Below are 72,089 nucleotides of genomic sequence, written 5' to 3'. Positions count from 1 at the left end.
GAAATAATGACTCTGAATTACTCGTCGGCACATTCAAAATCGATAAAAAAGGTGCATCGGTGCTTTGTTTTTAGGTTCTGCGATAAAAAATTCCAGCCAACATGTTGCTAACTTCAAGCTGTTTTGCAGCCGCTAGGCCGACTGGAGGAGGGTGGTTTCCCAAATCTACTGTCGTCTCATTTTGCGAAATCCCAGTAAAGAAAATAAAGATAGGCGAGGCATTTCAACGGGAAGCAAGAGAAGAAAGGTTTGCGGTCATTTCATATATGCGCATCGGATAAAGCATAGACTAAATAAAGTTTCTAAGAAGTGCGGTATTCGCCGCGAAGTATCAATTACGCAGGATGTGTGATCTTGCCAACCGACCTAAGCCGGCATCCCGAACCACGTTTCGCATCAAGAACAAGTGGTAGTTTGTTTTCTGCTCTGCGAGTATCGTATAGGCCATACCATTATCGTGCGGGAAGCTGAACTACAATAATGTTCACTTTCGAGAGCCCCACGCTACAGTAAACAATTCGGTGTGCTCAAATCTAGCCGCGCATTGTAAACTTCCCTAATTACGATGCCCTGTTTCAGGAAACAACGCTTTTGTTTCAATGTAATAACCGATTAACGCGCGAACTAGTAGAGGCATACCAAATGCCCAAGGATTCTGCATCGTGCGTAAGCCGAACGCCTATTACCTTGGACGACAGAGAAGCGCAATTCACGAGTGGCATGATTTGCTGATGCGCCTTGTATATCGTGCATGAGCCTTTGTATACACGTGCATAATCATCCCGTCAATGTGATTAAACACCCAGTTGCGAGTGAGCGTCCGTGTTGTATCAGTCATTGCCTTTCGTCTGTTTCCCGCCCTTTGATTTTGACGACGAATCAACCAGTGTTGACGTCACATGAGAGGTACCATTGTCCAGAATTGGTAGTGCCAGTGCAATTTTCCATTTTCTCGCGCAACTCACGGGAACGTCGACTGACTGCCGTGTCGCGGAGCGCACGCAGCTGTGAAACTAGCGACGGCAAGCACATGCGCACAGAGAACACTCTTGTCCCTGCACCGTGTGTCAGGCTATTTCGGCAGGCCTCACATTGCCGCCACCGTTTATCCGCTTTCAAGGTAAACAGAAATGCGCACACGGGCTGCTGCGCGCACAGTGGTTGCAATAAGCGGTTTCAAACGATAGCCGTGCTGATAAACAGCTGTGTCGAATTCCCTGGAATAGATTGGCAGAGGATGCTGGGAAATGCGCGCATGCGAATACCCTCACTAGATACGCTGGCGCGCTTCGTGTCACGGCGCTGATCGACGTGCCGGTCGAAGTTCCCGTGAGATAGTTAATATATTTCAGGGACGTTGACATAATATTACAGTATGATAAAACAAAATACGAGCTTGAAAATTACAGCAGTTAGCCGGAACCTAAACATAACAGGATCGTGAATGGAACCCTAGCATGAACCTATTTCTGTTTGTTACATCTGGTTACTTCAGAATGGTCGCGTTGGATTTTCTGCAGGTAACTCGATAATATTGAAGACCAACACTAGAACAACGTAGGAAATCTTTCCAATTGTCAGCTCTTACCGTGGCAGCCGCAAAGGTTGGAACGTTAAGTAGAATTATGAAACGCGTGCCAGGGCTTCGTAGATGGGCATTGCTATACTATTATATGCAGTGAAACATTTGCGCGATAACTACGGAGATAAGGCAGTCTTTCGAAGCTTGCTTCAACGCAGCATTACCAGTATTGCAGAAAAGCGAAGTTAGACTTCAGAACGCTGGTATCTCGCTTGCATTTCCCGGACAAATAAAATTCAGTGCATTAAGCTGTAATGCAAATTCATCACACGTTGGTACATATGCGCAACAATGGCTTCGGGTCGTTGTAAATATAGCCACATAAAGAATTAGTTTTACAAGGCAAGTAATCACTGTCACTGCTGACGTAACCAGTGATGACAGCTGCACCTCCTTTATGTGACAGGATGCTCAAGTTTTATCCAGCGCTGAAGGCACTAAGGGGAAAGAGCGTTCTGACGCTTCATTTGAATCAGGGACAGCTGGGAAGCTCGCCAACACTTGAGCAAATTATAATTATGCATTGCTTCGCACAATTTTGAAGTAAAAATGAAGTTTCTTTAGACATACTGGTACCGAAATAAACACCGAGAGAATTATACTACGAAGGGTAGCAGTGGCAGTGGGGGCGCAGTAGGATGGAGAGGTTCCGCATAACCGTTAGTCGGGCATCCTCAACGCTCACACAAGGTTTGCATACCTGAGTGAAACGTGCTGCTTAAAATGACTGATATAGTTTACCAGTGTTCATAGCATTGTAGTACATGTTATTAAGAATATTTGTTAGTTAACGTGAAGTTAAGGGGTGCGTCTTTGCGTTTTCTTTCTTCAGGAAACGCTAGGCGCGAGTCGGCGTCTGTGTGTGTCCTCCCCCCTTTCGTCCTTGTCTCCGGCTGTGGAGCGTTAAATACAAATCACTTATGACTTCAGTCCAAATGATAAGCAAATGCATATTTCCTGCCACGCGTAAATACTTTATCCTTTTGGTGTCTGAGCACAAATTACGGGTTAACAAGTGGTTTAGCACTGGCTTTATTGTGCCGATAAAGGCCCGTTTCTGTCCTTTGGGCCTTTATATGCCGACTTCTGCATTTATCGCGCGAGAATTCTTTTTCGTGGCGATTTTTATGTTTCGAAAGCTAATTCAGTTACTTCTTTCCACAAGAGATAACAGCACCGGTCGACGCCAGTGCTAATAGCAACACACCTAGCAAAATGACCTAGCGAATGAGCGCTTGCGTCGTCAATATTAGTCAAACTTTGGAGGCTCTCTCACCATCTGTTTGACATGCTTTTTTTATTTTAGACGCAGAAATATGGGAAACACTGGTTAGCAATTCCAGAGAAAAGTTAACTGATATATCGGCCGTGGACTCGCAGCGTCACTTCAGGAGAGAAATGAGAGGGGAAGGCGCAGCACTTTGAGAAATGTGTCCTGCGGCTTGGAGAGGCTGTTGACTGCAGGTTGCGTTGCGTGTGTGTTAAGCGGAAGCGTGCGAAGGCCGCTGGAAGTACACTGTTAGCTGCAGTTAACGCGGTCCGCCTTTTTCGGCGCCTCCGCTCCTTTTGCGATTATATAGAGACAACGAGGCGATGGAAGCTCATCTGAAGCAATTCCGCCCCTCACGTCGCCGTCTGCCACTTCCTTTTTTTTTTCCTTTTTAAGTAAGTGCATGTATAGAGACACACGCTCCTGTGTACCAATGCGTCATAAGATGAGTAACCCTGTGCGAGGAATAAAGTCGTAGCAATGTACAAAAAGTGGCCAAGGAACAATATCTGGCTAACAGTACAGGATTCGTGACACAGCTACCAAAACACAAGTTTAATGAATTTCTAGTGTGTGGCGACTGCTTTAAAAAAAAAAAGATTGTGCAAACATGCAGATTGCCTTATTTAAACCAGAAAAATGCTAGTTTTTCCCCCAGTCTAAGCCATTTCGAAGGTTCTGACAGGCGAACACTCAAGAATCTCACAGCCGAGTGAAGCCGTCACACATACGGAAATCCAAAATCGCTTCATTCACCTTTGTCAATATCGAGCACTTGTTTTGAGCTTATGAGCTTATTCTGAGTGATAGGAGACAGAACCTCGAACACAAAAGCCTACAGACGATAATCATATGCCACTGTTGTAACTTTTACACAGATTTGTAGACGTATATTATTTAACGTTTCCTTTCTTACCTGAACATAGCAACTTCAATCTTTTAGGCACGGATTTTAGATTCCTTCACAAACCGTTCAGAAGCTTTCCTGGCGCATTTGTGGTTTTTCGTGCTCGGCATACAATTGATGAACCATTGTATTAAGAAAATTTTGGCTATTAAATATACACCACTTACTCATTGTGTCATATCTTGGCTCCAGTATGCGGTTTGGCAGAAAATCAGCACCTCGTGCGCTCAGCAACGCATCGTGAAGCGATGGCTTGCAAAATATGCTTTCTGCTTTTCAGACCTCGCAAGTGAACGCTACATCAGATTTTTTTTTATCATACATATACGTAACACAGTGTCAATAGATAAAACACGTCGTAGTTTCGGGAAAATTGTATAGTGCCTATTTCGGCTCTTATTGTGCCTAAAATGCGGCTTCAATTAGGTGCCTGTTTTAGACGCTAAAACTAGCATTTCCTGCGAGCAGAAATTTGGTCCCTATTCATGACTCGGCCAGCTTTATATCCTTTTGACTTGAATAATTCGGCCGTATAGAGCAGATAAGGATCCCTTAAAGGCACCATCTTCCGTTGTCATTAGGGTCACTGATATGCGAAACCGCTCTGAGCGAACGTTAACTAAGCGAACAATTCAAATAAATAAAGTTTTGTCCCATATGCACCATATAACTTGTCGAAACGCTTTTCTAATTAAACATATTAAGCAGAAAAATACAGTCAGTCCGAACATAAGTTTTTCATACGTGTCACCTGAAGTTGCTGCGCATCTCCAGTGTCATTATTGTCGTTTTCTTTATCTCGCGTTCCCGCTTGGAAATGCATCTGAGCCTCCGCCACACGTACCAGCCGCGGTATACGTATACAGTGGCGGCCACGTTGACATTGAACGGGATAGCATGCCTCAGCTTGTAGACACATCTGGAACACCCTTGCCTAGCCATTTGCATCTAGCCACGACTACGACCAGAAAGGGCCCTGCCCTTTAACCAATAAATGTTTTCAGTCGCAGCCTAACGCTCCCTTACATAATTTTTCTCACGACGGCGAGCTGCTACACGTGCGCTTCACTTTAATGAACTTTAAATCGAGCGACCTATTCTTGTGACATATTCTGAAGTTATTTCAGGTTAAGCTTTACCGTCTCTTGCACCGATGTGTCGGAGTGGGGCGCCTTCGATTTGAGCGTACGAGTCTACGCTGAGCGTCTGCGCTGCCTCGTCGGCGAGAGGCTGGGTTGCTATCTCGCGGTCGACGGCGGCAACTGTGGTCACACTCGTGTGGGCCCCGTCGGCGCCATCGCTCGCGAAGGCTATCGTGAGCAGAGAGCCCAGCGTGACCGACAGCACCAGAGCCACGATCAGGACGTACACCGTGCCGCAGGCTAGTAAATCGCCGCCGCCGCCGCTGCTCCACGACGAAGACGGCCAGCCGCCACCTCGAGGCGCCTGCAACGGCCCCGGCTGCTGCCTCAGCTGCTCCAGCGGAGCCGACTTGGCGGCGGCGAAGGGCCGACCGGGGTAGTTCTCGACGGCCTGCATACTGCGGTTCGTGTGGACGTTGAGCGCTTAAATCATGGCACGTACGCGCGAGGGGTGTTGGTGATGATAATGAGTGACACTCAGTGGTTGAGAGTCAGACTGATCTCATAATTAGAGCGGTGAATTAAAGAAAGAAACGTGATAGTAGTGATAAATAAATGAAAGGTGAAAATAGTAGAGGTAGATTTCACTTGAGCAGTCAGCCAGAATGAATGGCAGTAAGGATATGTAAAAAGAAAATAGGAGCGAGGAAACATATAACCAATAGTAGTATCACTGAAAGTGATGGGATTCACAAAGAAATTTCTTCATGGCTATGGACGCGTGCCCATCGGAGTGACGCGGCGTAGATACCCCCGTAGTTGTCGTTTGCCTTGAAACTGTTTGGATCCGACTGCTGGTACGATCTGTTGGGAACTCGGCGCTGACGCCCGTGGTTGTACCTGGGTCGCAAGCCCCAAGGGTAGCGTTGGCCTGGCGGCCTGGGGTACAACTCGAAGCATCCGAAGGTCCCGGCAAAGCATGAGTCGACTGGTAACAACGAAACAACTTGTTTATTTTAACATCGCAAAGAGTTGGCGGTCAGGTTTGACCGAAGTAGAGAGACGGGAGAGCACTTCACTCAACTGAAGAAATCGGAGCCCCCCTTTTTGGCGTCCGGGGGCAGCTGTTTTTATACTCTCGCAGTTGAGGGCAAGAAGGAACCCCTCAAAAGACGAGCACGTGAATGTACAATGGGCTAATGGTGACGCACACTGTCGTGGCGCTGCGCACGATCTCGTAGCACCCTGTCGTGGCGCTGCGCACGATCTCGTAGCACCCCGTCGTGGCGCTGCGCACGATCTCGTAGCACCCTGTCGTGGCGCTGCCGGTCGGACACAATGACTGTAACGAGAAGATGGTCCCTGCTTTGGCATCGCCTGTTTCGGGCACAATGACTGGAACGAGATCCCTGCTTTGGCATCGCCTGTTTCGGGCCCAATAACTGGAATGAGATCCCTGCTTTGGCATCGCCTGTTTCGGGCACAATGACTGGAACGAGATCCCTAGGCGGTCGCATCGCCGCAGACGCGCCTGGAAACACCTGGCGATGAGTGTTGCGGCGACGACGATCGGGCCAAAATGTCTGCCGCCCCGCCGCAGTCGCGCCGGCAAAACCACGTGTCGCAGGCGAAACGCAACAGACCGCCCCGCCGGGGGAAGGAGATCCCGATGGACAGGGGACTGCATCCGCTGTCCGGAGGGATGTCGCTCGATGATGCTCATAACCGAAGTCGGGCGTCCCTTGACGTTTCTTGAGCGCAGCGCACAGAGAAGGCCTCGTTCTCTCGTTCAGGTTCGCACGGGACACTGCAAAGTGACTTCGGGAGAGTTCACATTTTTGTTCTCGTTCCCGGCAAGCGTTAGAACTACGCTGAAAACTCAACCGCTCAGTCAGCAAGCACGGCACAACCCTCACTAAGCCCTGCCAGGCTCTTTCCCCTTTTTATACCACTGCCTAGTTCCTTACAGTAGTCTAGCATCACTCAGAACGCGTCCACAAATTGAAAAATTGCACTAGAAAGCATATCATCACTTTGAAACACTAAACAAAAGCAATATGTTAAAAAAAATCCTGCCTCAGGAAGAAAACATCAGTAACAAACAATTTTGAGGCTGATTCCTACGTTAGGGGCTTCGACTTAAGCCATCGGCGTTACCGTTGAGACTCCCCTTTTTGGTAACGCACCTCAAAGGAATATTGTTGTAAAGCGAGGCTCCAGCGCAGGAGGCGGCCATTTTTGGGAGAGATGGTCTGCAGCCATTGGAGAGGGCAGTGATCCGTCTCAATGATAAACCTCGAGCCGGCTAGATAGCATGACAATTTCTGAACGGCCCACACGAGACACGCACACTCTTTCTCGGTGGCGCTATACGCCTGCTCACGACTGGTCAGCTTACGACTAGCATACAGGACGGGGTGTTCTACTTCTCCATTTTCCCGTTGGCACAGTACAACGCCCATGCCTCGCTCACTAGCATCGCACTGAACAATGAACCCTTTTGTATAGTCTGGCGATCGTAGCACAGGCTGGCTTGTTAGGGCACTCTTTAGGGCGCTAAAAGCTCTTTCCTTTGTCTCGTCCCAGACGACTGTTTGAGGCTCTGTCTTTCTTAGAGCATCCGTCAGGGGAGCCGCGATATCAGAGTACCTAGGGATGTACCTCTGATAGTAGCCGGCGACACCTAAGAACGACCGAATATCGGTCTTTGTGCGCGGTTGCGGAAAGTCTCGCACAGCGGCCACTTTTATTTCAGAGGGGCGGCGACGACCCTGACCAATCACGTGACCGAGGTAGACAACCTCGGCCTGTGCTAACTGGCACTTAGGAGCCTTTACTGTCAAGCCCGCTTCGCGCAGGCGGGTTAGCACTGCCCGCAAGTGTGCCATATGCTCAGACCAGGATGCGGAGAATATCGCTACGTCGTCTAGATACGGTAAAGCGAATTCTTGCTGTCCCCGCAACACTTTATCCATGAGACTTGAAAAACAGTATGGCGCGTTCTTCAAACCAAAACTCAACACTTTAGGACGGAATGTTCCCATTGGTGAAATGAACGCCGCATACCTACTAGCCTCTTCTGTAAGTGGAACCTGCCAATAACCCCTGACAAGATCTAGGGTGGAAATAAACTGAGCGCTACTAACTTTCTCAAGGCGCTCCTCGATGTTAGGGATCGGATAAATTTGATCCTTAGTGATGGAATTAAGCCTGCGGTAGTCGACGCAAGGACGAGGTTCCTTGCCCGGTACCTCAACTAAAATCAAAGGGGAGGTATAATCACTCTCACCTGCCTCAATAACACCGAGCTGTAGCATTTTCTTTACCTCAGCCTCCATAATATCGCTCTGGCGGGGTGACACCCGATACGCCTTGGATCGTACTGGCTCTGTGGAGGTAAGTTCTATATCATGAGTAAGTACAGAAGTCCTACCAGGCCTCTCAGAGAACAGACCTTGAAACTCTTGTAATAGCTGGTGTAGTTCGGTTTTCTGCTCGGGCGACAGCGGTGCTTTACTGATAAGGTCACTAATGACTTGACCGGTGTCTTCCCTGTTCGTCACTGAGCCTAGTCCCGGAAGCTCGACCGGAAGCTCTTCAGGAACGTTTACCATCATGCACACCACTGCTTCCCGTTGTCTATAAGGTTTGAGCAGATTACAGTGGTAAACTTGCTGTGCTTTCCGCTTTCCTGGCAGACTTACCACGTAGTTAACGTCCGACAGTTTCTGAACAATTCGTGCTGGGCCCTCCCACTGCACGTCTAGTTTGTTGTTTAGCGATGTGCGCAATATCATGACCTCATCGCCAACCTCAAAACGACGGGCCCTGGCTGTCCGATCATAATAAACCTTGGCCCTCTGCTGGGCCTTTGTCATTGCTTCACCTGACAACTCCTGTGCCCTTCTTAAGCGTTCGAGGAGCTTAAGCACGTACTCCACCACGACTGGGTCGTCGCCCCTACCTTCCCACGATTCTCGAAGCATGCGAAGCGGAGATCGAAGCGAGCGACCGTACACCAGTTCAGCTGGCGAAAACCCCGTAGCCGCATGCGGCGCGGTCCTTAAAGCAAACATCACCCCAGGCAGACACAGCTCCCAGTCAGTTTGATGTTCAAAACACAACGCTCTCAACACGCGCTTCATGACGGAGTGGAGCTTCTCAACGGAATTCGACTGTGGGTGGTACACTGAGCTGTGTAGCAGCTTTACCCCACACCTTTCGAGAAAAGTTGTCGTCAAAGCGCTAGTAAACACTGTGCCCTGATCTGATTGAATTTCTGCAGGAAAACCAACTCGCGCAAATATGGACAGTAGTGCATTGACTATCTCAACTGAGCTGAGTTCTTTAAGCGGCACTGCTTCAGGGAACTTTGTCGCTGGGCAGATCACAGTCAAAATGTGTCTGTACCCCGTGGCTGTTACCGGCAGAGGTCCCACTGTATCAATAACGAGCCGTCTAAAAGGCTCCGTTATGATAGGTACCAATTTCAACGGCGCCCTTGATTTGTCCCCTGGTTTGCCCACCCGCTGACAAGTGTCACATGTCCTCACGAAATGGTCTGCGTCCCGAAAACACCCTGGCCAATAGTACTCTTGCAAGAGACGGTCCTTAGTTTTCTTAACTCCTAGGTGTCCGGACCACGAACCCCCGTGTGACAAGCGCAACAGATCCTGACGATAGCATTGAGGCACGACCAGCTGATCGAACTCCACTCCTCTGCGGTCTAGATACTTCCGGTACAGGACTCCCCCTCTTTCCACAAAACGCGCAGTTTTCCTGGCGATACCTTCTTTGACATTGCAGCGCACGTTTTCCAGGCTGCCATCCTTTTTTTGCTCGGCTATCAAAGCCGACCGGCTGACTTTTAGCAACCTATCAAGTCCGTCTGACGTAGGCGCGATGAGCAAATCAGTAGATAGCTCTTCTAACTTTCCCGCGTCGGGCGTTTCCTCTCCAGTATCTGGCGCCTTTAACGTTACAGACTCAAGTCTATTCAGTTCGGGCGTGCTCTGAATATCAGCTTGCTGCGCCTCTGACCCTTTTTCGTTGTTTGATAACGTCGGCCCCGCAACTACCGCCTTTGCAGCGAGCTCCCGAACCTTCGATCTGGTTAAGGCCTGAACACTAGCTTCACCAAACAAAAGCCCCTTCTCGCGCAGGAGGTGATCGGACCTGTTTGAAAATAGGTACGGGTACTGGGGTGGCAGCATAGATGACACTGCCGCCTCTGTCTCAAGCGCTCCGAAAGGTCCTTCAATAAGCACTTTTGCTACCGGCAGACACACGCTATGAGCTTCCACGGCTTGCTTGATCCATGCGCACTCGCCCGTGAACATATGGGGTTCTACGTAAGACGGGTGAACTACATCCATCGTAGCTGCGGAATCGCGAAGCACTCGGCACTCTTTCCCGTTTACGAGGAGGTCTCGCATGTAAGGCTCGAGAAGCTTCATGTTCTCGTCAGTGCTGCCTATTGAAAAAAACACAACTTTTGGTGTTGTTTCCGGACACTGCGCCGAAAAGTGACCCGGCTTCTGGCACGTATAACAAACGCCCGCTCGCCTCATCTCGAACCGCTTTCTGCGTTCGGCTTCGGCTGCCGTCTCTTTACGTTTGGTCGGATTGCTTTCACTCGCATCCTCACTACGCGTGTCCCCCTTAAATCTCATGGGCGTGAACCTTGGCCTCTCAGACTTGGAGCCAAATTCACCCTTTTGACCGTCCTTAGCTCCGCGGGCTCGACGCGTCACAAACTCCTCGGCTAGCTCAGCGGCTTTAGCCACCGTACAAACGTCTGGCCTATCCAAGACCCAGTATCGCACGTTCTCCGGTAACCGACTATAAAACTGTTCTAGCCCGAAGCACTGCAGAACTTTATCGTGGTCACCAAACGCTTTCTCTTCTTTGAGCCACTCCTGCATGTTCGACATAAGCCTATACGCAAACTCTGTCTATGACTCACTTTTGCCTTTCTCATTTTCCCGAAACTTCCGACGGAACGCCTCCGCAGACAGCCGGTACTTTTTTAGCAGACTCGATTTTACTTTGTCGAAATCCTCTGCTTCCTCTCTATCCAAGCGAGCGACTACGTCGGCCGCCTCGCCGGGTAACAAAGTGAGCAAGCGCTGTGGCCACGTTTCCCGAGAGAACCCCTGCTTCTCGCACGTTCGCTCAAAGTTAACCAGGAACAAACCAATGTCCTCTCCAAGCTTAAACGGCCGCATCAGGTCAGTCATTTTGAACAATACGCGTTCTCCTGCACCGTGTGCCTGACTTCCATTACGAGCGCGTTCCATCTCTACCTCGAGACGCTTCATTTCCAAAGCGTGTTCGCGCTCTTCTTTTTCTTTCTGCTCTTTAAGTTCGCGCTCCTGTTTCTCTTTTTGCTCTTTAAGTTCGCGCTCTTGTTTCTCTTTTTGCTCTTTAAGTTCGCGCTCCTGTCTTTTTGACCTCTCCTCAATAGTCTCAAGGCATTCCGACAGCTCGTCATCCTCAGCCTCCAACTCAAGAATAGCCTTTAGCAGTTCAGGTTTTCTTAGTTTGTCTGAGACATCCAGACCCAACTCTCTTGCAAGCTCCAACAATTTCGGTTTGCGCAACGACTTCAAATCCATGGCTGCTCTGAATGCTGCTTTCTCTACTGCTTACTATTGTCTTGCCGCAAACTAACCCGGCAGCAACGACAACCACAATTACCAGCTCTGTTTCTGACACTAACAAAAAGCCTGGCAAAGCTCAGAAGAAGAAAGTCCCGCACTCACCAAACCTCGCAGGCAGGAATTCCGCGCAGTCGTTCCGCTGCAGGCAACCAGTCGTCACACAGGGCTCGTTGCACTGCTCCCGGATCGTCGTTGAGCTGCTCAGCATACAGTCAACTGCATCTCTTTGCTGCTGGCCTCCGTTGTCGCGATCTCACCGCTGGCAGACTGTTGTTTGAAGTCGTAGGCGATCTCACCGCTGCCAACCAGATGTTTGGGATCGCGACACTGGAGCGATCGGTTGTGAACTCGGCGCTGACGCCCGTGGTTGTACCTGGGTCGCAAGCCCCAAGGGTAGCGTTGGCCTGGCGGCCTGGGGTACAACTCGAAGCATCCGAAGGTCCCGGCAAAGCATGAGTCGACTGGTAACAACGAAACAACTTGTTTATTTTAACATCGCAAAGAGTTGGCGGTCAGGTTTGACCGAAGTAGAGAGACGGGAGAGCACTTCACTCAACTGAAGAAATCGGAGCCCCCCTTTTTGGCGTCCGGGGGCAGCTGTTTTTATACTCTCGCAGTTGAGGGCAAGAAGGAACCCCTCAAAAGACGAGCACGTGAATGTACAATGGGCTAATGGTGACGCACACTGTCGTGGCGCTGCGCACGATCTCGTAGCACCCTGTCGTGGCGCTGCGCACGATCTCGTAGCACCCCGTCGTGGCGCTGCGCACGATCTCGTAGCACCCTGTCGTGGCGCTGCCGGTCGGACACAATGACTGTAACGAGAAGATGGTCCCTGCTTTGGCATCGCCTGTTTCGGGCACAATGACTGGAACGAGATCCCTGCTTTGGCATCGCCTGTTTCGGGCCCAATAACTGGAATGAGATCCCTGCTTTGGCATCGCCTGTTTCGGGCACAATGACTGGAACGAGATCCCTAGGCGGTCGCATCGCCGCAGACGCGCCTGGAAACACCTGGCGATGAGTGTTGCGGCGACGACGATCGGGCCAAAATGTCTGCCGCCCCGCCGCAGTCGCGCCGGCAAAACCACGTGTCGCAGGCGAAACGCAACAAAACCCATGACTAACACCCACTATGCGCAGTGACGAAGAGGCGAGCGGATCATCCACAATATTAACAACAATTAAAATTCCAGAATTGGCGCAATGTAAGTGCCGAGAAAAAGCCAAAGTTACATGTTAACGGATGAGAAAAGCAACCTGCACATTGCTGTTCCTTGTTACCTCAACTCATGTCAACGCCCGCTTGGGGAGACGGGGGGTAGGGGAGGGGTAGGCGTGCTAAGACGGGTTTCGCTGTGCCCAAGGTGCTAAGTACCCTTACATGGCCTTCATATCCTTGCGAAGACTGTCTAAATACCATTCGCCATGCTTAACCGACTTATCACTGTCGTATTTCGCATGGCATCGGAGAGCGTGATCGCGCGTGCTTGCGCTGAATTAAGCTTATTGTTGGCGCCTATGGCGTTGCACTGCCATGGAAGAACGAGGTCGTGGGATCAAATCCCGGCCGCGGCGGCCGCATTTCGATGGGGGCGAAAAGTAAGAGCGCGCGTGTCCCGTGCATTGGGGCCACGTTAAAGTCCAGTAGTCAAAGTTAATTAGAAAAATCGGTGGTAACAGAGAAGAAAATAATGAATTGGTTTCTGGTTCATTACAAAAGGAACAGATTTAAGTAAAAAAAAAACACCAGATCTATGAGGTAAATGTTTAGACGCGGAGCTCTATAGCATAAGCTAGCTAATGTCCCCTCGCATCGTCGTGAAAGGAATTTGCTCCAGCTTTATGGAAATTGTAAGTGTTTGAAATCGTCAGGGGATATGAGCGATGAAAGGAATTTACTGTTTCGAGTTTCATTGTTAAACATCAATTACCATGCGTTCCTTCTGCGGAGGATGGGTCAAAACTGAACGCAGAGAGAAAAACATAACACAAAGCTATGAAAAGAAAAGAGAACTGCATTTCGTGAGCGAAACGAGGAGGCGCACTCGAATAGTCGGCCGGTGCTATATAAGGTCCCGAAGACTGTCCAAAAACATGTAAACACGCTGCACTGAGCGCTGATGTGTTCATGTGAAATGCTTTTCAGTGTGCTCCATTATTCAATGCCAGCGTGCGCCGATGTTCATCCTTCTTCCTGGTTTAGAACAAATAGTGGGATGGCGTTTTCCTTATGGCGCATAAGGGCTCGCACACGAATGTATCTAACCGCTTGCTTGTGTGCGATTTGTTCGTTTCAAAATAAACAGCCAGCTTACAATAGCGCCAGAAAAAACGCGTTGCTTAAAGAAAGGTTCTGTCGCGGCAGTCTGGGCGGCTGCTCATGCAGAAACTCCGCAAATCGGACGTCGGGGAAGGGGTAGTTTATCAAAACCTTCACTTTGTATCCCGTGTCGTGGGGTGAAGCTGCTATACACGAACGACGTGCTTGTATCAGCAGCACGTGAGCGCAGACTTACACCTAATCGTTAAAAAATATAAAATTGAGGACTAATGTAAACCTTAATTACTATCTCTGAAAGTTTTCTGTATCATGGGAGAGAAAAACATCGAGTCTGTTTGACGTGCCTGAATAAAAGAAGCGTGTTCATTCACCACTGTTTGATTCTTGTAGTTTTGCTATGTGCAATAGTTCAACAGGATGATTTACATTTAAATTAAATTGTCCGGCTCAACGCTTTGAACTGCACTGTAGTTTAAGAGGGACGCCGTACTAGAGGAATCTGGACTATTTATTTATTTAATACTGTCAGCAGCCTTTCGGCAGCCAAAGCAGGAGTGGTAGAGCTTTATGAACAAGTTTGACCACCCAGGGTTCCTCAACGTACACCCATGCAGTGCACAGGCGTTTTATTGCGATAGCAATTATATGGACACTCCAAGCACATTTTTGCAGTCGTCATCGTCGTCGCCGTGAGGTTCCGTATTAAGTCCAAGGGTAATAAAATCGTCGCCACGCGCCGTATGCTGTATGTGCGAGTGAAAGCGTGCGAAGGTGATACGCGGCCATACGGGCGCAGTATCTTGAAAGCGACCTGCGACGTGGACAAACTGCGCGCCCGCGCCGCCCTCTTCGTAAAAGCGATCTTCGATGTTTGCAGAGTGGGCGTAGTGCCGGTAGCTTCGTATGCGCTGTGCTTTCGACGCTTCGTTCGCGTGGAAGCGAGATATGCACGAAGGCCAGTTTGCTCGCTGCTGCTGCCGCCATGACTCTTCACTCCAGCGTATTGACAGCGAGTTTCATAGGTCATCGAGCGAGATGTGCTCATGTTTACCTATGCGTGCGTGAAACCGTGCTTGTGAATTTAGTTAGTAATCGAATGCTTTCAAGTTTACACGGCCGATAAAACCGCTATCCTTGCTTCATATAGCTATGTATTCATTTGCTATCGCAATCGATGCTTCGCTTTTCAGGCGCAACAACGACTGTTCATTTACGTAATGAACGCTTCTTGTTTTCTTTCCGCCAGCTTCACGATGAGCTGCACTGGAACTCACAGCTCCCCCACAGATGATAAGGACGTCAATAGACCCATCACTACGCCCTTCGCCTCGCCTTTCCTGTTGGAGTGCTGTGAGTGCGTACGAATAGCAGGTCGAAAGCGAGAGGCAGCCTGTGCGCTTACTGAATGGGCGAGCACGACAGTTGTCAAAACACGCCACCTGCAGCTCCGATATCTAACGCTAATGTGGCACTGTAGCAAACGCTAAAACATACCCGGAAATTTTGGGCATTGCTCTTACGGCCACCAATTGAACTTCACCGCATTGCACCAACTTAGCTCAGTGGACAACATTAAAAAATAAAAATAAAATAAAATAAAGTTGTTTCGAAACGCCGCACGAATTTCAACAACTTTCAGTAAGCAAGGCCGAGTAGTTACGGCCTTCTAATAATGTCAGCACTTACGGCACTTATTCATAACATTGCTGCGGCTTTATATCAACGTTTTATTCCTGGCCGAAATTCTGCTATAAGGCAGCAAAGTGTCGTAAATACGCATGTTAATAGAAGGGCGTACCTTCTTGACGTTACTAACGAAAAGTTGTTAAAGTTCGGGCGGCCTTTTGAATTTTTGTTTTTGAAAATGATGCCCCCTTCCTCAGACGACGGCCAGTCCTTGCTTTCTGGTGGCGTCTTCGGCCATCCGGACGGCCCAGAGCCGCTCCTCTAGGTCCAAGCTGAGCAGCAATGTCTCCCACTGCTCGGCCGTTGTTTGGAAATATAGAGAAGCAAACCAATGAATTGGTGGAAAGATTTAACTACATACATTTGGTAACATGCAACAAATACCGCGGAGGATAAAATGAACGAAGAAGCCTTTATTGGCTGCTCCGGCTCTAAAGCGGCCGCGGTAGTTCTCGTCCTTTTATTTGTCGAAATGTTCCACCAATCATATGCTTGAGATATTACAAAGCTCCTCTAGGGTTTGTAGGTTCTTTACTGACCTTTGCGTCGACTGCAGCCTATATTCTTGGTCCGAGGGGGCATATCTTAGCGATATGTGGGCCCATTAGTAGGAAATTCTGCGATTGTCTCAGCCTTTAATATTTTTTTTTGCTCCGGGCGCGTGTTAGTTTCGTATTTTTGTGCGTAACAGAGTAAGGGTCGCAGCTTTTGTAACCTCATCCTATTTTGTACTCACCGTGCAGCAGCACATTCCTCATGGCTGCTCAAATAGACAGCACCTTTAGCTATGACGTAGGTATGTAGATAGTGTTCTACTATAAATAACATATGTTAATAATCTGCCCTGAATAGACTGGGGTATTTCACTCCAGCCGTCGTTCTTCGGACTCGAGGTTGTGGGAGTCGTGATCCGCTGATTGTCAGATGCTTCATTTTCAAGAACCTAGCAGCTGAGTGATTTACACTAAGTACTTAAATATACCCTGCATTGAGCTGAACTTTCCAATGCTGTTTTCTTTTTGACAATAATATCTTGAATACTATAATAAAAACAATGCAGTAATGAACACATCTTTACTTTTCCTTCGAGTACGACTACTATAGCAATATATTAAGTACAATATTTGTACGGTCTTGTTGAACAAGTGGCTCATTCCCGGCGCACTACAACAGTGATGTCAGAAAATTGAACAGCACGCCTTTGTGATTCCACAGGTCTAAATGAGGCGTCAGAAGCATAATCTCCAGTATAAACTTTTCATGCTGTTCATGATATCTGTTTTCACTAGGGCGGAATAGAGCTTATACCGTTCTCAAGTAGTTTATTTTTTAGTAGCCTCAGGAAACAGTACGTGCATCCTTCACAATAAACGGCCGTGAAGCATTTATGTACAGTGAGTGCCATTTTTCAAGCTAAGATGACCACTCGTCGCGCAACGTAGCGCAATCTACGCCTTATAGACTCCCCAAGTCCTTAGATTTTATCAAATACAACAGGATTAATGCAGGCTCATATGTGCATAGCCATACTGATAAATGGCACTGAGCTAACGTCGAGGTTCGTTTATGGTGGTTCTTCAACGACTTGATCCGGCGAGAAAAGAGCTACAAACTCCTCGTAGCTGACGAGTCCATCACCATCCTTGTCTGCTGCGAACATCATAGTGTCCAATTCTCTGTCCGTGATAGACTCGTTCAAGGAAGACATGACATGTCGAAGGTCTGTAGCTGTAATGTAGCCCTGGCCGTACTTGTCAAAAATCTGGCAAAAAAAAAAGAAGGAAGCGAGGATGGTTGCTGAATTGTTTCTTTGTAAAACAAACACAGAAAAAGTCATGACGGATAGGAAAGGATGCTTCATTTGTCACAAAACAAGATAAACACACAAGTAATTTCATTTTATATCATTGGCATGTGAAGAAACGAAGTTTAATATACAAATCGAATGATCTCTGCTATGAGATTCATAGTCTATGTGACAATTCATGGTAGTCTAGATAACTGCATGGAGTAACATGACAATGCACTCCATTTACAAACTTATCAATTGTCGAGACGTTTAATTGCGAATGACATTCCATAAATCCGTCAAAAGATGTGCACATGCCTCATTTTTTTAACCCGTGGGCTTCGCGAAAACTTCATCTATCACTTCGCTAAAAAATGACAAAATGTTCGCTATTCGAAGTTGTTTTCATCGAATGTTCGTACAGAACTTGATTGAAAAAATTTCACTGTTCCAACATTACGAATTATTTCTTGCTAGAACGGATCTGTTTGAGTCTATAGGCATAGACCGATGACATAATCGCAAGCAGTTAAGGCTTTGTTAAATGGTCTACTATCTGCAACTGCTGGCGCAGCTAACCCAGAACAGGTGATGGTAGTGCTGAAAGCTGATTTGACATGAAATTAACATTGTAATCCATAAAATTTTGGGCACTACATAATTCCGAACGAGCACAAAGGCTGACTATATTGATGAAAAACTTATATTTCGTAAACAAAATAAGAAACATGCGTTTGAAGCTACCAAAAATTACACTACGAGACAACAATAAGTTTACCAAAATGTCCCCAGAGGCTGCTGTAAAACGCACCTTGAAGAGCACTTCGATTTCTTCCTGAATATTTTCACTGGGAGCGTCGCGCTGTTGGGCCAGCAACGCTAGGAACTCCGGGAAGTCTACGTTGTCCTTTCCGGATGTGTTTGCCTCGGTGACCATGCGTTCGACTTCTGTATTGGACGCTTCGTAGCCGAGGGTGAGCATGACGGCGCCCAGTTCTTGGGCGGTGATGAGGCCGTCGCAGTCGTGGTCGAAGAGCTCGAACGCCTGCTGCCAACGGGCCGCCTCGTCTTCGTCTGGAAACTCGCTCGCGTCGCTGGCAGTGTGCAAAGATATGGACGAGTCGCTGCACGTCGACGAGGAGCAGTCAGAATTTGCGATGTTGCGCGCGGAGAGGCGGGACTCGTACCGAGGAAACCGCGACAGGGTCGTCGGTGATTCAGGGGAGTCGAGAGCGTAGCATCGCCGCCTATGGTGCGAAGGGAGCTTGAAAAATCGCCGACGCTTGCTGAAGTCGGGTATTATGGAACACCTTCGCGCGTGTTCATCGTCACTGTACGACAAGCTTGACCGGAACGAACCCGTCGTAGATATCTCGCTGGGAGGAGCATGATCGTTGTTCCAAAGAACAGCACGCTTTACACGCATGGTTTTCGCTTTCGTATGCGCAGCACAGCCTCTTCAGCTTGCAATATGCGAGTGCTGCTGCAGGTGCGGCGATGCAGTCTATATATGGGCACCTTCACGACTTCCGGCCGTGTTCGAACAGTTGCGCCCTCACGTCGGTAGTTCGATGAGCTCACGCTTGCTGAAGCGAGGCGGATAGCCTCTACGGAGCCCGGGTTATGGCGGTGAATTGGACCTGCAGCCGTCTGATGGTTGTCGATATTTATAGATATAGTACACTTTAACTTGACTGCAGTCGAGCGAAAAAAAGAAAAACGTGCCCATAGCTCGGCTTTTGTTCTGTTGCATTGTTCTTATTCGCGAGACTAATGAACGAAGCTTGGCGTTGAAGGGACGAATTTTCAGTGTTCTATGAAAAGTTGGCCGAGAGGCACGGAGTCGGAAAGACGCCAAGGTACGCATGGGACAGTGTACGAGATTTTCGAGTGACCCTATATTTTTAAATTCGATTATTATATTTGCACGATGTCATAAACTATGCCTCACACAAACTGCTAGAACATACTGCAATAATTAGTTTCTTTTAATAAACATAGATACATGAACAAGCACGAGCATTTTTCTTGCAGAAGTCTGTATTCTATATAAGTTAATACTTAACAGCATAAATAGGTCCGGAAGCCGAGAAAACTCATGTGACTCAACTTTCCGAACTACATTAAAATCTAGCAAGTGTTTGTCCTGACAGTGGTAGGCCTTGTCGCTACAACCGTTGTCACCACGAATATATGCACTAATATAAGCTAGATCTTTACTTCGTTTCCTTTCTATGGCCCTGCGAGTTAGAGTAAGATATTGAAGTGCTATGCCTCGGAGTTTTATGCGACAATTTCTGGTTGTTATTTCTGCCTCACTCTCTTCCTATCTCTTTAATTTTCTTTTCTCCGCCTTCCACCGGTGCAGTGTAACAACCCAGGCTGTTTTGGGATTAAACCCCACCCCATCTTTTCTATCTATCTATCTATCTATCTATCTATCTATCTATCTATCTATCTATCTATCTATCTATCTATCTATCTATCTATCTATCTATCTATCTATCTATCTATCTATCTATCTATCTATCTATCTATCTATCTATCTATCTATCTATCAGGTACGTGCTGGTGTACGTACCGAGGGGGCTACTGGGTATGTGCCCGAACAGACAAACTTACACTTAATTATACGTATGCATTGTGCGCATTATACGCCTTGTACATAAAACTCAGCAAAAAGTAGCGAGAATTCCGGACGTAGATATTCACGTCCACTCTCAAGTCTTCCTTTAATCGTGGAACACGTTGCACAATTAAAGGCTTTAAGCACTCCCCATACGTGGGCCGACCTCTACGATAGTGAAATACCGGGCCGACCCGCGGCATAGGTGCAGTTCGCCATTAAGGGGCCTACATACACAGCTTCGCTGGTCGTCCTTCTTCATAGATATAGAACGGCTTTCCCGCCTCTGATGATTGCGCAGAGCGTATGCAGTGGTCGGCTCGTGTTTAGCCGTCAATTGTCTTTTTCTTTATGGGATACGATCACCTCCACGCGCAAGGAAGTTTGGCCACGTTGGGAAGCTAATCTCCCGTTCGTACTGGAAGTGAATGCATTCTTGTCGTTCTGCGTATTTTTGTCCCCATGTGAGCGTGTATTGCGTCATGTAAAAATATTGTTAGAGCGAAAGTTGAACTGCGCCGATATCAATTTCGTTCCAAGCCATGCATACTTCTTATTCCAATTCTTTATTTTTGGCGGAAGTACGTTCACTAATAGATCCAGCTGATAACTGCGTAGCAGAAAACCATTGGGAAACAAATTCGAGCGCGAACAAAGCTATCCTGCAGAGAGTCTGTACATAGCTGCATGCTTTCCAACAGAGTCGTTACGGACCAGAGAAGGCCCCATTACGAATTTTCCACAAGGGACTGTACTTTGCCCTCGCGAGCACATTGAATTTTATTTATTCATATATCTTTTTAGCAGGCTCGCACTTTGCAGCATTTCCCGATATTTATGAGCTTGCGCAGGCGTCGGTGTTGGTGTTCCCGTGCAAAAAAGAAAAAGCTTAAGCCGCCCGAAAAACAATAACTGCTTGCCGGGCTGTGCATTCGAACCACCGGCCTACGAGACCACCACACTAACCGATTCAGCCACTGTCGTTTTTCTTTCTTCCTTTTATGGTATTTATTAGAGTAGCATTCAACACGACATTCACCAGTTCTGCATAGTCAGAGAGTGGAGGTTCATCATACGCGCCCTTTAAAGCGGGTGTTTATATGCAAGAAGGACTAGACGCAGCGCAAGGTGCGAGCCAATCACAAGCGTCCGCTCCCTCCGGAGAAGGGAAAGGGTCCGATCGCGTGTTCGCTCGCCTCGCGCCCGCCATTTCCGGCCAGTTCAGGCCCGGCAGTCAGATGGGGAGGCCGCGGTTGGTTCGTTCTGCCGAAGAGCAGGCTGCGTTGAAGGAACGGCAGTGGGAGCTGGCCGCGCCTCATACGTTCGGCCGAAGAACAGGCGGCGTTCGATGAACGTTGCCGGTAACTCGCTCGTGAAAGGGCTCGTCGTCGACTTGCCGACCTTACCGCGAGGGAGCGCGAAGCCGAGGCGTTACGACAACGAAGAGCCACGGAACTGAATGGCTCGCTTGCACCTCTCTTCATAGTAGTGGAAGGGCGGTTAATTTTTTTTTGCGTGCCTACTATGCATGTTTTTGACCAACCATAGTGGCTTACTGGCTGTGCGGACGGCCGGATTTCGGTGGGGGCAAAATGTAAAAACGCTCGTGCACCGCGCATTGGGCGCACGTTAAATAAGTCCGAGCGGGTCAGAATTAATCCGGAGTGCCCCACTACGGCGTGCCTCATAATCAGATCGTTGTTTTGACACAAAAGACAAAAAAAAAACAAAGGAAAAAAATCCAGAATTTCATTATTTCTTTGGCTACATATTGGCGGCGGCTGCTCCACTTGACCGTTTACTGGACTTGTTTCAGCTGATTCTGTTCGGTTTAGGCAGGGATGTATAGCTTTTTACCGGCGCGCGAGAGCACGTGTCCTGTACGCTTGTGCAGACGTAAACTGGCAGCAGCGGCATTGCACGAGACACATCCAAGCCTGAATCCTCTGTTTGCGCAGCTGTCCTTGTCGGCCGCTATTTACAAGGTCGGTGCAAATAGTTCGCGAAGCTTCGGGCGAAAAGCGGTCCAGGACTCATTGTCACCGACATCAGCAAGGGTGATTATGGGAGCAGCGATTGAAGCGAGACTATGTTTGGAGGGAACAAGCACTGGGAAAGAAAAAAAAAGCGTTCTTTAATTAAAGTGAGGCACAGTTAGATTCACTCAACGAAAATTAAATTCCTTACCAATTTTATATATGCGTGATGAGCAAAGAAAAGACAACTCCATTTTATTTTATAATTATTAATAAACACTTTTTTTTCACCGCCCATCGTAAGAGGGGGCGTTGTCACCGCTATCGCTTGCAAAGCAATGTAGCTCTTGAAGTGTGCAGAAAGGCGCGCTCGTAAAGTTCACCTCTTACAATACGCCCCCCTAACACGTTCTGCTCTTTTACTTCTCGACGTTTGTCTGAATTTGGTGACGCGGATAGCTTCATCGTTTCTCAACCTGTTCCGTCAAAAGTAGTAAGTTACGAGCACCAGATTATTGCTTACTTTAGTTGTTTTTGTGCGACTGCGCCGGCCAATGGGCTTGGCGTAATAGGACCAGCACTCTACACCTAAAGCTTTCGTCGGCCTCCAAAGGAGTATGTTCTGTTCAGGGGTGCGATTTCGACACCCGTATACAGTTGACCTTTTCGTGCATTGCTTTGGGCGCTGAAGGCTCGAAACGCCCTTGAAATCGAATCGCGGGGCATTTAAATATACAGCTCTAATGGCAGACCACCAAAACAAATTTCGCCCCTTTGAGAACAAAAGGTGTCACTTTTATTTTTAACGGATATGGTTTCACAGTCTTTTTCTTTCGCCGGAAGTGTTCCCTCCTCGCACAGATAGCGCTAAGCCCCATGAACCGCCGATGTACCGCTATGTTTTGAACGTACGGGTTTGTAGGGAAGCTTCTCTACCACGTATTTACCTTGCTGTTGCTTCGGTGATCGTCTTCGGGGTGCCATCTTGCCGCCTTGCTTCCCTGGACGGCGCTGAATCATCCACACGGAATGAATCTGAGACTGCGTAGCCACATCGTGTTCTGCTGCTGGTATCGGCAAGATCAGCACAGGAGATCGGTGCTATCGCGGCGCGCCCAATAAACACATCGACGCAAACTCTTCACTGGCAGCATCGGCATTGCATAACCCACATCTAAGCCTGAATCCTCTGTTTGCGCAGGTATTCCTAAGCTTTCCTTTTCTACTCCTTTTTTTTCTGCCACTGCTGCGGCTGCTGCCATCAACCGTTTTCTTGTTCCTTTTTTTTTTACCTGAGTCTCTGTTTAATACTCGCACCACGCCGACGAATGCAGAACTGCCGAAAAAAATTGAGGAGCTGGAAGAACACATTAACAACATGGCTGAAAGCACGCATGGACTCATCTTTGGTAAGATCTTGCTAAGAATGAAGGAGCCTGGGATTGATGTTGTCGAGCTAAAAAAAAAAAGTTGATTCCTTGAGTACAAGTGCTGAACACTTGAACGGAGTTGTAGAACTACGTAGCCAAAATTCTACGCTAGTTGTTGAGAAAGAACAATTGAAATTTCAGAACCAGTCATTGACTCGCAAGATGGAGGAGCCTGAACAGTAATCTCGTCTTGGAAATTTCGAGATCAAGGGCGTTCCGTGCTCCCAAGGAGAGGACTGTGTCGCAATAATGAAAACGGTAGGGGTCAGAATTGGCTGTCTCCTATCGCCTAGCAATCTGGACGTTGTTCATCGCGTACCAACCACAGCCTGACAAGAAAAATATAATTGCTCGATTCTGTTCCAGAACTAAGAAAGCTGATTTTGGGACCAAAGCGCGTAAAGCCAAACTCTGTCTTACTGACATTGGATTCTCTGGCTCATTTAATGCTCCCGTTTTTGTAAACTAGCACCTGACCCCATCTGACAAGACTCTCTTTTCTAAAGCCCGAACTTTGAAGAAAGAAAGGAACTGGATGTTCCTTTGGATGGACAACTGCCAACTCAAGGCTAGGAAGACTTCCAATAGCAAAGTTCTGCGCATTAGAGACGAATCTGACCTAATCAAAATAGACTGGAGCTCATTGTTTAGCCAGTTGACATAACAATTATGGCTTCTCTACAGAAAACTGATCAAGTGAATTCTTTTTCAAGCGGATTTTATTTCATCATTCATTTTAACGCGAGGAGTCTTCGTAAGCACTACGACGCAATCGATAATTTCCTGGCATCGCTAACTAGTTCGTTTTTCCTAATTGCCTTACTGAAACTTGGTTGTTTGACGACGACAAAAAATTGTATTGCTTTCCTAAATATAAATCGGAATACTGCAATAGATTAACGAGCGGTCACGGTGGTGCGGCAACATATGTTTCTTCTAATATATATCGAATAAGACATGACCTATCCCTAATCATTAATAATTGCGAATCTATGTGGAATGCATTCAGTAAATGCTTTCTTGCTCAGGGGAACAAGAATTTTATATTTGGCTGTATTTACCGTTCTCCTTCATCGTCAGTCAATGAATTCTGTACCAATCTTGTTCATATTTTACACAGTGTACACTAGAAAAAAAAGTTTGTTATAATGGGCGATATAAATATTAATTTACTAGATGAAACTTCACCCATTTGTATTCATTATACACTAGTTTGTCCCATAGCTACAGATATGATTGTTTAACTGACGTTACCACACGCAAAGTCTCTAATGGCACAGGCATACTTATTGATCATGCTCTTTCTAACTTGTTTCATTCACCAGAGGCAAATGTTTTGCACATCGGCATCACTGATCACTACACCCGGCTCTTACGCTTCAATTCTAACGTACGCCCTTGCCCACCTTCAGATACTAAAGTTGTTCTGGACAAAGTCGGCTTCATAACTGCGGTTGCTAGTACAAACTGGTCTGAAATTAAATCACTAAACGACCCACAGAAAGCCTTTTCCACATTTTTTTTTCACGTATTATATCATTCTTACGACAGTTCCCTTCCAAAATAGAACAAAAAAAAGTGGCATTTTCTCACAATCAATGGATCTCACAGCAGTTTTTAACAGCATTGCGCAAACGGGATAACTTATATAGGAAAACCGAAGGGCAACCGTTTAACATGAACATACGCGCCCGATATGAAAGCTTCTGTAATACTCTTAACTGTAAACTAAAATCAGCTAAACGATTGTATTTTGAGCAAAGAATTTTACAGGTGGCTAATAACATTAAGAAAAGGGAGATCTTTAACTCCTTGTTAAACGGGAACACACGACTAAACCAGGTATCCAGTATTTTAAATGATGGAGTAGAGCTGAATCTCCCTGCTGATATAGCTGAGGCTTTTATTAGTTTTTTTTTCTTTCATAACAATTTACCTTCTTTTACACAGATCATCAGTATGAACATCTACCTCATTCATTCTTTTTATTCCCTACAACGCCAGAAGAAATGACTGCTGTTATAAATTATCTAAACTTGACAAATGCTGGAAATGATGAGGTCTCCACTACTAAGATTAAATTAATTGTGCACCTAATTTCAGACGTGCGTTCATTTATTGTTAATTTATTATTCAAGGCTGCTTTACTTCCTTCTGAACTTAAGCGTGGCAAAATCATCCCAGTTCTAAAGAAAGGCGATAGCTCATTATTACATAACTACAGACCTATTTGCATTCTACCATTCTTTGGTAAAGTTATTGAGAAACTGATTGAAATACGGCTAACGAAATATCTTTCTATATTTAATATGCTCATCTTCATGACAGTTTGGTTTTCGCCATCGATATTCCACAGAGCTGGCACTTATTCATCTTACTGACCAAATAATAATAAAAAAAACTAATCGACGAAGGATTTCTCGCCGCCTCGATTTTTATCGATCTAACGCAATTGTCTTTCTTCCACAAAATGCATTCTTCACGCAGATGACATCACTATTTTCACTTTTCATAAAGATATCTCATCTCTCGTTAACAAGTTACATGCTGACTTAGAAAATATCCTAAGGTATGTAATGTTAACATGTTATTTATTAATGCAACTAAGACTAAATTTGTTGTATATTCTCTTCACATCAGCGAAACATACCATCAATTTCACCTATCACTTTTAGTCCTCACTGCATTCCTCCAACTTTATGTTCATCTTTCTTTGGTATTCTACTCGATTGTAATTTGAAATATCACATTTGTATTGCTCATATAAAAAACTAAATAGCTTACGGTATACACATCTTAATTAAAACACGCCCTTACTTACTTCACACGTACCACATTGCTCTCACTTTACCATTATTTTGTCCACTTTCACATTACTTATGGCATAATATGTTGGGTACAATACTCATATTGCGTCTCTCCAGATAGTTCAGAACCGAGCCATAAGAATAATTGCTTGCAGTCCACGCTTTTCTAATGCCAGTTTCCTACTACACGAGAATAACATCCTTACCATTGCTGAACTCACTAAATACAGCCTAAGTATATTTTTCTACAGATTTGTGAATAATGAGCTACCAGCGATCACATTTTGACCATCTAACCTGATGATTCATAGTACCGCCAGATTTGCGTTGCATAACAATTTTCTTTTACCACAAATCCGCACTATGGTAAACAGACCGTAGAATTCACTTTCATATCAATATGGAACACTCTTCCTTTTCATAATGAAAAATGCAAGACCTTTATCACAATTTAAAAAAGAACTAGAAATGCATTTATTATTCACAGATTAACGAGAAGGTTTACTGTATTCGGTTTTTGTTAACTTCTATGGATTTTTCTCTTTTTCTCTTTCTTTTTCTTTTGTTGTAACTAAACTGTTAGTATTTTCTTCCCGTACAATTTTTCCTGCTACAATGAGATATGCTAAATGTTGTCATTATTTGTAATCAATTCTGTATGTTGTTCTGTAACCGTTCTTTTCTTGTTGCTTGTGTACTACCTTATTATATGCTACTGCTGCTTTGAGGTGCTAGCTATCATAACTGTTCTTGTACAGGAGGTTCTTATACAGTTTTTGACTATGAGACCTCCTTCTGTGTACTAAATACTTGCAATGTAACCCAAATTCTAATAATAAATTTTGATTCTGATTCTGAAAGCGCATGCGCTGACGTTCTCCCTTGCGCATGAGTTGCTCATACGCCCTAAAAACAGTCCGAAGGGGATCACGAGGCCGCCCAGGCTGGCTCAGCAAGTTCTTGCTGGAAAGGCGTATGTACAGCAACGCGTACGCTGCATGGTGCAGTTTACGTTTTATACATGGAAAAGTAAACACAGTCCCAAGCTCACGTGAGACGACCGCTCAACAGGTGCTATATTGACGTCGATCCCTATAGAGCTCAGGAAGTTTTTTGCAGCCCTTCCTTCTTTTGCTGCCGCCGTTTTCATGGAACAGGCGGAAGTCCTTCTGACTACGCATATTTTGGCGAAAACAGATGTTCAACTGCTGGCTCTGGGGAAAGGTACGAGTAATGTACAGAGTTGAAGGTAATTTATCCGAGGCAAGGTCGCGACGTTGTTGGAAAGTTCGTTCATCTTTTTTGTCACTGTTTTCGGTTTCGTGAGGATTCTATCCGGTTGACAAAATACAATCGCGGCCAAACACCACCACGTGTGTGCTCCCTCGTGGGCAAGAGAACGCAACGAGGATGTGGTGTTTTCGGTTCAAAACAGAAAAGTTCCGAGAAGTTTTATTATCGAGAATTCCGTTTACCTTAAGAGATTCTGTCTGAACCGAAGGAGGTCAGCATTTGTGAATAATTTGGCCCAAGAATAAAGAATAAGTCATATAATCACGTGATTTTATGAACCTTACATATTAACACGTGTGCACTTCTGCGTCGCTTAAACGCGTGCTTAATTCGTACAGCGTATGAGGGTATTTGACTCGGATGATAGCAAGAAGGTAGCGCTGACAATGCGTATTGTAATACTTGCTAGTTTCTGTTCACACAAGCATCTCTGTCCGGGCATACATATTTTTTGCGCTCACTGATAAACGGAACGTTTTGAAGGAGCCGCATATATTATCTGCGACCGCTTTGTCAGACTGGTTGTAATCAAATGTTGCCACACAGTTCTTATGCCTTCCAGCGGGAATTTCCGCATGTGCTGTAGTCAAGGAGAGTACATTTATTTTATACGCTTTAGCTAAGCGACCAGAGACGCATAACTTCAGGTCCAAAGCGATATGTCTTAATGAATAACATTCATGACTTAATGACAACTGTAGTAGCACGTCAAAGGAGAAGCCCGCAGCTTGTAATTCATAGCACTTACTATTGCCCTGCATTTCGGCCTCACTAATGTATTCAACGCCTAGGACAAAACAACAGAATCGATATCAAATTGATCAGGGGCTCACTTACGTTTCACATGAGCTCGATGTTGTCTGGAGATTATTTTGCTATGGGAAGATAGCGCTACATGTCATGCGGCACTTTAAAGCGTCCCTGAAACGGTTTGAACAGATTTTGTAGACGCGTATAGGGTACAGCTACAGTAAAACATCAGCACCACAATTTAAATGAAGCGTCTGAATATAAGAGAACTACGGACGATTGCAGGTTACCCTCCTACCTAGCCATGCTTTTCTTCTCAACTCGTTCGCCGAGTGATCGGGGCTAAGCTCCGCCTTCACTGGCTCTGCGTCATGATGCCTTGTCGTGTCGCGTACTTCCGGTTGTCTTGGAGCCATCGCGCGAAGCCTCTCCAACCTATCCGCTAGCCGCCTGGCCACCGATCTCCAGCGAGAACTATCCAAGCAGCATGCGTTGCGACCGTTCTGTCGCAGCGCTGAGCGTGTCCGGGATTCCGATAACCGCAGGCAAACTGGGCGTTTTGACGGATGGGCGGAGGTGTAAACTAGAGTCCCTCGTACCATACTACGACCGCTGTAATGAAGGCGCTTTATCGTAAACATGAGCGGCTGGCACGGTGGCGTTAAATGGCGCCGCAGAGCTAAACCAGCCAAACACAGAGCTAAACCAAGTGTAAAACATTTTAAACATTGAAAAAAAGTACGTGTTCACGATTCTCCTGTCGGAAATGTACACCAGCCGCAAAGTCGAATAGACCTGGTTGCTGCTACTAGAGGTCCTTGTTTGTCTGGCTGAGCTCTGCGCCACCAGTTGGCTGCACGGTGCAGAAAGTTCACGTTTGCGCCTCCGCTGATCCTATAAAACGCCCAGCCCGCTTGCACTTGCGTTTACCCGAATACCGGACCCGCTAAAGCTCTCTATTGTGGTAGTAATCCTCCGGCGTGAAGTGACGGCCGCAAACGTGTAGACCCTGGCGTTGATCGGATACCGACAGCCCGATTCGCTGCAGTCACTCTGTTCGATATGTTGCCTTGCAGAGGGACCCGATGTCGCAGCTTGAGATGTCATCGATCACATAATTTGCAGCCCCCAACGTAAAATAGAGAGAAAGAGAGAGAGAGTGAGAGAGAGAGAGAGAGAGAGAGAGAGAGAGAGAGAGAGAGAGAGAGAGAGAGAGAGAGAGGTATTTATTATGAGAGGAAAGCCTAGAGGACGGCCTGAATCAATGTTATGACCTGCTACTCGGTATTGGGGGTAGAGGAACGGGTGTAGAAAGAGAATAGAGAAGACGTTCATTATGAGGACGAAGATATAGTGGCGAAAATCTTGCGCGCTCCAAGAATCTTTAAGGTCTCTTCTCCAGTCCGCTCTCACACAAAAAAATTGTTTAGAGCCTTCAGGCTATCAGGCTGATGAAAAGGATCAGGCGAAGGTGCCAATAGAACCTTTTCAGTAAGTGGTCCAACGACAAATTTTGACAAGATGTCCGTCAGCAATTTTCTCTCTACGTGAAATCGCGGGCACATGCACAAGAGGTATTCGCTCGCCTCAGGAATACCGCATTCCTCACAATTCGGACTGTCTGTCCGGCTGATGAGTAACCGTAATCCGGGCAGCAAGCTTGCCTTGCAGCTTTCATGGTCGGTGGTATCCGTATTTTCATCTCTGGGTAGAGTTCTTGAAGGCGGCGATGACGATGACCTAGCGACGCCCAATATACTGCGGAATGCCGCACAATATCGCGCAGGAGTCTGTACACTAAGGCATTAGTGCCTGGTCGTGAAAATGGCATGGACACTGCAACGTAACAAGGACGATACATGGCGCTCGCGAAGAGAAAGCCTGACACCAGCACTGACCGCGCAGCTCGTGTCAACCCGGAACCCGTTGTAACACAAGCAGACAATACTTGCTGTGGGTCGGAAGTGTTTGAGTGTAGTGATAACTTATCATTGTGTACTGTATTTAAGTCATTTCTTTAAAGAAACAAATTAACCAATATTCCAACTACTACGAAAAACCTTTTTTACCATTGCTTGAGTGTAGTGATAAATTGTCATTCTGTACTCTGTACGTCACTTTTTTATGGACAGAAATTAAGCAACATTCGTACTATTATGAAAAAAATCTTTTTTCACCATAAAGTTGGAAAAATTATCGATTACACGACCTGGGTAGCCAATCGGATAGCTGGCCCACCTGACGTCAGTTGGGCCAAACGCGTCAATTGGGATGGCACGGCCTATTACTCAGGGGAGCGGATCGGCTGCGATCGGTAGCGATGCGCATTTTGAAACTTTATAGTAAATTACACGCTTTATGCAGAGCGCTTAAATGCGTCGCTTAATGATCAGGAGGATCTACCCTAACGACTCAGCACGTTTGTGCAACATCGTCAAGATCGTTTCAGGTTCCCTTTATTGACAGAGTATACTGCTTCTTTCCCAGCGGTAATTGCATCGTTTCGTATCAAGGCTGTCATAAAACTTCGTCTGCGATGCACGCTGTCTTGCAATGAGTTTGCTTTTTCCTTGCACCAACCAAGTTAGCGATGCGTTCAACCTCTTCAATACATGAAGCGAAGCACCCATTAATGCGGATCATGCGTAAGCGTAAGTCGTCGTGTCTCAAGGATCAGCGCTGCAGGCCACTACGTAAGTTCGAGGTTCAGAAAAAAAGCAATTCAGATCAATTGCAGCGAATCTACCCGAGTAATTTCCGCAGGTAACTTAGCAATGCCTCTACGCGCCGTTCATACGATTCCCGTCAGCCAGAAGGGGCTGCAAGCAACACTCATTTTTAACCAGGTCTCCCAGGCCTTATATACCGCAACGTGCAATTTGCGTCCGGCTATTGTGCGAGAGGCGGCGACGGTTACACTGGCGACCTCCGCGGTCCGCGCCAAGAAATGGTGGTCCGACGAAGTTGCCTAAGGAGACCGACGGATGCCACACGGAGCAGTTAGAAACACAGGCTGTTATTAGTTCTTGCGTCGCGTCATTGACCTAAAGCAAGCGGAAAAGGAAGCTGGGAAGGCTGCGCTTCGGTTCCGCTTGCTCTCGCACCAGGACGCATGGACAGCGACACCAGCAATCTCACAGGTACCGTGCATTTCGATTCTTTTGTTGCTTTTGTTTTGTTATACAGCGGTAGCTGTTATGGATTCTTTCAGCTCTCGACATATCCGCACGCCTATCCGCATAGGCTGCGTCACAAAACTGGCGACATTATACGCATATTCCGTAGTTGCTTCGGAGACCTTCGTATAAGGGCTGTTTGATTGTTCTTTTTAAAGGGACACCGTAGAGAAAGAATGATTGCTTCTGCGTTGGAAAAAATCATTTCAATACCAAGTACACTACTCTTGCCGCGAGAAGACACTTGGTAAGCAAGAAAGAATTGATAGTTTTATTTCATTGTGCATTAAGCACGGTTAGACTGTTATGCTTATCTATCACATTTTATTGTTTCAGAGAACAATGACTAGAGGCTCAGAGCACGTAAAAAAGCACCGGAGAAGACAAAAAAAATTATTGTGTTCTTGTTCAGCGATCAGCTGTTATTGCCGCATTCCCTACCAAAGATCTCCAGCTGTGTCTCGTCCACAGCAAGAAGGGATCATCGTCCCATTGTCACGATAACGATAAAATGAAATAGAGCTGTTTGAGGAAAAGAAAGTGCCTAAGTGTGTATCAGACCCGGCACGTTACCGTATGAAAGCTAACGTTCCAGCCTGCGCCATGACGGCTCACAAAACGCGGCCGCTAAAGGCAGCAATGACTCATGGGGCCAATGTAGGAGCCAGTCTAACACCTTCATTCTCAGACGATACTCGACTCGTAGTTTTTCCTCCACTCCACCGGGTTGATCACAGTGCCGTCCCTCGACTGAATATCATGCTACACTTAATAAGAATAGCCGTGCAGCGTCAATGAAGTGCACTGACCACCGCTGTTGAGAAAGGGCGCTGCCATCTGCTTCCTTGAGTCGAGGTGGAGTGTTAGCGAAGGAAAGTTCTAGAATACGGGGGTAAAACCGATGTTCTAGAACGCTCCTTCACTCAACACTATATCTCGACTGAATGATGATGACTTATTGGGATTCCCCTACAAAACGGGATGGCGACAAATAGTCACCTGCTTGAGCTAATCAGTTTATAGATATTTTTTAGTTTAGCATTTTGCATGTTTCCCTAATCTTTTCTTTCGCCTTAAACGTTTCTCGCTCCCTTAAAATCGCTGTATGTACCTTGTACCGCTACCAATGCCTGTAACGAATCTGGTACAATCAGTTTCTTTTGTGCTTGTTTCCCACCAATACCCCAATATCTCGACTGCTGACCGGTTGATGCTTCCACCCGCTTTAAATCCCAGCTCGGACGTTTCCCATAGTTCTCGCTGGATGAATACCTTCACATTCTATAAGGATGTGCCGAGCTGTCTCCGAATTTTTCGCTGCAGCACACAAATGAATCATCCTGTTGCGAATACTTTCTCCTGTATGTTTTTGTTCTCAGGCAGCCAGCTCGCTCTCAAATAGCAAGACACTCCCCTTCGCTTTAACACAGAAATTCTCCCTCCCGATTTCTTTCTTGCCGCCTTTTGTAAATCTCCATGGCTTTGTTTATTTCTATAATTTGCCTCCAATTTACCGCCTCTGTTTCTCTCATTTCATTTGTACGAGTTCTGGCTGCCTATTCACACTTTGAATTACCATGTATCTGGTTGCCAACTTTCTTGACTTCTTCCTCTCCTCCGTGCCTATGCATCTGAGGTACTGATATTTGTGCACTCTATTTGTGCAGACAGCCATATCTTTTCATCCATGCTCCTTAGCCTTTCTTAAAAACTAATTTCGCTCTGCGCTTCTTTGACTTCAAAAGAGACCCAGCCCATGCCTCCCTGAAACTACCTCGTTTGTGGTTTTACCGTCTGGCCCAGGCCAACCGGCCCACCGACCTTTGATTAACTTCCAACCCCGACATGTCTGATTTTAAGCACAGAATGACATTTGCGAACGTTGCAGCTCGCACCATTACACCCTTTGCATATTCCTCGCACCACCTCATATTTATTATAGCCCCACAGAGAGTGGATGGCAACGCTGCTCCACAACAGAAGCAGTCCCTCCGCTGGCACTTCACTGCAATTCTTGAGACGCGCAGCGCCTTCTTTGGTCGATGGGTGGCGATGTGCTCAACTCGGTGGAGTAGAAGATAAGCTTCGAGTGTAGGATCGTTTGAAAATACATGGTATATGCTAACAACGAGGTGATACCAAGCAAGTGAAATGCTGACTGGCGTGTCGCCGCAGTTGCTGTGGAAGAAGTGCCCGAAGGTGTCGGCTCGAGAAGTGTCGGCCCAAGCCCGCCTGCAGCGCCCGCGATAGAAGTTGTTAGCAGTCTCGTCTTCTCAGAGCTGTTCAATGTCGATGTAGTGACCAAAGTGGCATCGACGAAGCTTGCGGTATAAAAGCTGTTCTCAGTATGGGATGTCTAGCTAGCGAGAACCGCACAGATCTCCGTATTCCGATTTCACTTTGGCTCGGTAAACCGGCTTGAAGGAATATTTCCAGGATATTATTTTCACAAAATTGCATAGTGAAAAGATTGAGTTTCGTTTCCTGCGAGTGCAACGACGCCAATGTTACAAAAGGCTTCTTGTTCATGGACACGTATGCGAAATAAAAGGCACTTGGTGCCTTGTTTTATGTCAATACTAAACATTCTAAATAACCGCTAAAAAACTTTCTCACTGTACAAACCTTCTTTGGAAAAGTCCTTGGCTGACGTGTTGACAAGAACTGTACGATTTATACGTCTAATAAAAGGCGAACGATGTGGTGCAAACTATCGTTCATTCCACATTCAGCCTATTGGCGAGGCAGTTCGTACATTTAAAACTCGCGCTATTATCACATCACAAGCCCTACCTAGAGTACGTAGCTCACGCTGACGCGGCCACCCTTACGACTCCGTCGGGCGGCGCGCGCGGCCCGCATCCCACACGCAGCAGTCGCAGCAGAACACGTAACGGAGAATGGCGTTCAATCTTCGCGCGTCAAACACACTGCACTTCCGGTCCGGGTGAAACAGCGCATCGGAAGGCGGCACGGGTGACGGCTGTTGCGCCACCACGCGGGTTTCGCCATTGCTAACACAGGTGCGAACAGTTGCAGAAGCCTTGTTCTGGAACGAAGACTTTGGGCTTCCCGTTGCGACGAAGCACGGATTGTCGTACGCGCGGCACCACACGCCGCCATTGCGGGTGTCGCGAGCATCTTTGCACAGCCTCCTCGGCAGCGTCACCTTCTCGCTTACAGACGCGCTGATTGTGGCCACGCTCACGCGCGATCCTTCGTGACTGACGGGCTGAGAGTAGGCGTGGTGTTGGTGTCCAAGAGGCAACACCTCACCGGCCCCGGTCTCTTCTTGGGCGTAAAGCACCAACCGCTTCCGGTTGAAGCACTCGTCACCGCCGCCAGAGGACCAAGAGGCTCGCTGGCCGGCGGCAGAGGAATGTGAAGGGGAGCAGGACAGCTGTTGCCGAGAGGAGAGTATCACGTCTAACGTCGAGTTGCTCTCTTGCCGAGGGAGGGCGCGGATATTGTCCTGTGCCTCCTGGAAGAGGTCCAGGAAGCGGATTTCCGAGCTCGCGCTCCGTGTGGTGCTGAGCAGGTAGTAGAGGTACGTCTTGTGTCGTTGCTCCTCGTCCTCATCGCTGATGCTCTGGCCCGAAGGGCTCGTGCCGACGTAGAAGCGCACGCCGGGATTCGGCGTGCTCAGTGTCTGGGGCGATGGGTTGACCACCTCGGGACAGCTGGCCCAGCGGTTCGGGTTCCAAGTGTCATCTGTGGGAGAAAAGTAGCAAGAGGTTTAAAGTAAGGGCCGACTTCTTAAACAGGAACTTACAGTGTGGCTTTAAACGAATGCCAGGTGCAAAGAGACATTGTCTTGGATTGCAAAGTAGGCAACCGGTGGAGAGCAGAAGACCAGAACAAAAAAGAAAAAGGTTCGGTGACTAAAAAGAGAGGAAGGAAAAGGCCGGAAGAGAAAGTGTAAAATATAGAAGAATAAAAGCTACCGAGTAAGTTGCACAGAAAGACGGAAACATCACTGGACTATTTCGTAACTTTTTATCTAAGCTAGAGAGGTGATATTAAAACGTCACTTGGTCTGTACACAATCCGCTATGTTGATGTGCACTCTCAAAAAATACCTCAAGTAAATTAGAAATCGCATGAGCCATTTACGTTGAACTTCTGCTATGCAGTGCTGCCATTGTGGAATTGAATGACTGCCGCCGTCTTTTTAGTCCTATGTCATACTAGACGCCGCATGCACCTTTTATTGTTATATTTCTTTCTTTTTGTTCGCAGCGAAATACGCAGAATTGGAGTAACAGAAGTAAACAATAGCTGAACTTCTATACACTGGAAGCAGCTGATAACATAACAAAACAACTTTTCATGTTGCCTAAGCACCCAGAATGCAACGTTGTTGCACTGTGCTATATGTACCTCAGTATCATAAAGTTGAAAAGGAAGTCTGTGGTGGTACTTGAATGACTTGGCCGTAGTGATAATAGTAATATTATTTAGCACCCATCGAAGGTATTCTGCAGTGATGTTTTTACGTAATATTATGATGGTGCGAAAATATTTAACAGCGACAAGTGTTGACAGCTCGGTGCAACTCAACTTCTCGCGTTAAAATCATCAAGTGAAACACACTTTGCATCACTTTGGTGTTTCGGTCCCAACTACATAATAGTAATGTCGTTGTAAAAAATAGTACTGCCTCTATTTCAACAGTCAATTACATGACTAATAAAAATGAAGCGACCGAAGTTCTCTGGGGCAACATCCTCTTTGGTCACATGCAGTGAATGCTCCCTCCCATTTGACCGCAAGCGTTCAGACTCACTTTAGATTACCTGTCACTCACATTCAAGTTGAGTCCGCCGAAAGCGCTTCAACCTCTTGTAGAACTCAGGTGCGTTCCTGCAAAAGTAAATACATGCATCAGAAAAAAAATTATTAGTGTTTTGCTTGCTTTAGCATTCGTTCATTTATCAGACGCCGAAATCTGGCATGCTCGCGTTTGCTATTACCGGAGTACGGTAGCAAATATTTAACAGGTTGGTATCAGGATAGAGATGCAAATATTATTACATTCGCGTACTCCTAGGGATTTGGAACAAACGGCCAACTGCTTTGGGAATACTAGTAATCCCAGATTTTCAAGAAAAACATTGTTCCTGAGTTTTTTTTATATATTGACAACTGTAGGATTTGAAATGGCGAGAAGTCGTTTAACTACGCCATCACTTTATTCGCCGTGCTTTCGACGCGGTGTTCCCCGCCCGAAAGCAAACTGACGGACTTTTATTATAAATAGTAGGCGCTGCAAACACAAGTGCAGTTGACAGAGCTCTCTCGAAGACATTGGACCCTTGGAGGGATTTCTCTTAGATCCTGCTGAAGTATAGTTGCAAGTATAAACGCTCAACAGATATATCTTAGTGCACTGTACAGGGAAGGCGAGTTCGGTGAGCCGACGATGCATCGTTCAGCTGAAGGTCCGTAAACTGCCAGCTTGTTGTTCCTTTCTGTTCCCGTCAGCATGGCGGCGTGTCTCACGATGCGTGTCGAAATCACGATGTCCTCGAAAGCGTCTCAGTGGCTATTGCTCTTACCATACTCATGTCAAAGGCGGCGCTCAAGCGGATAAATTGTCGACAAGCTCCTCAAGGCTAGGTGCGGCTGAAGGCGATACTCTTACGCACCTCCTCCTCCTAGTTTTCAGCGATAGCGTTCCGAGTCATGTGTTATTCATAAATAATGCAAAACAGCAAATCCAAGAAAATTAGCGCTATCGCGCTATCGCGCTATCGCGCTATCGCGCTATCGCGAGTGGCCTAGTTTCCAGCTTACCTGGCGCGTCTTAAGGAAATTTCGGAGAAGCAATCACAGGTCAAAACAAGGTAGGTTCAAATAATGCGGCTCGAGTTCTTACCAGCTAAGATTGATGTTCTCCGTCGGTTCATCGATGGCAGAGATGACCTCGGACGTCTGCCTTTGAAACGCGGGCCTCTCGAAGGCAGGCGAGGCCGCTCCAGCGCAGTCATCGAGATCGGCGTCTTTTGTAATACCTGCAGTCGATCAGAGCACTCTCGATTACACCCCAGCGCTTTAGAGTGGGCGCGGTCGGCCACGCGGGTCACGAGTGGAGAAACCCGAAGAACGAGTCCTGCGCTAGCAGGCAGTTCTTACAATGAGACAATGAAGCCTTTGTGGCTGAAGAGCGGCAACTTTCGTGACGCGAAGCAAGTCGATTGCATTCGTCGGGCGTTACATGAAACCGGTCGACTTCACATGTGTGGCAGTGTTTAGCCCGTTACATCATAACGAAAAAAATCGAAATAGTTAAACGGTAACACGTATTGCGAAAACGTTGTGCAATTTGTCTTGTTTTCTGCGTACCGATGCGCGAGGCGGGCAGGCCCGTCCAGGATTTTGTGTTATGGCGATTGAATGCCTACAAGACGCCGTTTATTAGTTTCTTTGCGACGTCATCAAATCATGGTCGCAAACCCTCGGACGGACTGTAGAGGGTGATGATAGGGTGGTGGGAGTGCTCTTTACTACTGATACTCCGGTTACCAAAGACGCCATCGCGGCATTCCTGGATATCCTCAGGTGTTTGTGCTGCAACGGAGCTCTACCTAAACTTGCGGTTTGCAACTTTTCGGTTAGCGGAAACGTAGCTCCATAGAGAAAGATGCGTTTAAACGCCTTGGGGAGGACAGACAGACAACGAAATTTGTTTTATCCTGAAGAGCTAAAACTTACAATTTCAATGAGGTCTACCCCATTCCGGATAACTGGGTTAGGCCGGAGGTGAAAGGGTTCGACTGTCTGTTGTTCTATAGTAGAGTGGTGTGCGTCCCCATACTCTTCTTGCTGCTTCAGTGAACAAAAATACAATACTTGGAGTAAATAGCCGCACTCAAGAAACATGCTATAACAAGTAATAGCTAACTTGGCGATACTATATTACTCTACAGAAACAGTTAAAGCGGTCACCACTGCCGGTTTCTTATGAGAGCGTCTGGTGCTAGCAACAATGCCACGACGTTTGGCGTGGCAGCTGCAATTCGGGTGGTATTTCGCCGGCTATATATGTAAGTAATGACAAAGTAGCGCCGGTAAAACAAAACTATAAATCACCACATAAGACCTGTGCCCCCCCCCCCCTTATAGTGTCGGCTGATATGTATTTATAAAGTACGCATACCTAATTATCACTACTTGCAGGACCAAATAAAGTTTTGCTTCCTTCCTTCCTTCCTAATGGAATAGCACATGCTATTCAACGGCTTCTTTGATTTCCCTATAGTATCTATATTCAGTCTCCCCATTCTTCAGCCACTGGGTATGAGCCCATTATTCGCCATCTCCCAGACGGGGCAAGTGTAACATTGACAAAGGTTTATATAATGCCTGAATGTATTTAAATGCGTGATGCACTTCTCTGTGCATACTACTGGCATAACGATTCTTTCCTAGACAAACATCATATACTTCATCCTCGTGATATCGCTCGATAGACGTGTCACACCATGCGTCCACCTGACTTGGCATTTGCATTTCGCCATAGTTTGTGAACGGTGTAGTGCATAAACCTAAATGACGCATGAGATTAAAGTTGTGTCCTGTGTGGTGCAGGACCATGAAGAGTACACGTGATTACACGTTGCGTAGGATGAACATAAACGCAATTGTACGCGTTGCATTTAGTCGTGTAGCATTTAATTACCACTTCGCCAAAGCTTCGCTTCACATGCAGATACCAACAATCGCGCTGGATGTGCAAATTTCGTCCCTTCGCTTTTTCTTTTTCTGCTTCGTGTGTTTTATAGACCTGATAATTATTTCCTGACGTAGCTTTTCTTCATTCGCGAGTACGACCGCAAGAGCGCAGCCCGCGCTTAAAGCCGCAGGTGATGCAAGAACAACCGAGCCAAAAGATTCCGTGGCGTGAGTCATAGATAAGTTCTCCTCTGCGGAAACGCCTGCTTGAATATGCCGCGATAACGGTGCACCGATATCGGGCACTTAGGGATACTGTATGTACATGTCCCACATGCTCGGAAATGTTCTGAAGCACGCAGCATCTTACACATCTCGCAGACGTCGGGGCAGCCGGTCAAATCTCCCCGAAATGCTCAGAATCTCCACATGAGTGAGAGTCAGTTGGCCGCTGAGAGCCATCGCCTTTTCTTTTTACGATGGTCCAACGTTTACTGCAAAGACACGAGGTTGTTTTCTAGTTAAGCTGAGCCATTAGTTCAAAATTCCCTTGTTACAGGATCCAAGATCCAAGTTTCTTGCTTAAAATTCGATTTGAGGTAGCTGTAAGGAAGATTGAAGAGCCGCGTATTGGATTGTTCATTCGAATAATCAATATACTGCTTAATATATCGCCTATCAAATTAGGCTACTAAATTTGATTCAAAACAGACATATGCGGGTGACAAAATAGAGAGAAAAATTGTACCATCAAGAAATAAATAAATATGTATTTACGTGACAAGTGGAAATGAGGTGGGCCTCATTACAAGGTGATGATGGCATATTGAAGGCGATCTCACTGCCAAAAACCTTAGCAAAAATTGCGTATGGGAGAGGGCAAACAAAGAGAAAAGAAAAGCTTCTCATAAACAGTGCATACAATTCAGATATATATAGAAGACGTGCAGAACTGCTGGTCACGTGCCCCACTGTATGCATTAAATCCGACTTCTACGCATAAAGTGAGCGCAGCAAAGTGTACATGAAGTTAAGCTGGATTTTGTTTTCAAAGCGCAGCCCAAACTTAAAATGTCTCGCTTGTCGGAACCTACGAGAGCTTGGCCTCGATCCTTCTGGTGCTGTTCTGAGTAATGGGGTCAACATAGGAGTGAAAGTCTTCCAAGCGATGTGTGAAGAGTTCAGCGCATCGCTGACATCGCTATCGTTTCTGGAGTGTCACTCTTAGAAAAATTTACACCATTTGGGGCTTATCTTGTCCCGCACCAATATTCGTCATCTGTTTTACCCGCATTTCCTTTCTTTAACGCTGCGAGCCCGGTACTTCCAAGTCACCAACGGCCTGCACGTTATCAGCATGACAGAGCATTCTCGACAGGAAAGTAACGAGCGCAGCGTTCTCGGGAAAGTAATGCTGGCAAGACATATGACGATTATCGTTGTGTGGCATATAGACACCCCAAGGGGTGTAAACATTTTTAGTGGATCGTTGTGGGACAGGATACGCCCCAAAGGGTGTAATTTTTTTAAGAGTGTGGTACAAAGATTATAAACACGGATAAGGTGCTTCAGGAAGGCTGGCCAATGTTTCGATAGGAGGACCTATCTTCGTCGAAAGTAGAGAGAGAGAGAGAGAGAGAGAGAGACAAAGGAAAGACAGGGAGGTTAACCAGCGATTATCTCCGGTTCGCTACCCTACTTATGGAGGGGCAAGGGGATGCGATAGGTGAGAGAGAGAAAAAATAAGAAAGACCCATACACACACACGCATACATATGATACAGAACCGTTTCTGTAAGCACCGTCACGCAGTCTGCGAAGACGTTCCTAGTGTTACGGAGTGTCAAGATCTGAAACGTTCTGGGGTCTCAGATATTACGCCTGTTGTCGCCGCTTAGCACGCATAGGTCTAAAACACTTATACCTCGGTATTTTTTTCGCTATAATGGCTCATTACATTACGTTTACTGACATAACTTGGGTTGAGACACTTAATGGGGAAGTAATAGTAAGGGTGAGTAGCTGCAGCGATAAGAACGTGTTCCTCTGCACAAAACAAATGTCGATGGAGCACAGCGCATGAGTTAGGCAACCCAATTTTACCTATTTCTTTACCGTGGTTAACGTATTTCGATGCGCACCCACAGAGCCAGCCGGGAACCTCGCCGCACTTGCTCGATGATGCGATATAAACATGATCGAATTCATTTTTTTCTTTAGGAACGGCGAACAGGCAAGAGGGACCGGAGATCTATCGGCACTCACCTTCCGAAATCCATTTTCTCTGCATTACTTCCGTCTGGACGGAGCACACACAAGCGCGGAACTACACCTCGGTATAGGGGCGCTGTAATCAATCTAGACGCGTCGACACAGCGACAGCGGTGCAGACGCAACGGCTGGCGAACATCGCACCAACACGCTCCGATATTCAAATGACCGTTGCAGCGACGCCGAGCGCGACGGCTGGCAACCATGCGAGGATGTCTCGAAGCGTGTAGTACACGCAGCCTCACGACGGGCCCACACCTTGTCTGCGCGTACTCAACGGTGCTCGCGCGCCCGACCGGCCGTATTCACGCTATCAGCGGGGACCGCCGCCACTTCAGTGCTCCCCTCATGCTTGCCTTTTCGTCCGTAATGCGAGATAATGCCGCGACTCGCTTTTGTTTTTTTTTTCTGCCTTTTTCGGTCGCGCTCCTTCGCGCCTTTTTTTTTCCCCCAGTAGACGCTGGTTCCCAGTGTAGGAGTGTACGCGCACCCGGCAATACGCAGCGCGCTTGCCTACTACACCGCTTCGCCGATGTGTATAAATCGCGCCGAGGAAGACGCCTCTGCTTTGACGCTTGCCGCCGCCGGCGCGCCGAGAGAGAGAGAGAGAGAAAGAAGGAGCGCGAGAAGTTTCCGCTGTCTTGTGCAACGCCGTTATATGCGGACTCAGGCTCACCTTTCCGCGTGCATCTTCTCCTAGGCCGTGCCTCGCTTCCACTAACGCCCCCCCCCCCCCCCCCGCCTCATTTTCCTTTTTTGGAGGAACTGACGCACCAGAGTGTTTAGTCGGCTTCGGAACGTTCCAGGTGCGGCCTGTGTACACGAGGCGAGGGGAGCTTTCTTTGCCTGCGCGCCTTCCCTGGGAGCTCGCCGCCTCGCATTGTCAGCGCGTTCCCATGGCAGTGAAGGATAAGGTTCCAGCGGCCGCGTACTGAAGTTTCGCCATTTTCCGGACGAATGCTCGCACGCCCGCCAGCCTGCCGCACTGCAGAAGAGCACGGGCTGCCGATGTGAATCGAGAACGATGGCGCGGTTTCGATTTCACAAACGGCGCAGCAGTTGTGTCAAAGCCGATTGCGTCAGCACTAAGCGCCGCCTTCCGCGTTGGAATATTGAACCAAGGGTCTACAAAGTCAGATGTCAGATTTATATACGAGCCAAGCAATTACGTGTTACACTCTTTTGTATTCTGCGTGTTCTCATCTGTTTACGTGCTCATCTCATTCTACCTCATGGCCGCTTGTGTGTGTTTGTGACATACAAATCCATTGTGGTGCGTCTTGCCTTTGCATCTTATACAGGTGGTTTCAGCGAACCTTAGCCATAGTTTCAATATGTGCCGTTGCACTCTAAGACGATGCGGCCAAATGCATGTTGCTCACTTTTGTATGTAGTGCGTCACGCAATTTTCGTATTTTGCTTAATCCGATAATTAGTCAAGATTAATTAGCCAACTTCTGAATTAACGAAGTTAGGCAAAAAGAACTCCAATTAGAAAGTTGTAGAGTGGTTTGCAAAACGTCAGATTACACAGTTTATAACTTTCTATCAAGTATGCGCGTTTTTCAGCTTACTGCGGATGCCCGCGAAAAAAAAAACACATCATAAGAAGCCAACAAACATTGACACCAAGGACAACATAGTGGAAATTACGCGTACTAAGTTAACTAAAGAAATTATAAATTAATGGAAATGAAAGTGGATGAAAACAACTTGCCGCAGGTGGGGATATGGATAGGTGTGATATGGTTAATAAAAATCGGGTCCCTCGGTTAACCCGCTTTTCTCTCGTTAAATAATACCACCTGACATACCCGCTTGTTCGCCGTGATTGCAGCGCAGCCAAACTGTCCGCGTGCGAACGAGCATAGCATCTAGCAGGGCATGCTGCCGCTTAAAAGGCGACAGGCCAGAGACGAAGGCGTTGGCTTTGCGATTTACGCCAGCAATGTGCTTCCCTCGCGGCGCTTCATGATAGCGATAAGCAGACGCAGTGTCAGCACACCCGGCTAAATGGTATGTTCGTTTGTGCGCGGAACGCTTGTGAGCAGTGCAATCACGACGCGCAAGCGGGCATATCACGTGGTGTCTTTTTTTTTATTTCGCGGGCATGCGTGATAAGCTGAAAAACACTAATACTTAATAGATAGAAAGAAACTGTTCATTCGCACGTTTTGCAAACCGTCCTGCAACCTTCTGCATGGATTTTTTTCCCTATAGCTTCGTTGCTCCAGAAGTTGGTTAATTAATCTTGCCTAATCATCTAAATAAATAAAATACAAGAAATAGCGTGACACACTACACACAAAAGTGAGCAACATGCATTTGGTCCCGTCGTATTAGAACGCATGGGCATATTCTTAAACTCTGGCTAATGTTAGCTGAAACACCCTGTATCTATGTGTTCGTAGGTGTAGAGGATTGTGTGCTGTGCATTCCTGGCTCTATGGACGTGGTTTCTTTTCATTTTCTTGCTACACATAGTTTTTATATTTTACTTTCGCTATGCGAAAAGGAGCAGCCGTCACCAGTATACAGTGACTACATCTCTTTTATTTTCATTTCAATTAAGAAAAATAAAGATGCCATATAAACTATATTTTACTTTCGCTATGCGAAAAGGAGCAGCCGTCACCAGTATACAGTGACTACATCTCTTTTATTTTCATTTCAATAAAGAAAAATAAAGATGCCATATAAACTAGAGATACTTGCTCCGCAAATGTTTGTGAAGTACACACAGAGACGGAGAAACAGAAGTACACACAAGTGCGCCAAATGTGCGCTTATTTATGGTTCATTCAAGTGAGGCTGAAATGTACGCACCACAGAAGACAGTGAAGAACCAAACAATGATGGGACGGTTAAAGTTTTTCACTGCAAGAAATTTGCGGAATTTAATGGGGCTTTCTTTTTAATGTGCTTCATCATTGCACGGCACGCACCATGACTGTGCCTCCGTGAATGAGAGAGTGGTGTCACGAGATTATCACTAAGGGTTGTGTGATGGAATCGTAGCCAAGAAATAGTTCGCATCTGATTATGGGTGCGTGGTTGAATAAGATTGTTCGCTTTAATATTGGACGTTGTTCAGCGTCGTTATTGCCTCATGTATCAACTGGTACCGCGGCCTTCCCTTGTGCGTTTGCTACATTTACGCTGTCCGAACACGTTGGCAAATATGCGCATGACCACCCGCGTACATTCAAGTCAACGCTATTAAGGCACTTTGTCCGATTTCCATCGCCTCATCTCCCCTCCCTTTCTGCCGCTCCAAAAACTGGACAATCACCCCTTTTCTCAGAGGAAAATGTTCTAGGACACTGGTTCAGACAAGTTTCAGCACTCAAGGCCTTAAGGGCTCTGCTGAAGCTCTTAAGGGCTTTTGAATTGTGCGACCGACATTGAAAGTTGTAGCGCGTAGCATCGCCTTATTATGTGAATTTTTCTCCCTTCATTTTCTTATTAGTTTCTTCGTTCACCTTCTATTCCTTTCACGCCTTTCCCCAACACTGGGTAACCAGCCGGTACTTACGCTGGCTAACCTCGCTGTCTTCCCTTCCCTTTTGTCACTCACTCTCTCTCTTGGAAACAAAACAGCTTTAGCAAAATAATAATACTCGTGTGCTCCGATCGCGTTTGAAGTTAGTTATGCTGGGGTATATATGAAAAAAGACGCTACTGAAAACAAAGCCATTAGAACTGGCAATTCCACTTCTACATGCACAGAAAGTAAAACAGGTTGCGGATCTTTCTCTGCACCTTCCTTGACACTTCTCTTAAACACCACTGTCAACGTATGCCGAAAGTTCCGCGTTTTAGTCATGCCTTTGTACCGTAGCGCGGTTATCAAGCATCATCAATTTCTACAACTGCTTTTTTCTAACCCCTATACGCGAATGTCTCATTTGATCATCACATTTACTGTTGCGAAGGGTCGGCGACATATATCGTCGACGTTTCCAAAATTCCGACTTACTAAAAGCGGCGTTTCTGTACCGCATCATTTCCTTATATTCAGAAGGAGCAATACTTCGTTGCACTGAAAGGCCAGACTTCAGGAATTCTTGTTGCTTTCCTAAGCTGATAAAACAATTTCGAAAGGTTTGAGATTGTGTGTGTGTTTCTTTTTTGCTCACGTGATATAAAGAGACGTTGGCGCACAAATACGGCGGCTACAACACCTTGGTTTTTGAACGGGTGGTCTACAAAGAACATTGAATTACGACATCGCATACAATATAACAACACAACATTACAAAGAAACTCTAGAAGCAATAATGTGAACAAAAACATCACATAAAACAATAACATTACAAATAAATACTCGAGCAACGATGCGAACTTCACTGATATCATATATACACAGCGGCCGTAAAAGTAAAGAACACTCTTATAAAAGAAACATATATGCGATGATAACGCCCAACGATACCGCTGTCTTCGATAATTTTTTAATGCTACTAAAGCGTAGTCTTGCACGGCTCTTGCTGGCCAAGATACTGCGCTTAAGGATATATCCGAATCATTGCCGCAGCCCAGACCATCAGAGCTCACCGGCATAGGAGCGCCATTGTACGGCACGCGTTTCTTAGCAACCAAGACTTCAAATGAGGCCCTCTAAAAGCACAAATTCCGCACGCACACGCTCGTCTTTTAAGGAGCTTGGAGTAGGGCACTTAAATTAATAGTAGCCAGCTAGGTCACCACAAGCGGTGCGCCGAGCGGCCTCACATACTTTTGGGGGCCGAAGCAAGCGCTATTGTTAAAGATGCTCGTCAGGTATTCCAACGACGCACCCTCATAACAGGCTTTAGTGGGGCGTCGCTGCGCATTCATTTCAGAGTCAAGGGTAAGGTAAGACGTCGCCTGGCAAGCCTGCTATGGTCGCCTGGCCGCTGCCTAATCACCGCCGGTCTCCCACACACCTTTCCGGTGGGCGTTCAGGGGCGGCTGAACCTCGGGAAACCTTGGAAGAGATTCACGAACCGGTGATACCGACGTACACGTTTCCCACGCGAGTGGCTTTGAATCCGTTGAATTCGGAGTCATTTACATGGTGGGCTGTTCTTGGAAAACCCCGAGTTCAACGCGGTGCGCGACGCCTGGGAATAGACACGAAAGCCACACATACACATTGGGCTGCCTTGCGAAACCACGTGGGTATCGTACTTGACGAATTGTAGCGGTGAGTTGCTAGCCCTTTTCTGTAGCTATAGCGTGCGACTTCTCTGCAACGCTCTACCTCCGGCGCTATAGAGGAAGGTTTGATGAGGCCGGGTGGAGAACAATGATTTGCATAGTTCACATGACAACTACTGTCCGATTTGCGCTTTTGAGAACGAGGAAAAAATGAACTCGTGAACTTCTCTTAAAAAATAGCAAAAAAAGAGAACTGCCGGAAGGAGTTCGCTTCTGCACCCTTAGAGCAAATAGACAAAACGGCTTCAAATAGCGGAACGTTAAATATATGCTCTAATCTCACTCTTGCTATGCGTGTAACCAGCCACATAAAGAATTGAATTATGTTCTTTCGTATAGAAAGAAAGATTTCCCACGTATATTAAGAAAAGGAAAACTAGGCTCTTCAGTTTAGTTTTATGATTCTTATTTAAACTTATTCAGGAATGCGCATTGACGTTTGCGACCCAGTGTGGAGATATAGAGTCCGTGGTCCCATACATGTATATTTTGTATGTGTCCATGTCCACGTTATTTTCCAGTTTTTTTTTTCACACAGGCTGCGGTGTGCTTGTGTTCTAGCTTGTGAACTTGGATTCTGAACTTGTAGCTCTTGTGTCACGACTTGGAGCTACTTGCAGAAACTCGTTCTTTAGTGCTATTGCGAGTGCTTTGTTATTTCAAGATTGTTCCTGTTTTTATTGCACGTCGAAGCAGAGCAGTGGCAGGGGTCGCTGTGAGGCGCCATATCCTCACATACATTAATTATTATAACAAAAAAATTTGGTGAGACTCGTGTGAATTACGACCTAAGTGCAAAGATGAGACACATAGGAGCTCAGGCTACCAGATATGTTGTGCTATATGGCTAAAAATAATAATAATAATATTTGGGGTTTTACGTGCCAAAACCACTTTCTGATTATGAGGCACGCCGTAGTGGAGGACTCCGGAAATTTTTGACCACCTGGGGTTCTTTAACGTGCACCTAAATCTAAGCACACGGATGTTTTCGCATTTCGCCCCCATCGAAATGCGGCCGCCGTGGCCAGGATTCGATCCCGCGACCTCGTGCTCAGCAGCCCAACACCATAGCCACTGAGCAACCACGGCGGGTATGGCTAAAAAGGATCAGTATAGAAAGTGGGTATTTTGCGCACGTGATAGTTTACCGAGAGAGCTACTGGAAGACCTCAGATCGGAAAGCTTGTAGGAACTCTTCTCCCTCCATCCGCGAGCAATGATCTTAGAAAAGTACCAGTGACATAGCAAATAAGATTAAAAGAAACATTATGGGGTTTTACGTGCCAAAACCACTTTCTGATTATGAGGCACGCCGTAGTGGAGGACTCCGGAAATTTCGACTACCTGGGGTTCTTTAACGTGCACCTAAATCTAAGTACACGGGTGTTTTCGCATTTCTCCCCAATAGAAATACGGCCGCCGTGGCCGGGATTCGATCCCGCGACCTCGTGCTCAGCAGGCCAACACCATAGCCATTGAGCAACCACGGCGGGTGCAAATAAGATTCAGGTGATCGGCGCAAACCGAAAGAGCTAGCCGGGATTCGGATCACTGACGTTTTCACAACCTCAAATTAGGCGTGAGAAAAGTGATTTTTCCATGTCGGATGTCTGTGGGCTCATGTATTACAATCGAGCTGACGATGGAACTTGCGCGAGCCAGCTCCCATTGCACATCTCATGAAATAAACCGGGTAAACATACCAAATAAATAATGGAAAGTTCCGAACAACAGTGCAAACCCGGGACTTCCTGTTTCGCTTTACCTAGCCTACTGTCCTTTCTTCCCGTGGTCACGCCTCGCGAAACATGTTTACAGTAAATTTTAAAGCTCACCTGTGTCAGATAGCCCAATTCTAGTGCTGGAGCTGGATTGTTCAAAGGGGCTGACATTATTTTCCCCAGAAATGGAAACGGGTAACTGACTAATTAAAATATTACTAATCAAGTCCTTTAACTAATTACCTTACGGCACATACTGCACTTTCCTAATTGTAGCCGGAGAGACTGTAAGTCGTATCCACTTGGAAAGAATTGCGTACATGACACTATCTTCGAGATATGCGCCATCAAACTTGCGGTAAAAAAAGTTGACAGTCTTTTAGTATCCTCACGTGATTTGAAGGCGAAAGCATGAGGACTTGTCTAAGTTATCGCCTCAAATTAAAGCTCCGCCTTAATCCACCTTGCTCTAATTTGCCCCAATCTTAATCCACTTTAATCCACCCTAATTCACTCTAATCCACATTAATCCAATTTTGGCAGTGGGCCAGGTCAGTATTTCGGGTTGGGCCACGGCGTCCGGCCGACGCCGTGACTGTTCACCGTGGGATGTCGCTGTGCAAGCCGCTGCAGGTCTAAGTCTAGTGGTGACGCCACACAGGCGACGTCACCGGTTGGTAACGTGTGTTTTCTTGCATTCCCATGTAGCGCCGGATGCCGGGTTTCTTGCTTTATGAGGCAAATAAGACTTGCGCCTTAAACTACACTTTGGTTCCACTTACTTTTATCCCCAAATGGATTGAAGCACAAAAATAACTAAACCACCAACGTATTTCTTCTGAAAGTTCGGGAGATAATATCCCTGAAGTAGTGTCGTTCTGAGAATTGGTATCAAGTGAGTCTAGCTTGCGAAATCCGCGGCTACAATTTGTAAATTGCAATAGGTGCTGTAAGCCAATTACTTAAAAACGTAATTCCGTCAGCCTCTTTCGGTAATTCAGCCAGAGTACAAGAATTGTACTATAGGCCACAGGTGATACATAACATTTTTTGGTAGTCTTCGCAGAAATACCCAGAATATGCTGGGCGCAACAAGCAATTAAGACGCCCGAACGTCGTACCAAACTTAATACACTGCAAAAGGCCACATCTGTGCAAAATTTGAGCTCGGGCAAGCCAATGGTTAAGCTGTAAGAGTCATGTCCCTGGTCCACAGCCAAAATTGGATTAAGGTGGATTAAAGTGATACCTGGTGCTCCAATTTATTTTTCCTTGAGAGATTGGCCCTGTGGCTTAGATGTTTATTTAAATGAAAGCATGGAAACCCTCCTCATTCGGAGATTGCAGTAGCTCCTTCCTATATGCGAAATTCCTGGTATGTGGAGTGAGGAAAACGCATGCGCGGGAGACTAGGATCTGCACAGGCCTATTGTTGGGGAAGCATGGGAGTCTAAAAAGACTGACTCGAGCTATAAAACAAGCAAATTAAAAGACCGCAAAAAAGGACACGGGCAAGACTGAATATCATAAACGCTATCATGTTGCGCGCTTGTGTAGTTCAGTCTTGTCCGTGTCCTTTTTTTTTACGCTCTTTTAATTTTAGAATATACCGTTGACCAACTAGCCCAGCAACAAGTCTTCTCGTGTTATAAAACAAGTGACCACATGACAGCTCGCGAAAGTCAGCAGCGAACAGCAGGAGAAAGACTAGCCAAGTGACAGCTCAGTTTCTGTGGTGGACGCACTCCAAGGCAATGTCTTTGGTCTTGCACAGCGATGTTATTTGCTCCATTTAATGGAGCAAATATTAGAGCGCGGACAGGACGGCGAATAGGAGTTGGCAGGTACAGCGCAGACTGCAAGGCTCAGGGTCGGGAACGCCAGCGAAGCAGCGTAAGGTTGACAGCTGGCACTGTTCCAGTTGCAATTACGTACTGATGTGGTCGGAAGAGAAAAGCAGCGATTAACGATGGAAAAAGCCAGCGGATGCAATGCAATGTGAACGTGGCGCTCATTGAAAGCAGCGGCGCCATCTTTTTTCTGGGTGTTAGCGGGGAAGAGGTGAAGCGGTTCAAGTTTGCCAGCTCGTTCAAACAGGTCTTCGCACCTATGCTTAACCAGACAGCGTTAGTGCTCGCGGAGTTTAAGAACAGAAGCAATCTAGGACGCTCAAAACGTTCTAGGCGAGTGGCGTACGTATGCCTTGTTCTACTTCGTCTCCGCGGCATGACGCGAACGGTTGCTCGCGTGGCTTCCTTATGAAAACAAAGGAAAGATCACGGAATTGTAAATGCTGCACCACTTATGTTTCTCAACGCTCACACGGTCGTGGTGTGACCTGCCACTGCTGGAGGTGTTAAAGCCCACGACCTGATAGCACACTGGCAAAGCCAACAGGACAGTGTTGCGGTTGGCTTGTACCACTCAGGGCAAAAAGAATGCTCGAAAGACCCTGCTCAACCGAAACGGAAGATGGATTCCTAATATGCTATGGTTGTCTCGTGTGGTTGCCGGTCTGGCAGGCGCCACGCAGTGATGACAGGCCCCTTTGTGTGTGCGACCAAGGGGAGAACACTTTCCACCAATTGTCTGTCCAACTCTAGGGGAGAACGCTTTCAGCGAACCAACGCCGCCTACGGTCCCCGACCCGCGTGTTGCCGCCAGCAGAGGGAAGCAAGTGCGAAAGTCACCTGGGAAAAGGGATCAGCCGGCCATCCACAACCAGACTCAGTGCCTGTCACATGACGTTGACGTGTGCAAGATCCCGCCTAGGATTTTAGTGGGCCTATTTCAGGGGCCCCGCAATGTACTTTTCCACTTCATTCATCCTGTTCTTATCATTCACCAACCTTTGAATAAACAGTGCAAGTTTCGCACTAGAAATCGTCTCGTCGTTGCCTGGTCGCCGTGGCCTACCGGACGCCTGCAGCCCGCCGACAACGCCACGCTACCCAATAGTAACGCCGCTCTGGCTTCGAGAAACGGGCGTCGCAACAATAAGTAGAAGTGGGGAGGGGGGGGGGGGAAAGACGCTAATAAACTTTTAATAGTTTTACACCACGTCTAGGCGATTACCTGAGTGTTCCAGCAGCTTAGCGAGCGCCGCCCCGTTTTTTCGGTGCCGATCACAACGGCCGCAGTTGGGAGCGTACAGCCAAGTGGAGAAACACGAGGTTGGTTTTGTATTGGGGACCCATCAGCAGCACTGACACCTCAAACATTCCCGACACAATCTCCAGAGATGCAGCTGCAGTCATATCGCGTAAACGCAGATTTGGTGATGTCGTTGGAAAAGTTTACTAGGGACAATGCGAGGTGAGCCAGACAGGACAAGCGCTCTCCTCGCACTGTCCTGTCTTTCGCGCTTCACCGTACTCAGATATACAGGCTTGCTATAGCTTTGTTGCAATTTGCGACACTGCCGCGAATTAAGATGATCACGAAAGGAATGAAAGTAGGTGAAAAGCAAGTATGCCGCCCAAAAGAAAAGAGAACGTGAAAGGATGACATGGGACAACCTGACAAGTTTGCACCCGTAACATCCAATGTTTGAGCTACGGCGAGTTAGGATGGCTATACTTGCCGTTGTGGCTTCGCGGCTGTGACGTTGCGCTGCTAAGCACGAGGTCTCAGGACCTAATCCCGGCTGCGGCAGCCGCATTTCTATGGGGGCGAAATTCAGGGACGCCCGTGTACCGTGAATTGGGTGCGCGTTAAAGAATTCCAGCTGGTCAAAATTAACCCGGAGTCGCCCAGTATACGGCGTGACTCATCAGATCGTGGTTTTGGGACGTAAAAATTCAAAATTATTTTTTTTTCGGGGATAGCTATAAGATTGAACATCTCTGTGCGTCCCTACAAACATAAAAAAAGGAAGAAAGACCACCAGCCGGTGATTCGAGTTTTTATTTCTTTAATGTAAAACATTTTCGTGGACATTAAATTGTGCACGTCTTAAGATTAACTACTGAACAGGCTCGAGGACCTCAGACGCTAAAACTGAAACGATCGAACGGAGCTATCCTCTGTTCATGTCTCTTTTCCAGCGACCGCGTGTCCTTGCCCAATAGCTTTGACCTTCGTCTTTGTACTGGGCTTTACAGGCTGCGAGTAGACACGTGACAAGTGGTGGAGCGTGAAATTAAATGCGAAAGTTGGATAAGCGGAAAACTTTTGCTTGGGCTGCGAAACAAGCTTCGCACGGCTTCGAACTATTGAGTCTCGTTAAACAAACGATGGCCTTGTACCTTCAACGCATTCGCGGTCGCCGCTCAGTTGTTGTGAGTTTTTCATTTTTTACGCGTTTACAGGACAGAACAAAGCAAGGTCATCTTGGCTCTTATTGGCGAGGAAGGAACACCCGCAGCGACGCTTCTTCACGCCTGAACAGAAATGCGAGAAAAGTTTAGAATGACTCATCGAAGGCGCCTACGTTTGAAAACGACCAAACTCGGAGTGCAGCAGTTAAACGTGGAAATGCGACTCGTGCGCGACGGTATTCGGTTGCCGCTGGACTTTTCACTGGAATGAATATAACAAATTCTGACTCAAAGCTCACAGAAACAGGTTACTAGGACATCGTGCAATTAACAGCGTCTAGCGGGAAACGAGAAATCACGATGTAAACACTGGGCGCCACTTACCCTATTCTATTAACCGAAGAGCAGGCGCACGACGCGTTGTCGCAATAAAAAAAGAAAACAGAAAAAAAGGAGAGGAGGAAAAAAAAGATAGAAAACGTAGAAGAACATGGCACTTCACTAAAAGATAAAAGAAAACGGCTGTTATTCAACAGCAAACCTCTGTTCACTTCAGATCGTCCACCTCAAAAGAAAAGAAAAAAAAAAACCTATCGCCACGTGCTGAACTAAGCGCTCGTCGAAATCCCTCACACAAACCACTTACCCTCGTTCTTCCTTCTTTCTAAAGAAAAAAAAAAACAAAGTGGACCCAACCGTTGCAAAAGCAGCGCACCATATGGCAGCACGAGGAGTGGACCGCGTCCACCGAAAGACTTGTCTTCCGCGTCGGCGCATCGCGGAAACGAAAGTCGTTCACTGCGCCGCGAGTAAGCGGGAGGAACAGCCCGCCCATAGGCCTCCCCGGGCGCCGCGATAAAGACGTCGGCCGTTGGCGGCGGCAGCGACCATCGAAAAGAGCTGCGACCCCATTCCGCGAGCATTATGGAAGCGGCCGCCGTCAAGGGACGGACAAACGGACGTACACACATCACGCTCCGAGGGCAACGGGCCGCGGCGTTTCCAGCTGACGTCAATGGACCGAATGTCACTCGCCTAGCGGCTCGCACACGCACACACAGACACATTTTTTTTTTTTTTAGGCCAGCGTGGTCTTACCCGTCGAGCAGAACGACTTGGGCAGGAATGTGACATGTCCGGCTTAGGAGGGATTGCGCAAGGGTGAAGAGACGAGGGCTCGTTGTCCACAGCGGGGACTGTTATTGAACTCGAGCGCCCATCGGCGCAGACGTCCATCGGCTGCCCAACCGCGATGGCGAGGAAAAGCACCGCCGCGGACGGCCGTGAAGAAGGGACGGTATTGTAGGTTGTAATCCACGGAAAGAGACCGGCCGCGGTTTTTTTTTTTTCATGTTTTTGGGACCGCATCACAAGGACCGGTCCTGGTTAGGGAACGCGTGAATTTGCCGCGCTCCGCCTCTGTTGCTGTAGTAAAGGGTGCGGCAGACCACAGAAGTGTCTTGGAAACTAGTCCAGTCCTAAAGAAGGCCTAAATCTTCAAAAAGCATTCTCGCACTGCTTTTTTTTGTTCCCGATCACCGATTAACAACGCCCGCCTAACTGCATCAGCCTGATGATCATGACGTAGAATTGCCAAAGAAAACTTTGATAGCAAACGGTTTCGAGGCCAGAAACAGTCTTCGAGCCGCATAATCTGCTATGGCATAGTTCTGCATGGTTCTTAGAGTATGCTTGTCATGTTAAATTCATTGTGAACACCCACTGTGGTTGCTTAGTGGCTATGGTGTTGGGATAGTACGGTTGCGGGATGGCATTTCGGCCACGGCGGCGACATGTCGATGGAGGCGAAATGTGAAAACACCCGTGTATTTCGATTTAGGTCCACATTACAGAACCCTAGATGGTCCAAATTTTCGGAGTCCCCCACTACGGCGTGCCCCATAATCAGATTGTGGTTTTGGCACGTAAAACTCCATAATTAAATACAAAATTCTAGTGAACGAAGCTGAAGTTGTAACAATGTTCATTGAAAGGAACAGCAGTGGGAGCTGTGATGCAGATGGTGTAAAGATTGAAATCGTAAAGCCCGTCATCGATCTCATAGCTCCCTGTCACACTTATATCTTAACCTTTGCCTGAGAAACGGAATATTTCCGGAAAACAATGCAACTCGCAAGAGTGACAGTTGAGCATAGAAAAGGTGACAAAAACGATTTTGGAAATTATCAGCCTCTATCTATATCCACTACCTGTTTTCTCAAAAGGACTTGAAAAGGTAATTTAAACATTAATGACAGCTTTTGTGAAAAACATTCGCTAGTAAAAGCAGCAAACTTGGATTTGGAAAACATCTGTCGACAGAACTTGCCTTGTTACAACAAAAAGAATTCAACTTAACTGCTTATGAAGAGAAGAAACGTGCCCCTAATATATAGATTTCACTAAGGCTTTGTATTACTTAAACCACACTTATGCAAAAATTAGAAACTTACCGTTTCTGAGCCATTTAACACACAGACAACAATATGCAGACCTAAATCGACACTCATCCGACATTAAGAAAATAATCTCATCTGGAGTCCGCCAAAGTGATATCCTGCAGGGGTCCTTTTCTTTTTAATCTATATTTGAACGACATTGTACAAATAGACACTGAAATAGAAACCGTCATATACGCTGGCGATACTACTCACCAACAACATCAGAATTACTTACAAAGGCTAATTCAAGGCTCGAGCGCCTAGAGAAATAGACACGTTATAATACATTAAAAGTTAATAGAACTAAACCTAATGTCATTCTTTTTTCGTCCTAAATATAAATATGCGCACTTATATATAGATATTATGTTTAATGGTTCAGTAATTGATATAGTAGGATCATTAAAAAAATAAAAGTACATTTCAGCGACACTATGACATGGGACGGCCATATTGGCTGCATTTCATCAAAGCTCTCTAGTGTCATAACAATAACTTATGTAACAAACGGGTTCTGCCGACTATTGTTAATATTGTACAATGCCTTATTTTACTCGTATCTAAATTATTGCCATTTAGTATGGGAAAGCACGACACAGCGAAGCATACAGAAACTGCACATTCTGCCGAAAAACATGTCAAGAAATGATTGTAACGTCACATATGGTCATCCATCAGAACCACATTTAAGGGAAGGAGATGTAATGCCGGCACATGATATTTACAATTACCATATAATCTCGCAGTATAAGAGGGAAATAAAACATAATGTTTCTCGACTTTCAGATAATGAAATATTGATAAAAAGAAAAAGAAAAGATGAAATGTATGACACGTAGCTTAGACGTTTGGCAAGTATATTTACATAGAACAAATTACGGTGAACAGATGTTAAAACACACTACCAAACATATTTATAAGTGTCTTAAGCATCATATAGACATAACATCAACGTCAAGAATACAAATACAAAAATTTATTTCTCAACTAAATTAGATTACTTCTATACTGCTTATTTTCCAACATGCTTTCGTTTGCCATGTCTTTATTCTTGCAGTGGTTATTATGTATCAGACTGGACTAGCAAATTCGTGTACTTGGAGGTGTTTTATTTCATTACGAGCATTTCCGTTATGTTTTATCTGCCTATGGTTATGGTTAATTAATCTTGCTTTACTTTAGTATCAGTGTCAAAGCCACCACTGACCACTAACAAGCAAAAAAAAAAAAAAAGGTGCTAAATTGTGCACGTTTTTCCCCTACCGGGGAGGAGAGAGCTAGTCAAGCCATCTAGAGCTTTCTCACTTTCCCCCATCGCTATCTCGATGGAAATAGTCTTATTATATTATTCTTATACATTATGTATAGGATCCATCGCAAACCAAAACAGGATGGCCAGGTTTTTTTCCCTGGGCCGGTATAGAAGAACGGCGAGCGTGAACATGATGAAGTAATATTTGAGTTGGGATCCACTGTCTTTGCGAAGAAGAACAAAAGAAGAAAACTTAAGGTTCAAGCTGTTTTTCCAGATACTGATAAAGTTTGAATTACTAAAGAAACATACATAAAAGAACCATTTTACATTTCCAAACACTTTGATCACCCCAGGGATACGAGCACAGGACGTGTCTGTTCACTGACTTCTCTTTTCCAAAGAGCATCACGGAATGAAACAAGTTGTCTGAATTGCAAGTGTATTGTGAAAATGTGGAATTCTTGGTATCCTTGATGTAACTTCCCTGCTGCAACCGGATAAAGAAAGAAGAAAGAGCTTTTATGTGAGCTGTTACGAAACGAATATCCTGCGAAAACATTCCCAAAGAAGTTCCAGAAGCTAAGGATCAAAATAGCGCAAAACAGAGATCCTCCTCCCCCCTGGCACACACACGTTATGTAATATCATTGTCAGCGTAAACGAAGCTATAACGAATGCACGGTACAAGCTGACTCCGGACGACTCGAAAGATATGGAGAAGGCGAGCTCTCGTCCTCACCCTCTAACACATTTCGCTGCCACGTGTTCTACGGGCGTGAGACGATGCAACGAGGTCTCTGTGACAGCCACGTTCTTCATGTATTGTTTCCTATGACAAAGGCTGTACTCACAGCCCGCGTGGAAACCACTCCTGGGGTACCTGAACAACCCGAGGATCACTACATCGTTGAAAGTCGCATGAAGGCAGAGGTCGAACGGGCAAGCTTGAATTTCTATTATCAGGTTACACGGTTGAATAGTTTCTCCGGAAAGCGCGAACGACTATGTCGAGGACGCTGGCGTACGATCCTTTGTGTAAGGGCAACCAGCAGGTTAGAAGTGGGTCACGCAGTCAGAGTGTGCGAGGAAACTTCCAGGGAAAAATGGAAGCCGACACATTAGCATGGCAGACAGAGCGACACGGCCGCGTCTGGCACTTAACCGCGGGTGGCTAAGGGCTGTATATTAGCACCAGCCGATGCCTCTGCGGAAAAAGAAAACCAAAGGGACGCAAATATAATGGCACCGGACGTCTCAATAAACGGGCCGTGGCCAATCGAAATCATTAGGCGTAAAACGAGGCACGCAGCCAGACGCAACGCTTCGCGTCACCACTCCGCGTCGAACGACAGATCGGTTCCCGCGGACGCCCGCTGCGATGCGTCGCCCGTTCGCGAACTTCGAGAACAAAGGCGCCGCGGCGCTATAGCCGACGCCGGAAGTCCCGTGAGACGACATACGAGCCGAACGACGCTTCAAGTCTCAGCAGAACCTCCTATAGGAAACGCTACAGACGCCCGGCCTTTGCAGCTGCTTTTCCTTTCGCTCGGGCGGCGCGCACCAAGGACGTCGAAGGGTGGTGGGCGCGTGCGACGAGTGAAAATCTGTTGCACAACCACGGCCGACGACGAAGCCACGGGGCAAGGGCTATCGAACCGGGGGAAGGACAAAGCAGAAACGACTCCGCCGCCGATGCCGTCGCGTGACTGTGGCGGCAGCCGAGAGCATAATCGCTCACTCGTCGCTCGTGCACGGGTTGTCTGCGAACGGCGACACGCAAGCGCGGCTCAAGGCACACGCCAGCATCGTAACGACCGCGTTCTCGGGAAGCGTATACGCAAGCTCGCCAGAGCGAGCTCGTTTCGGTGCCAAGCGCGGGGCGGGAGCGTTCGACACAGTTTGCGTGGTGCGCGAGCATCTTCGGAGGACATCGAAGAGCACGGCGTGAGCGAGGGATAACGTGGGAAATGTTGGTCACTGTTGCGTCGCCGCCTTCCACGCAAGCAATAGATTGGCCAGTGAGCGAAGGATGATAACACGAAGTGACATGAAAAACAAAAGAAAGGAAAAACAAACACGGCAGCTTTGAGTGACGCAACCGACGTTGCTGTTGAATAAGAGGTGTGACGCGAAATACCCCTTTTACCAGGCCTTGCGAAATGCTGTAATGCTCTTTGCATACAACTGGGGGCATAAGCGTGCCCACTAAATGAAAAAAAAAAATAGAAAGAAAACATGTTACAACATTTAACTGCTGCCTGCGAGACCCCCGAAGACCAAAGATTCACATCGGTGGCTTCACAAGCGAAAGGGTTCAAGGCTTCGAGCTGTATAACCTACTACGGCGCAGCCTTCTCAGTAACGGCGTGCGAAGCAAGCGACAACTTTATCGCGTGTTATGTATGCCTGCGCTACGTATGAATCAAAGATATCGCTTTCGAAACGTGTACAACGTGATTGGTGTCGCTTAGAAGAAAGGAAATGGAGAAGCCACTAATCGTCTTAGTCGCAGTGCATGCCTTCTCTATCCGCATTCTTGCAACACGTGGAGTTGTATCTTCATCAACAGTCTCCATCTGTCAACTTGTAGAAAGCGAGGATACACACAAAGCAGCAATTCCGCCAACACAGGACGAAGTCTTGCGTCACTAGCATACCTATGATGTTTCTATATCATGGAGTGTATATACCCAAAGTTTCTTTTTTAATTTTCATTACAATGCATAGCAAAAGTGACCACGGTTAAAAAGAAAACGCCCTTTAAAGTGCTATTAATGAACTGCCCTTCAAGTTGCTGTTATTAAAAAAAAATATATCGTGGTACAGGTTTCTGAAGCTTGCGACCGCAGTTAAATCGGCGAATATGTATCGTTAAAAGACGCATGCTGAAATCCGATGTTTCTCACACAGTTGGCTATCAGGACGTTCTAGAGATGTGAAAATGCACACAGAGTGGTTTATGGAGCAATGGAGGAGGCGCTGTGAGGTTTCTCTGGGATTTAAGATTGCGTAGCCACTGCAAGAGCGGCCAGCACCACCTTGTGAAGTCACACTGCGTGTCTATTTTCGGGAAGCCAGAGGAGGGAAGAGATCTTGACAATAAAAAAAGATGCGTAATTGATGCTAGTATGAGACGCTATGGAGCATGCTCAATGATAACAAACACAAGCTCTCTCGTTCCAAACAGAATAGGGAAAAAAGAACGAAACTAACTAACTAACTAACTAACTAACTAACTAACTAACTAACTAACTAACTAACCAACTAACTAACTAACTAACTAACTAACTAGCTAACTAGCTAACTAGCTAACTAACTAACTAACTAACTAACTAACTAAATGGAAAGCTCATATTTTGCTGTCAGTAAAAACCAATTTTTGAAAATTCCTGACGTATTCTCTCTTGTTGTACGGAAGGTCCGCCATTTTAAATATATCGGGAAATCATTCTGGTTCCTTGCTCTGGACAGTAACATATAAATAAGTATCCTGTTCTCCCTCTGAGTACCGGCTCAAATATGCGGTATCCGTAACGTCACCACTGTCGACGCCAAGCAAGCTTCCTTCACGGATATGCTCTTCACAGCCACTGAAGCTTTTTTTCGACCACGATATCTTGACCACGAACTGAAAGCCTTTGTTCCCATTGTTAAGCTGGAGGCCTTCGGTTCTAAAAGAAAACGTCAAACATCCTTCCACAAATGCGGGACAGCTGCCTTTGTCAGTAAAAAACAAAAGATATAGAAGTGCAAGCAAGCAAGCTTGGCGCATCGTCAGTCGACAGCGCGACGCGTTAAGGCGGGCCGTCGACAGCCACGTGCAAGGTTCGAAAGAATCAGTTTTCTTACAGACACCTGCAGAGAGAGAGCGTGAGAGAGAGCGAGAGAGAAACCATCAGATATCTCGTTTTATTCCACGTGTAAGACACTGTAATCAACTAACTTATTTGACCGACGCTTACCGTTTGCAAATGAAGGGTACCTTCCTGCTTTCCAGTTTTTGCGAGCTTTACTTAGTCGAGAGTTTTGTGCTCTCCACTTTTCCCTAGCTTTGTGCCTGAAGTGCCGCCAGTTGTAGCGAAAAAAAATATCTCGCGTTGGCGACAGCCTTTGAAATCATCACTTGCATACAAATCAGCTCAGGTGAACAGAATGACAATTAATTTCTATGCAGCTGGTGGCTGTTCTTGCACTTCGTGGCTCCTGTAATTAGGATCTGTATGATCCTTGTAACTATGCTTATTGCACCACGCGTATTGCAAGCGCCGGATTACATCGTTCTGCTCACGTGTATGATACGTATAAATAAAGAATGGCTCGTTTGACACGTTTGACGTCCGATCTATACTGATCTGAATGCCGTACCCGTGCAGTCTTGTAGAAGGTATTTAAATGATTCTGAATAGTGCTTCCTAAACGCGACTCTTAAGTGTATACGTTAGAAAAAAGAAGAAATTTAGAGCCAGCATTCTCTTTCTCGCTTTAAGTCAGTGAGCGTCATGGCACTTTTTGTAAATATAATACAAGCAGACCGGCTCAATTTCCGTTACAGGTATACATATGAGTATCGGAGCGAAATTCGTTCCAGTTTTGTCGCTTCCATCTTTATTTATCCTCCCTATACGAGTCCTATAAGACCTGTACGAGTCAGCGATGTTCGCACGTCCTCGGGCCACATGACCAGCCAAATTATGACGGCGGCCTTTTGCGTATCGTTGACAGCGATTAAGATTCATAGCCCATTAGCTAAGGTGCATGGCAGGCATTTCTAGCAATTGCGGCGTTGAATTGTGCTCAACCGTTTCTGCAAGAAAGCGTTTGTTTGAATCTTTGCAGTCAATGTGAACCCAGCAGTATCCCGTGTTGCATTTTTTTTCCATGCAACAAGCGCTACAACAGTTTACGTGCGAAGGTTCTCTACCTCCAGTCATAGCACACGCGACAAAATTTTATATTTATTGTCCATCTTCATAATAACGTGATGAAATATTTGGCGATGTTGACGTTGATATTGTACTTTTGCGTGATAAAGTGAGAACAGCAGTGCAGGGAAGTACGGAATTATTTGGTGTGTTTTTGTGCCGTCTGATACCGGTGGCCTACTATACGTCGCAAACTCGCACTCATTTAATCAGTAGAAGACTTTGTTTTTCAAAATTGAAGTTACAGAGGACATAGGGTACGTTCTAGAAAACATGAAGGGAAACATGAAATGCCACTAAATAAAGAGACGCTGGTTAGAAATATGTAGAATAGAGTAACATTTCCTTCCCGAGGTTCTTGACATCATTGGCTTCCAACTCGGCATCTTCTAGTGCACCTTTAAGGGTTACACTGTTCAAAAATGAATACATGGGTATCTGCATTAAGCGCATGCCATCAAAGAGGTATGCAACGATTGCAGTACCGTGTAGTGATTCTATAAGAAGTGTACTTTCTCGTCCTATGAGGAGTCCAAAACCCAACGAAGCACGACATAGATAGAACCATCGTAAGAAACACCGATATGACTGATCTCCATTGGACGGTTAGCGCCCGAAATTCAACCTTCTCAATCATCGTATTTTTTTTTTCTTGAGTCTCACCACGTGACTTCTAGAGGACCTCTAATCGCTCCGCGTGACAGCAGACTCGCATTGAGATTACCAGGACCAATGCACCAATCGCTATAACGGAAACCGACTCGAAAAGGACAACGAAGGACCACTGACCGCACTCACCCGTCGCCGTAAGGATCATATCCAAGCCGCGCTGAATATTCTTCGCCGCATGCGCGAGCCGTCCAAGCGTGGTCTCGCTGGACGCGACTGAAGGACTGTAGCCAGAGCGCTGTTCGCGTTACCAGCGGCCAAACTGCAGCGGCGGCGGCGTCATTGTGCGCGATACCTCCTGGCTCACGACTTCACGAGCGCTTTCGCCGCTGCAGGCGAGCGAACGAGCCAGCGGAGCCTGGCCTGCTGCTAGCGAGGTGCGGCACGACGTCGGCGACGTGCGCTGCGAGGGAAGAATGGCGCCGCGGCCGCTGCGGGAGGAGGTCACTCCTGATAGCCGGAAACGCAGCCGCCGCCGCCGCACCAGGAATCGTGACGACCGTTCTTTCTGTACACGCGGTGTGTTACGCTCGCCTGCCAGGGCCGCTCCTTTCGGACCCCTTGTGAAGAACGGGCTGCGCCGCCGACGCCTCTATTTCGTCAGTGCGGCTGACCGCGAGGGAGGGCGAAAGAAAAAATCAAAACGGGCGAGAGGATGCAGGTGCGCCGTGACGGGCGTGCGTCGTCTAGCGATGACGAGATGTATAACGGAGAACGAGGAGACACTGTGTCACCTTACTTAAAAGACAAAAGAGGGCTGGGGGGGGGGAAGAAGAAGAAAGAAGCGCTGCCATTTATGATTCGTAACCCTTGGTAACTCGCATCGAGATGAAACAGCGCCAAACGGCGCACGCCGGGCACGACAGAGAAGGAATGTGCTCGCGCCACTGCCGTAGCAACAAGCCAGTCAGTTCAGCGTTTGCGGGCTTGCGGCTGTGTACCTCTGGGCTATGGGTGACTATAGGGTGGGCGTGTCGAAAGTCGGATAGGGCTCGGTGTGTTACCAGGATTTTCAGCAGAATTGCGTTTTAATGGCGAACTGAGCCTGACCAACTACGTACGCAGACGAGCGCTTGGCACTATCCGAGCACGGTCAGCACCCAACGTCGTCGCATGTCATCTCATTCGCAAATGCGTCGACGTAAGTGGTTTGGCGAGCGGGCGCGTGACATACGAGGACGAAGAGACGTTGGAAAGCTTAATCGGTATTGGAAAAAAAAATAATTATCGGCCCCCCCTCCCTCTCCGCCTTTAATTACAAGCTTGGCACAAAAAATTATGCCAGTTGTTACAATCCTGACACACACACACACACACACACACACACACACACACACACACACACACACACACACACACACACACACACACACACACACACACACACACACACACACGTGTGTAATTGACTGAGCCAGACTTTTTTTTTATTTCTACAGATGCTTTCAAGTATGAACAATATCACGGAAAGGGTGGGCTGGGGGAGGGTGGTGTCGAGATTGCTGCTCTATTACCTATCCGAAACCAGGCGTACGTAATGAAGGCTTCGTTACGTAAACTCCAGTAATGTACATGTTTTATTTCGTGTCTTCTATATTTATTTATTTTATTTATTTGCAACATGCTGCCGATACCGATAGGGAGCATTGCACGAAGGGCACATATATGAGCGATAAATGCGAGTGTACATGAGTAATACATGAGAAATACACATACAGTACATACATACATGAGCAATGTATTTGCGCTTTGATACGAGGACGAGAAAATTACAATAACAAAGATGTTACCTAGAAAACAAACGCCGTTCTCCGCAGGTATTGTTGCGTATTTCTTGAAATCGGTGCTAGGACATACTATTTTAATGAATAAATAACTTTTTGTGCTGGGCAGCTTCAATTTCGAATGCAAGATGTTTTCCTAAGTCGTCAATCTAAGCTACCTAGCAAATCCTGGCTTATAATCTATTAACTAATTAAAATCATGCAGGTATTAACGGCAGCTTTGCAAAAGGCTGTATGGTATTCTCTGCTATACTGTGTTAAACCATAACCTAATACGTGATGCATATAACAAAGAAACTAGCGAAATGTGTGAAAAGTCATTTTATACATTGCAGTGTTGCTTGTATTTTAAAGTTATATATAAATATATATATGCTTGAAAAAAAGAAAAGGTATGCACTGAGAGCATGCGGAGGTGAGCTCAAGTTCTCGAGATTTTCTTGTATGTGTTTAGTTTCCTGTTCGGTGCTAAAAGAAGTGTATTACCGCCTCTACAAGCGACTAGGTTTGCCCGCTACTGTTTAGTCGTGGCTAAAAGAACGTTGTCGTGCGATATAAATGCGAAAGTAGCAATCTTAAACGGACACTAAAGCGAAAATTCCAGCACAGATCTCTCTGGGAGTTGTTTAAGCGTGCGTAAGCATTCTACCACTTGCTCATCTCAACGCAGCTCGGTGTCATTACCATTTTTATGAGACTTGATCGCACCAGTATAAACGACAGCGCTGCGGCGACACGAACTGCTGCGGACGGCTGCGCGAGGTGAATTGATGACGTAGGCAAACTACTGCAGGTGCGGCACCAAGTGCGCTGATGATGTTCCAATCATTATAAGACGTTATTGCTCCTTAGCGCCTTATGCATGGGCGTGGAACTGTTATAAATCGTGACCAACCGTACTCCGGCGGCGGCATCGTATGGCGCGGCCGCGCGGGCCTATACCTTGAAAGCGATCTGCGATGGGGACAGAGTAGCGCCGATAGTTTCGTGTGCGCTATGTTCTCGCCTCCTAGTTCGCGTTGAAGCGAGAGGCAGCAGGAAGGTCAATTCGCTCAATGCTGCGGGACCTATCTTGAAAGCCATCCTCTTACGGGACGGACGGACGAACGGACGGACAGGGACGGGTTTCCTCGTTGGGTAGGCATAGAAACGCTTGCGCATTTAAACACAATTTGAGCTGTATTAGTAGACTACCCTTATACAATGCCCCCTCCCCCAGAAAAATAAAGGAAAAAAGAAGAGAAAGAAAAGATAATGCCACTTTCATCGTGAGTAGACGCTTGGTAAGCCCGAAAAGACGCTTGAACGAAAGACGGGTGGCGAAACCGCCATCGATGTTCCCGCAACCACTCGCCGTGATGTCACCGATTTCCACGGCGTCTAATCAGACCTATAGTCGGATAAAAATTTTGAGAAAAGGGGGTGTTTACTCTTCCGAGGCGGAGGCACACGGGCATCCTCCAATGGGCGCGCACTCTGGACTAACGTCATGAGCCGGACGGCCGGTGACCCCGCCGACGGAGATGGCCGCCCGCGCTTCTAACTGGGCGAAGTCGCGTCAGCTGTGGCCTTCAGCTCCTCGTCAGGGTGAATTACAGAACTGTTTGTGATGGTCTATCTTGCCGGAAATATTACTGCGAGCTTACGATGCGGCATTTGCGCCGCGTGCGTTTATTCTGAGCCGTGATCCGGCGAAGGAACATTGCAGCGAGCATCGCTGGCGCTGCGCTACGCTTTCCCCGAAAACAGGATCCCACGGCGACCGCTGTAAACACACATCCTGCGTGTTTGTTCCGTGTTGTTTTATTTCGCTCCCGAGTGAAGTTGCGACGAGAAATGTTTTTCAAAGACTGGTGCCTACTATTAGCGCTGGATGTGTTCGTGTACTGTGTCGCTGCGTTTCTCGTCGGACGGGGTGAAGTGATGGAGCAAAACCATTTTCAGGAGAAATCAGGAAAGTGTGTCCGCAAAAACAAACCTACGAGTGTCTCAACAGAACATATTTGCAGAAGAAGCTGTCAACGCAAACATTTGTCGCCGTCAACTTAGCGTAAACGATAATTGTCAGCAGTGAGATAGCCGAGCGTCTAGCGATGGTGCTCGAGCATTGTGTAGCACCGTCGATTCATTGCTGTCCACCAGTACTCATTGCACGCGCAAGCTGTAGAATGCCATAAAGTGTGTTGCCAGCGCTCCATATGCTTTCCCACAACACAGCGCAAAACCCAAAAATACAAATTTTATGCTATTTAAAACCAAGAGTACTTATTTAAAACGATGAATGAAGCATTCTTGTACCTTCCTGCCTCGACCATATCCTCGCCCCAGGTTTGTAATGGTTGCGATAAATGCATTGTTTTATATAAGTACTTTTTCAATAGGAACTGATTCAATTTAAGCTTGGAAAACGAATAGTAGATACGCCGTGTACGTGTGAACAAGCGCAAAAGCCTTGCAGAGCTGCTCTTTCTACTTTTGTCACTTGCAATGAAGCTAAAGAGCAGACTACGGGCAGCGTTGCAGAAGGCACGGGGTTATTTTTCTGTCGCTATCCGGCATGTGCTGTAGCACATGAGAGCTCTACTAAACCAGTCATCAAAATACAAAAGTCTTTATTTATACCAAGAATTACGCGTTTCAGGAGCACGTTTTTTCGAGCAGGACTATTTTAGTCGCGGAGGCGATCGGCTGTCGCACTTCGGTCATCTGGGCGGGGGCTCCCCTTTTTTCTAAGGTTGTGTCCGACTATGGTTAACTTTTTATCGCTAAAAATGGACGACATAGTACTCTAATGTAGCTGAAGACTGAACTCACCAAGTTTCGAGAACGTTTTCTGAACCTCAACGAACCGAATACGAAAAAAAGCTCAGAAATCTGTGACGTCGGACTAAGGTAACCACGGCGCTCACGTTTGGATGCGAAATGAGAAAAACGCAACACTAAATTTAATTTCCTCCTCTATAAACAAGTCATTACCGCAAAATTAACGAAGTAGCTTTGCAAAATAGTGTTAATCTAAGTAAATATAGTGTTTCTCTTTGCTGTTCTTTTTTAGGATTGCCACCTCAAGTTGTCGATGATGGTCATTACTAGCAATGCTAGTTCTATGCCAGAGAATTTGTATGCTGAGCTGCTCGCCGAACGAAAGAACGTAGAACACCCGATGACCTCAATGGGGTCTAAATAAGTGAATAAATTCAGCTGTACTAGCAAATTGGGCTTCTACAATACCACAAAAAGCCCAGCTAGCGACAGGAGCTTTGGTAAGCCAGAGAAGACGCATGCATGTTTGTCTGTAAAGATGAACTACATTTAATTGTAAAACAGCCAAGGAATAAATTTAGTGAGTCTCAAGAATGTTTACTGTAACATAATACCAGAATTACGAGACGTGATTTGAAACATACGACGTCACATAGGCCCACCAGAGCTGGGGTATCAAAACGAAATAAAAAATAAAAAATAACTCGTGAGGCTTATGGCGCGTGAAAAGACAAGGACGAAAGGGAGACTTGACACACGCAGCGCCTGTGTGTGTCACGTCTTCCTTTCGTCCTTGTCTTTTCACGCGCTATAAGCCTCATGATGTCTTACCAACAAGCCCAAATCACTGCATTACAGTAAAAATAAATGGAAGTTCGACCTTCATTTTTTATTTTGCTAATTAAACATTTATCTCGAAGGTAATGAAAATAGAGTTGCTACTTACCATACTACATTATTACTATACATTAGCCCTGTACAAATACTAACACCATGTTTTCCTGAGACCCCTCGTACATTATATTTCACATTGCCTTCACTCCTATTCAAGATTAACACGGAAGCGATTACGCAAAATATATATCTAGGATATGAAATCAGACGCATGAGCAACTGTCTGGAAGTGGTTTAATCATATTCTTACTGCCAGTTGTCGACAAAATTGGCACTGATTTTATTTAAACCATTGTGTCGCTACAGACCACGGAAAGCATCCGTGAAGTGCGCTTGGAACACCAAGCGATCACATGAAAATCTACAATGTAACATCAACATGCCGCCCTGCACAGTCGCTACAAGTTTATCTTTGTGTTTCGGCAAACAGAAGCATTTTGTTTTATAACAAACATGAACAGACGGCCACTAATTGTCAATGCACATTGAGATGATGCTTTCGGTATCTATATCCGTAGCATTTGAACAAAAATTTTCGGTTCATAATGCTCCAACCGGTAATAAGAACCCCCCCCCCCCCCCCCCCCACTTCTGAAAATCGATTATATTCTTCATCTGTCTTTGGGTCTCCGGAGGATATGGTACTACTACTATATCTGTCTAAACTGACGAAGTGTTTTGCGTTAGTGTCCTTGCGACTCTCTGCAGTGACTCCTCGCCGTGCAGAACGCGGAACGTCTCGATGTTGTGTATACACTTCCCGGGTTACTCACCGGATCTCATGATGCTCGCGCTCACGCAAAGCTCTGCAACGTGTGCTCCCTGTGGGCTCAGGATGACAGATCTCGAGCGGGAGTGGCCGCGTCGTCGGGCTCTCGTGAAGCGGACGCGCCTCGCGGCTCGTGAATCAAGGAGGCGCGGCAGTTCGCAGGTTGGGAAACGCGCGCTCGCTCGCGACGTCGCCAAGCCGTGATCGTGTGCCCTCTTTCGGCGAGACGGAACGGGATGCGGGCACGTCACCCAAGAAGAGGAAATCTGATTTAGCTGGTCTGCCGCCTGTGTCGGCGCGGACGTTGCGTCAGGGTTTGTTCGGCGATATACGACCGAATGACTTGCTGCGTGAAAACAACGAGATAGATAGACATAGATGGATCTATACCTCTTATTGAGAGAGATAGAGAGAATGACAGAGAGAGAGAGAGAGAGAGTAGTGAAGAGAATGCGTGCTAGTACTTCGGATGCTAATATATGCAGTGCCGTAGCATCAAGGCACATCATGCGCATTTCTTACTATCCATCAATATGAGACTCCACTGCTTAAAACTGCTAATTTGTAGGCCAGAGTTATTAAGATTTTTGATTAAGCTAACTCGCGAATAAAAAGGTAGCTATGCCCAGCTGTAATTTATCTGAATGTATATTGCTGGATTTGGCAGGCCTGCTATCTGTATTTTGTTTTTCTTTATGCACAATAAAGATTGTATCGTATTGTATATTAGCATTGTAGAAATGTTTTGTCATCGCACGTCTAGTTAGAGCTCCGTTGTCGGTCTCTATAAATTTTTGTAAAGCCCTAACCGTAAGGCTGTTACCAGTTTGACAAGAAAACACCCTTATGAGTGTAAACATTTTTACAGTGAAGTCAGAAAAGCAATAATAAATCTTATAGAAGGCAGATACGAAGTTCACGTGATATGACAGCCAGCAATGTTTCTCCAATGTTATAAGATAGCCACAGCCTCATCAGCCTTTGGTCGTAGGTGAGGCTACGGAAATGATAGTTGATTTTGATATACGGGTGACGGGAAGACGACTATATTATTTCACGAAATTGAAAATCAAAGTTTGTTAGTTACCTTGACCTTGTGGTACTTGAAACTTATGGGTTGGAGCCCAGTGATCTCTTACTTACGTCATATGTCTTCTAGTATCTTGCCTTTACTAGATCTTGCGCAGTTAGTGCCCCCCCCTCCCCCAGAAAAAAAATATAATAAAAAATAGATTGTTGTGTTTAGTGTCCCGGAAGTGCACAGTGGTTTATTATGGTCTCCGTATAGTGGAGTGCTCCGGATTAATTTTGACCTCCTGGGTTTCCTTGACATAAACATAAATCTGTGGGGTGATCATTTTTAACATTTATAGAATTTTTACACACACACCGCCTGTTGCAGACAACACAATGCTAGTCCTTGAATTAGATTAACCTCAGCTGCTGACATTACGTGCCCGATAAATCAAAACGCATGCTCATCTAATTACCGAAAAGATTACTAGTTCACTTTTTCATTATTTACATTACGGCACACATATTGCAATTTGCGCCTTCTAGCAGGTGATATTGCGACGCGTATCCACATGTAATGAATTTCCAGAATGACGCCAATTTTGACGTACGTGCCATTAAACTCGCCGCGAGAATGCGCAGTTTTAACACTTATTTTTTTTTTTACCAAGCGCTCTTTCTAGCATTGAAGCACAGAAATAATTGGAGCGCCCATGTATTTCGCGCCACACTTTGGGAAATATCTTGAAGCTGTCGTCACCCTGGAAATTCATTTCAAGTGGATATACGTCTTGCAAATTCACCGGCTACAATTCGTCAGTTGCAATATGTGCCCTAAAGTAAATAATTAAGAAGTTAATTAATTATCTTCTGTTAATTACATAAATATATATTTTGATTTCTGGTTCTGATAATGTCCGCCTCTTCTAGTAATCTAGCTCAACGACAAGGTTTATGCTGCCGCCGCAGGCGATTTTTAAAAATTCCATGCAGTCTAAAAATGATCGCCTGGTATATAAATACAAGGGTGTTTTGTATTTAACCGCGGTTGGGAATCGAACGTCTTACTTCCTGCTCAGCAGCACGACGTCATAGCCAGTACCCAAAGCTTACCATGGACGAACTAGTCCCTCAAAATTCCCTGGTCAGTCTTAACTTACTTTAGTCGTGACTTACTCGAGCACTCCAGCGTCTCCGACTAGTCACGATGCAATGCGACACAAAAAGAGAAGTTATGCAAGAACGGCAGACAAATAACTCTCACTATAACCGGCACAAGCCTGAACGCGCGTATACGAGAAAAAGAAAAACAATTACGAACACTGCACTTTGTCGAGGTCTCGAAGCCGAAACATCGGCCTTGGCTCACTTAGGCAAGCATGAAAGATCGCGCCTTGCGCTTGCACGCTCGCTCGCTCTACGGAGTCAGTGTACACGGGGGCCTCACGCAATGTCCTTTTGCTGCCTGAGAACTCTTCATAACCTTGCCTCTCACGTGACGTTGAGCTTGGAGATAAAGAAAGCAAACAACGACTGTAAAAGTTGTGCTGATCGTTTCTGTTTCGTCACCGTATATTTCAACATTGTGATGACATTTACTCACTGGTGGGATGATAGAGCGACAAAGCTTCGAAATACACATTTTGGAATATAGGACCTTCTCTCGATCTGCCGGGGCTGAAGACTCACCAGGTCGACTGTGGTTCGTTTTGAATGCGGTATAATTCTTGTTTACCGATAAGCTATGAACTATTCCCATGTAGACGTCCAAATGTCATGACGTCCCACGAGGAGCTCAAGAGCGTATTACACGACTATGTTCCATTCTTCGCTCCGCTCTCATTATTGGAATACTTGGAATTTAGTCAAGCAATTTTAAAACGTTCCTGCGTCTTCGGATTAAGCATGAACAAACTAAAATGATGAAGATCGAACGCCGTGCGTGTAGGTGACAACTCTGTGGTCAGCGCGTCAGACTGCCAGCTGCCTCTGAGTACTTATAGGGCATGTTTGCAAGCTAACTTCCTGTGGATAGTACTTTTGTTGTTTCGTTTGATGAACGTAATTCGTGTTGACCACTCACAAACTTCGATTTCGGTACGTTTCTTTGAATTTTGAGCAGCTGTGTGTTTGGATTTCAAATGGCTTCTGTTGCGCTGTGAATTCTTTCAAAACTGCCCAGAGTTGGGTCAATCGACATTTATGTTCAACAATTCGCGGGACGCTAACTAACGGGCTGTGAGCTGACAATGAGAAGGGACGACCGTTGAGCATCGTCACTTAACGCAAGGAAGCAATACGTGCGAGAATCCAGTAGCAGTTTATTTGTTCATTTGGTTACTCATTCTCCCATAAATGTAGTCCACAGCGTCATTACATCTGTGATTGATATATTTTTTTTCTTATGGCGATTCGACGACGGCAGGTAGTTCAAGGCGCCAAAGTGCGCAGAGCAGACGAGATGATAAGACGGCACTGTGCGACCGACGGCCTCTTTGATATTGCCTTTTCCGGTTGGCATTGAGGGGTAGCGAGTAGTGTATGGTATACCAGTATTGCTCTTCGTGTAGAGCTGGAACCCATTAGTTCGTGTAGAGCTGGCCCAATTAGTCGATTGAGTTTTGTATCTCACAGGAAGACCACAGAACTCAGAATACTCACCCGCAAGCTTGCACGCGAACACAGGCATGCATGTGGGCCGCCATGCAATGCATTCCACTCACTGCTACAAAGACAGTGGCGTTTGTAAGCTTGAACTTTTTTTAGATCCTAATGCACATGGAATAAAGCACAAAGACCAATATGATATAGGCTGTACTATTAAACAGTACGTTTGGTGCACTTCATAAGGTGCCGCTTACGCACAGAAACCTGCAGTCAACGGGTGAACATCCAGCTTTAGCACCGCGGTTTCGGCGTAAAGGCGTTATTACATACAGTATACCGCGACTTTCTGTGCCAGTTTAAAATTATAATTCCTACTTAATGCACGAACAGAATGTTTCAAATGGGCTTTTCATTTACACCGAATATTATTCTGGGCTGTCGCCGGCCCCTTAAGAGCGCGTAATCACGTAGAACTTTTCCTATTTCGCGCGCTACGAGTAAAGCACGGACATCTCTTTTTC

General features: G+C 46.4%; 2 protein-coding genes across 5 annotated transcripts; both read right to left on the bottom strand.

The window, feature by feature from the left end:
- Positions 1 to 14,759: 14,759 nt before the first annotated feature.
- Positions 14,760 to 18,901, bottom strand: LOC142572066 (uncharacterized). Its single transcript, XM_075680888.1, has 2 exons — positions 18,074 to 18,901; positions 14,760 to 17,235 (listed from the first exon to the last, which is right to left on the bottom strand). The coding sequence occupies exons 1-2, from the start codon at positions 18,686 to 18,688 to the stop codon at positions 17,038 to 17,040; spliced, it is 813 nt and encodes a 270-aa protein (XP_075537003.1). The 5' UTR covers positions 18,689 to 18,901; the 3' UTR covers positions 14,760 to 17,037.
- A 14,873-nt stretch (positions 18,902 to 33,774) lies between these two features.
- On the bottom strand, positions 33,775 to 62,333 carry LOC142572065 (uncharacterized). Of its 4 annotated transcripts, XR_012825997.1 has the most exons (5): positions 45,405 to 45,478; positions 39,772 to 39,846; positions 37,199 to 37,334; positions 36,117 to 36,183; positions 34,899 to 35,031 (listed from the first exon to the last, which is right to left on the bottom strand). XR_012825997.1 is itself a non-coding variant. In XM_075680885.1 (4 exons), exons 1-4 carry the CDS (start codon positions 61,883 to 61,885, stop codon positions 34,148 to 34,150), a joined length of 1,104 nt encoding a protein of 367 aa, XP_075537000.1. In that variant the 5' UTR covers positions 61,886 to 62,333; the 3' UTR covers positions 33,775 to 34,147. The 4 variants fall into 4 exon arrangements, 3 of the variants coding, with proteins under 3 accessions (XP_075537000.1, XP_075537002.1, XP_075537001.1); XM_075680885.1 differs by lacking the exons at positions 39,772 to 39,846; positions 45,405 to 45,478 and adding an exon at positions 61,858 to 62,333 and having other exon boundaries at positions 33,775 to 35,031; positions 36,128 to 36,183; XM_075680887.1 differs by lacking the exons at positions 39,772 to 39,846; positions 45,405 to 45,478 and adding an exon at positions 61,867 to 62,332 and having other exon boundaries at positions 33,775 to 35,031; positions 36,128 to 36,183.
- Between the last annotated feature and the right edge of the window lie 9,756 nt (positions 62,334 to 72,089).

The sequence above is a fragment of the Dermacentor variabilis genome, chromosome 2 (assembly GCF_050947875.1).
Source record: "Dermacentor variabilis isolate Ectoservices chromosome 2, ASM5094787v1, whole genome shotgun sequence".
NCBI classification, from domain to species: Eukaryota; Metazoa; Arthropoda; class Arachnida; order Ixodida; family Ixodidae; genus Dermacentor; species Dermacentor variabilis.
The sequence above is the reverse complement of the archived record's forward strand: the minus strand, read 5'-3'. Positions and strand labels throughout refer to the sequence as shown.

Bases quoted from the DNA above. Each gene is read 5' to 3' on its own strand.
- LOC142572066 (XM_075680888.1), bottom strand. From the start codon at position 18,688: ATGCGTGTAAAGCGTGCTGTTCTTTGGAACAACGATCATGCTCCTCCC. The intron at 17,236-18,073 runs GTGCGTTTTACA...TTTTTTTGCCAG, and splicing joins AAATCGAAGTGCTCTTCAAG to ATTTTTGACAAGTACGGCCA.
- LOC142572065 (XM_075680885.1), bottom strand. From the start codon at position 61,885: ATGATCCTTACGGCGACGGGTGAGTGCG. The intron at 37,335-61,857 runs GTCAGTGGTCCT...GATCGACTGCAG, and splicing joins TACGGCGACGGGTGAGTGCG to GTATTACAAAAGACGCCGAT. The intron at 36,184-37,198 runs GTAAGAACTCGA...TTACTTTTGCAG, and splicing joins GAGAACATCAATCTTAGCTG to GAACGCACCTGAGTTCTACA.